Source organism: Aegilops tauschii, chromosome 7, assembly GCF_002575655.3.
Source record: "Aegilops tauschii subsp. strangulata cultivar AL8/78 chromosome 7, Aet v6.0, whole genome shotgun sequence".
In the NCBI taxonomy this organism is placed as follows: Eukaryota; Viridiplantae; Streptophyta; class Magnoliopsida; order Poales; family Poaceae; genus Aegilops; species Aegilops tauschii.
The window spans coordinates 87940772-88012500 of record NC_053041.3 but is presented as its reverse complement, the minus strand read 5'-3'; the positions used below and the strand labels follow the sequence as shown (position 1 = coordinate 88012500).

At 51.1% G+C, this 71729-nt stretch overlaps 2 protein-coding genes across 3 annotated transcripts; one reads left to right on the top strand and one right to left on the bottom strand.

Annotated features, from left to right (window-relative positions):
- Window positions 1–46777: 46777 nt before the first annotated feature.
- On the top strand, window positions 46778–49473 carry LOC109757678 (uncharacterized). 2 transcript variants are annotated; one of them, XM_020316512.4, is made up of 2 exons: window positions 46778–48054; window positions 49213–49473. In XM_020316512.4, exon 1 carries the CDS (start codon window positions 46927–46929, stop codon window positions 48040–48042), a length of 1116 nt encoding a protein of 371 aa, XP_020172101.1. In that variant the 5' UTR covers window positions 46778–46926; the 3' UTR covers window positions 48043–48054; window positions 49213–49473. The 2 variants fall into 2 exon arrangements, with proteins under 2 accessions (XP_020172101.1, XP_020172102.1); XM_020316513.4 differs by having other exon boundaries at window positions 46778–48050; window positions 49213–49418.
- An 8194-nt stretch (window positions 49474–57667) lies between these two features.
- Window positions 57668–61069, bottom strand: LOC109757676 (dehydrodolichyl diphosphate synthase CPT3). Its single transcript, XM_020316509.4, has 3 exons — window positions 60700–61069; window positions 59070–59136; window positions 57668–58959 (listed from the first exon to the last, which is right to left on the bottom strand). The coding sequence occupies exons 2-3, from the start codon at window positions 59091–59093 to the stop codon at window positions 58075–58077; spliced, it is 909 nt and encodes a 302-aa protein (XP_020172098.1). The 5' UTR covers window positions 59094–59136; window positions 60700–61069; the 3' UTR covers window positions 57668–58074.
- Between the last annotated feature and the right edge of the window lie 10660 nt (window positions 61070–71729).

Below are 71729 nucleotides of genomic sequence, written 5' to 3'. Positions count from 1 at the left end.
ATAGCTTCAATTCAACATTTATTTAAAACAGTACCAAAACAAGTAGCACAACATCTCAAAGCACACTGCACATCATGTGGTTGAGACCAAGATTTGAAACAACTCACCATGAAGACTGGAAACAAATCTTGATCTCCTTTTGTGTAGTTCCACCAAAATTAAGCAAAGTCACCGGTGTGACATTCAAGTTGAACTGCACAAAACACTCTTAAAACATAAGTGTTTCGAGTAGCGAAGCAAAATGTCGCAATAGCAACAAGTTGAATCGATAGCCCTGTTTTAACAGAGGCAAAAAAGGAAACAATTACTTGCCGATAAAGGAGGATGAAACAAACGGTGACAGAAAGAAGCATCTAACTTATCTTGGATGGAAAACAAAGTAGGACAGTAGCATTTCTAAAACGGTTGCATTGATTCATATTAACAGAGACATTCTCTTGAAACAACATTCGTTAAAAAATGTAATTTACTTTTAACAGTGGCATTGCTTCAATTTTCCGGCGGCATTCTTAGATTAACAACAACAAAATAGCTGTATGGGACATGCCAGCACCATGTGCGTCCACACGTATAAATGGGTGATGCAGAGTATGTAGCCAAGCAGCATATATGCGCTGGTCCCATATTTGTTCTCTTTGAACCTTCTTCCTATGTGAGGGCAGCAAATCTAGTCCTGCACAAACTACCCGACCACCCAGTTTCTTTCTCTTTTCAACAAAGAGATCGGTTCCTTACAGATGTGTGTACTGGGTTACCCCCTTTTTCCCTTTTCAACCTACAAAGCGGCTGGATAGCCAGTCTATACTACTTTCTGCCCCTCCTTTCCTCATTGAACCACGTCCTAGATTCTTGCTCCAGCCCACCGGACCCTTCTTTCCTCTTTGAACCAAGACCTAGATTCGACTACAGATCGAAAAAGATCCACATGCAGCTAGAGCAACGACGGTTTCAAAGAAACTTATACCTTAGGGTCGTCGGGATGTGGCAAGGCGTGCGGCGGGAGGCCGGATCTGCCAACACTACGTACGGCAGCGAGGAAGAAGGGGTCGGTGGCCCTCCCGCACAGGCGCTGGGTGAAAGAGAACAGCGCAGCCGGCAGTGGATTGCCTCCCTCGCCAAAGGCGATAGAGTGAACGTTGCACCTCCTCCCCTTCCTGGTGCGATGGGATACGGACGCCTCCTTCACCAGCTGTGAGGGGGGAGAGAGAGACAAGAGGCCAACGCAGTCTTGTTTAGATCTGGTGAAGAGAGGGTGAGAGACTGTGAATATAGCAAACCCTAGCAAATGAACGCTGAGCCTCGAACGTGTAACATATATGGAGAGGGTGAGAGAGCGAGACGCGAGAAACTCTATCAAACAAGAGGCTATAATGGAGTAAAAAAATCTCTCCATAGCAGTGGTTTTAAATAGAATACGCGCGTTCCCGGAAAAAAGAAACGAAAACTGGCGGACAATTTTTTAAGGGTCTGTCTAGGACACATCTAGATGTGACATAGTTATGTCACATCTAAGTTGATGTCCACTCTGTTTGTGGTCTATTTTTTTCCTAGTTTTTTTTGTTTCTTGTTGCTACATTATATACTTGTGGGAGCTTAGATGTGATATCCTTAAATAACATCTAGATGTGAATTAGACAAACTGATTTTCTAACATACCAAGAAAGAAAACTCGATCAAAAACACGCCCCCGCTTCTAGGTCGCGAGAGTCGTCGCGCACACACACATAGACATAGACATGCATATCCGTGTTTATGTAAAATTCCATTTCCATCTCCATCTCCAATCATATTTGTCCAACTGGCACATTATTTATGTTGTTAATTATATACGCAGCAATATTAACGTACAACATCTCTTGTTTGCGCACGTCCGGCCCGCTGCCACGGCCGGTCCTGACCAACCCGAACCCTCTTCATCACCCGCGCGTGCTTCCCGCCCAAAACGGTCAGTGCCGCATTCATGCCCGGCCAGAGCGGACGCGACCTCTCACTGGCGCCGGCATTGAAGCGGCGCGCCGGCCAAGAGAGCGTCGCCCGCGCCGCTTCCGGGTGCACGCGGCTGCTCCGCGTTTAAAGGTCGCAATAGCCGGCTACAACATGCATGTAAAAAGTTCTTGGGAGTCCGTGCTATAGCTAGCTGTCCTCCCCCAACTCGTCAATCTCTTCCAGTAGTGCTAGTACTCCATGGCGCGGTCTATCGACAAGCAGGCGGGAAAGTTATCGTATACTCAGTTTGTGGTGAGTGGCATGCCGAGTGACCGTGTGGGGTCGAGCCGTGGAGGAGGGTGAGACACGAACACGACATACGTGATTTAAACGTTGGTTTTACTCGATGGCGCGATCCAACAAAACAAGACGTTGGTTTCTCTCCGTTTCCATTTTTTCTCCGGAAAAACGGAAACTTTCCACTCCATTTTCATTCCTATTCCAAGGTTGCCCCATTACAACATTCCATCAAATACAAAGGAAAACTAACACGCATGCTGATGCATCTCAATGATTCACAGATCATAGCCAATATTTACTTCACAACTAAAGAAAAAAGTTGTGAGAGTGTGTACGAAAGAAAAACTACTGATGGGGTCACTACGACTTAAACCCTAAACCCTAAACATGATTTAATTTCCTGGCCAGGTAGAACCTGTCGAAGGAAAGACGGCTGGCACCCTCGGATCATACGATGCTTTTGTGCAGTTCCACTAAAATCGACCTGAGCATCCCTGATGGCAAAGATATTGAAGAAGTGTGATTAGAATAATAGTACTGGCACTAGTTCATGAGACATAAACTCATCACAAGTAGAAGCCGGTAGAAGTAGAGAAAGATCGACATGGAGATGGAGCTACGGCAGTGGAGCAAGCCGTCTCCAAAAGGAAGATGGACTACCTGGGACGTCGGGCTGTAGAAAGAAGGGCGGTTGGGATGTGACATCGGCCCATACCGCGGTGACCCCCGATTGGGACGCACCGACTGTGGGTTTTCTCCCTCGCCGATGTCGACCGCGTCTACGCAGAATTGTTCCCTTCCCCCAGCTGCGGGATCAGGCCCGTCGTTCTATGCTTGTGAAGAGAGCAACCTAAGCAAGCAGGCTTGTAGCTTAGGCTCCTGCTAGTGTATATATAGTGGTTTTCTTTTTCTCTCCATATCAACCATTTTATATTGCGTACGTGTCATTCAAGAGTGAAATGATGGTTGCTTCTTCCGACTAACTTACTGTGTGATTTGACTGCTCCTTAGTGGCCCCTACACGTACTCCCCCTACGTGTATGCAACAGTCACACGTACACATGGACGCAAAAACGCGCGCGACGCCCTAATGCATGCATGTCCGAGCACACGACGGAACACACACGGTCACGCTCAAGTGCTCAACCTACACGTGCATGCACACACATACTCAGTCAGGGTGAGCTAGTGACCGTATAAACACCGGAAAATATATATATTGAGCGCAATGAGCGTATTATGAAGTCCACTGACCGTATTTTTACAAATATACAGTTACAGACAGTGTATTTATCTCGTTTGAAATTAAGCCATATTAACCGGAGAGGAGGCAGTATGGACTAGCATTACTTTGCTGTGTCCCGTGAACTTGCCGAACGAGGAGAAGGTTGCAGGACGGGAGAAGCTTGCGCGCGGTGGCTCGCAGGACAAGGAGAAACTTTTGACTAATGCAAGCTCTCCCTCGCTCAGGCGGTGGACATGCAACAGTTAATTCGGTGACAGAGTGCCAGAAGCATACACTATACTACTAGTGCTATTATTGTTCGACTTCCCGAATAGGCAATCAGCCAAGCGCAAAGTTTACACGGACCTCCTACGGTCGAAACGGGGGTCCTGTTGATTGGGAGGGGTGTGGCGTACCGCAAAACGGACGAAATGGACCTCCTACGGTCGAAACGGGGGTCCTGTTGATCGGGAGGGGTGTGGCGTACCGCAAAACGGACGAAACGGACCTCCTACGGTCGAAACGGGGGTCCTGTTCATCGGGAGGGATGTGGCGTACCGCAAAACGGGACTCCACGGGATACTGTCAACCTCCTCCAGCCTCCACGGGCTACCGTCGACCTCCTCCAGCCTCCACGGGCTCCTGTTCATCCAGCCTCCACCGTGCGCTACTCCACCGGCTACTGTTCAACCACCCCTCCATGGGCACCCCTCCACCGTCTAGTGTTCATCCAGCCCTCCACACCACGGGGTCCTATTCAACCACCCCTCCACGGGCACCCTTCCACCGTCTACTATTCATCCAGTCCTCCACCACACCACGGGGTCCTGTTCATCCAGAGGCAACGCCACCGCTCACTGTTCATCCACCCCCCCCCCCGCCGCAACGCTCACTGTTCATTCAATCGATCAGCTTCAGTTAGCAGCAGTAGCGAAGGAATCGCTCGATCGGGTTCAGTAACGCGTAGCCTGCAGTGCAATCGCTCGAGTTGAGTTGGAGCCCAACGCCTTGCTTGGGTTCAGTTAGAGCCAACGCCTCGCACACACGCGCGTACGTGTACGAGAGAAACGCGCATCGCTCGGCCCCCAACCTCCCACCGTAACCGGGAACTCCCCGAAATTTTCCTCCCCCTCGCTTCTACCACGGTTTTTTCCGTCATGGATGGCCCAAAGAATGTCATGCAGCTGCATCTTCGGCCCGCCCAGGACGAAAAGCCCATTTTCTGTCATGATTTTTTGTCATAGAAGTAGGAGCCCACCACATCTATGATGATACCGGGTTTTGTCACAATTATCGTCATAGAAGTGTCATATGTATGACAGAAAAAAAATTCGTTCGGCCCAAAATGTCACGGATGTGTCTTTTTTTTGTACTGTAGGCTGCTGCATCAACTTGATTAGACCAGAGAACGCCGGCGCACCACTGTTGTTCCACCGCATCTGTAAGTACTCCTTTACCCATGCCTCAGATCCGTACTAGGGTTTGAATAGTTCATCACTGTTCTTGTTGTTCTTCACTGTTTCTCCGTAATGCACTCGTTTCAATCTGAAAATAGAATTAGAGTCGTGCGAAAGCTGTTTGACACCCCCTCTCAAGCATAGGAAACATTCCTTCTATACAGAGAATCTTCGCACAAATGAACTTTTCCACTGTCACAACCTTTAGGTTTAAAATTTACTTTTCTTTTCCCAACAGTGGTAGATCCATAATTATACATCCATCTGTAGAATCTTGTTTATCTAGCACTTAGCCAAATGTTTACTGATAGATCAGAAGTATTATAGCTGCCATGGCGGCTTATATAATGTTTAAACCACCATCATATGCTTCATAATCTGAATAACCCGGCAATATCCTCCGGCTTAACCATGCTTATTTATTCATCCTCATAACTCAGTTCTCCGGTTTGTCAACTACATATTCTGAACTGGTAAATCCATAACCATTAGCCCTTCACGGCAGTTTAAACGATAATTTGTAACCCGCCAGGTATCTGTCGGTTTAATAACATCTTGAATCATCTTGTTTACGCCATGCACCCAATCATGACTAAGACAGTTACGTCATGCGATTGGGTCCCATCCATCGTCACAGAAGCAATGCTCTAAGAGTATGTAAAAATTGGCTTCTTACCAGCAAAAGACGTCATTCACTGGCGCGCCCCAAACCCCGACGAAGTCATACCTCAGCCACAAGATGATGAAGTTATTGTTTTCACTGATCACATGAATCGGGGCTTCTCACTGCCCGGGTCAAACTTCTTCCATGACGTTCTGCATTTTTGCATCTTCATCCTCAAGACATCGGACCCAATTCTGTTTCAAATATCTGCAATTTCCAAGTCTTCTGTGAAGTATACCTTCAAGAAGAACCCAATATTGAACTCTTCAGAGAGTATTTTTATTTAAACCGCCAAAATGAATTCACTGACGGGCCCAGCCAAGAACTTGGAGGGATCTCGATTCAGCGGCGAAGAGATGCTATTTTCTCTTATGCTCAGCTTCCAAGTCATCCCAAGGATTGGAATCAAACCTGGTTCTATTGCAAAGATAGTTGTCCTGCTGATGAAAATCCCTTGCCAGGCTTCCATGACCAGCGGCTCAACCCGAAGCACCCTCTCCCCGAACGGCTTACCATTGCTGAACGAGCCAAACTTATGCCTACCTTTTCAAAGGTTAAAGCATTATTGGCCAATGGATTGACTGGGGTCGACCTGGTTCGAGGCTGGGCAGCTTGGAGGATTATACCTTTAAGCCACCGATCCGGTTTAATGTGCACATAAACTGGTGATGCCAAAGATCCCCTACGCTACAGCTCAACACGTTTGATTAATAAAGCCATTAATGATATGACCAAAACCCTTCTCAATGAAAGCTTGGATAGTTGTAGCAAAGTGGGGTTGAATCCCTTCTGCACACTCAACCTGGCACCGGATGTAAGTCTGTCCGGTTTATATACTTCACTTCATTGTTCATATAACTTACAAATCTCCAACTTTTATTGTAATTTTTGCAGGCTGGAGCCGCCTTTTGGAAAAGGAAATATGATGAAAAGGCCGCCAAGAAAGCCAGGGCTAAAACAAAAGCCCTGAAGAAGAATAAAAAGAAATCCACTACTTCTGATATGTTGAACCTAGATGAAGATGATGAGTCGGAGGTAGGCCTTGATTCCCTTGGCTCTTTTTTCAACTATCTTATTGACACTGATTGCTATCAAGATGACGAGGAAACCAGCCAAGCGGGTGATGACGAGGTAAATAGTATTTCCTCCGACTCAGAGCCTTTGCCAAGACAGAAAATTCGACAAGTGATCCGGAATTAAGGTTTTCTCACCCTTTAGCTCAGTTGGATCCCAACTTTATTTTGAAGCAACGACAGCATGAGAAGCGGTGCTGAACTCGGACCAATGGAGGCGGAGAACTTTCCTCCGGTTTACCTAACACACCAGCCCCATGCAAATGCCGGAATGAGGTGCTTTGAAATTCCAACTCTATTTATCCCAAGGCAGGTCTTATTCGTCAAGCACTCAATCCTTCTGACTCAAATTATCAGGGGACCTCTCACTCTTCGTCTGGCGATTTATCTCAGACTCAGCTTCCGGCTTTCAAGACTGCCCCTGGGTACAAATTTTATCTTTGCCTTTTCACATTTCTATACTTATACTCACCATTTCTATCCTCTTGCAGTGGAATAGCAATGCCTAGCAAAAAGGCTAAAATAAACAAGCCAGTAGAAGACCCCAAGACTCATGAACCGGAAAAGCAAGCACCAATATCTGAAGCCTCCGTGCAACACCCAGAGGAACTTGTTGATGACCCGCCACCAGAGAATCCTGATGCCTATGTTGAACATACAGTTATTGATCCTTTGGGTGCTAAACCGCCAAGCCCAGTCAAGCCGTCAGAACCGAACACTGAAGTTCTGATCACTAGCACTAGTTTTCAAGAACCGGGGAATCCTGTTGCTCTAGCAAAACATTCTGCCAAGGAAGAATTGATCGAGAAACGCAAGGTCAAATTTGACATGGCCAATTATTCTCATCTGAGCATTAACGAAATCCTCTCCGGCTACCTCAGCCAGGTGCACAGCAGCCGCGATCTGGAGATTGACATGGTCAAACACATGCACCAGAAATATGAGGTATCAACTTCTGCCTTTTCTGTAAGATACATTCCTTCAGCCCCCAAGTCTACTGAATATGATAGAATTGAATATACTGTAGATTTTTAGATAGTCATAAATATGTGAAGATCAAACTAGTAGCCCCCAAGGGCCGGCTTAAACTATCAAGTTAAGCCGGGACTTCAATTAATAGTGATCAACTTTGCACCTGTAGCCCCCAAGGGCCGGTTTAATCAATATGAATAAACCGGGACCTATCATTTTCACTGAAAATCTCATCTGGTCACCCTTACAAACCGGGTTAACTTGAAAAAGATGAACCGGATTTTTCTGCCACTGCTTCATAAAAGAAATTTTCTGCACCCATTAGCCCCCAAGTGCCAAGTGCTATTGCTTGCAAAGGGCTTGGGACTTGTCACTATCACCGCTTCATAAAGAAACTTTCTGCACCCATTAGCCCCCAAGTGCCAAGTGCTATTGCTTGCAAAGGGCTTGGGACTTTTCTTTGTACAAGACTATATCATAACTGTGTATACTTGTTTCGATCTTCTACTTGCAGGAGGCGTCCAGTCAATTTCAATCTGAGTTGACCGATTTAAAAACCCGGCTTGAAGCACAAGAAGCTGAGACCCGGAAGGCTGACTCCAAGTTCAAGTTTAGCTTGGATGAAAACAGAAGCTTAAATCTGACTTTAATGCTGAGCAAGCCACCTGGGCTGAAGAGAAGGCTGCCCTGATACAAAGGGCTGAAAAAGTTGAGGCCTCTTTGGAGGATGTCACCACATAACTTACTGGCTTGAAGCATCATATCACACAGACGACCTCTACTATTTTTGGTAAGATCTTTAACATTGTAATGACTTTCCACACTCCATTCTGTAAACCGCCTGGTGACTTAATCATAATATGTTCTGCATGCCCCAGGAGCAGCAATCTTCGTAAAGAAGTGCTGATAAAACTCAAGGCGGTTTACACGCTAGTAGAGCAGCTATACACTGGTGCCCAGCGCACAATAGTTACCATCTCCCCAACCAATCAAGCACCGGCTCTTCTCAGCGATGTCTTAAGCAAACTTTCTGTCCTGCCTGCCAGAATTGAAGAAATCAAGCGGTCAGCCGCCAGAGCTGGTGCCATTACGGCTTTAAGCCGGGCAAGGCATGGCAGGCAGAATTAGACCCGACCGAGCTAGCTACTGGCTGCCCCAGCTTCAAGGAGGACGGGTCTCCCTTTGACAAGAAAGATTTTGCTGCTTGCGTGAAGGAGATATGTCCATTGGCGAGTCTTATTGCTGAAGAAACAGATCTGTCCAAGTATCAGGCGGCTTATACAGCGGAAAACCAAAAGATGCCCACGCCGGCTTACAAAATTGTGGATCTGATCCCTCCAATCTGTAAGCATACTTCCGCCCCTGAAATCGATCCATCTGAGCTTATCGATGACGAGGCTGAATTTCAAGCTTTGACTGGCATCAATTGGTCATCGCCTAACTTCCAGACGATGGAGGGAGAAGAAGAACCGGCGCGGGATGACCCGGAAGCCTCAAACCGCCAAGACCAGGAGAATTGATCCACTGGAGGGCTCATAATCTGCATTATCAGATATTGCCTGAAAAACATTTAATCATTTGGGCTCATGGAGCCATGTTATAGGCTAGTTAAAACACCGATCTGTCGTGCCATCATGCATGTTTTGTTTGCATAATACTGCCGATCTGTCCTTTGAAGATCTGCCACTTATGCTTATAATATCATCAATTATGCAGACCATGCTTATCATCTTTCCCTGCACATGAGCAGATAACAAGTGCCCTGGCGGTTTACCCCAGGGCGGGTCATAATACCCCTTATAAAAACCACTGATGACTAAATAGTCCATAACCAGGGCCGGTTTATCAAAACCTATAACAAAAATCATACCTGTGATATTTGTTCACACTGCAGGTTTATCATACATCGTGCAGTAAGGGTAACAGCACAAAGACAGAGCACAACGCCCTGTTCAATTTATGTATACCGCCGGCTGTCAACGCCACATACAGCAAGGGGTAGCATCCCAAAGCTGAGAGCACAGCACTCCAAGCACATAATCATCATACACTAGCGACTTAAAGTCCAAAACCAGGCCGGGTTGACAAAAATCCGGATAGATTCATATATGAACCATAAGGCATCATGGCCCTAATCAGTTTTCAACCATGTATCAACATGGCATAAAAAATCAACCTCAAAAAATGTTCAAATCAAAGAAAAAACAGAAAACAAGGCATTCACAGGCTGCCAAGCCTCCATGTCAAGCGTTATTCAAGGGCCACGCAGCCGCTGAGTTAAACCTTAATTCAAACCTCGTAAGTCGTACCTCACATGACCAATCGTTGTTTTAACTTTGACAAATTCAGGGTCTTTACAAGATTGATTGTCAAGAGTAAGGCGAGTCATTCCAGGATTACCTGGTCGGAGTGGCAGGCAAAACAAAGGCAGGATAGCCCGTATGTTTTGGTGAATACACCTGGCGTCCAAGCCTATTACAAGGATCAACAAAGCTTTGTTCATTAACAAGGATCCCCCAAGTAATATTTCAGTCCAGGCGTATAAGCCGGATCGGTGGGGTAATCATAGCTATGCTCAATGAGCGGTAATCCCCCAAGTATTCCGCAATCATGGCGTACAAGCCGGATCAAGAGGGTAATCATAGCTATGCTCAATAAGTAGGAAGCCCCCAAGTGATCGTATGAAGTGACAATAAAGACTCGTATTCTCAGAAATGAAACGACAGAGGCCCTAAATTATCAGGGATGACGGCTTTATTATATTCATCATAATATGTACATTGATAGAAGTATGTACATCACAAGAGCCGGTGGCTCAAGCGTAATAAGGCTGAAGATGAGCAATATTCCACGGCCGGCGGGTCTCCTCCTCCGACGTGCGTGAGTCCTTGTGGTCTCGAACATCGATAAGGTAGTATGACCCGTTGTTCAAATTTTTGCTGACCACAAAGGGCCCTTCCCAAGGTGGGGATAGCTTGTGCATATCAGTTTGATCCTGGATAAGCCAGAGCACAAAATCTCCTTCTTGAAAGGTCCTGGTTTTAACCCGGCGGCTATGATAACGACGCAGATATTGCTAATAAATTACCGAATGAGCTGCCGCATGGTCACACTCCTCATCCAATAAGTCAAGATCATCCTGGCGTGCCCTTTCATTATCTGCTTCAACATAAGCCGCCACACGGGGTGAGTCGTGACGGATGTCACTAGGGAGAACCGCCTCTGCTCCGTAAACCATGAAGAAAGGCGTGTAACCCGTAGATCTGTTGGGGGTTGTATTGATACTCCATAGCACTTAGGGTAATTCCTCCACCCAACAACCCGGTGTCCTCTGCAAAGGGACCATAAGCCGGGGCTTGATGCCTCTCAAAATTTCTTGATTGGCTCTTTTAGCTTGGCCATTGGACTGGAGGTGGGCCACTGATGATACATCAAGACGAATATGTTCTCGTTGACAGAACTCTTTCATAGCACCCTTGGATAGATTAGTGCCATTATCAGTTATAATGCTGTGGGGATAGCCAAAACGGAAAATCACCTTTTTGATGAACTGAACCATTGTCGCCGCGTCACACTTACTGACCGGCTCTGCCTCAACCCACTTTGTAAATTTGTCAACCGCCACCAGAAGGTGGGTCTTTTTATCATTGGACCTTTTGAAAGGTCCAACCATATCAAGCCCCCAGACTGCAAACGGCCAAGTAATTGGAATCATCCTCAATTCTTGAGCCGGCACATGAGCTCGTCTTGAAAATTTCTGACAACCATCACATTTACTGACCAAATCCTTTACATCAGCATGAGCCGTCAGCCAATAAAACCCATGATGAAAAGCCTTGGCCACGAGAGACTTAGAGCCGGCATGATGACCACAATCTCCTTCACGAATCTCTTGCAGAATTTCATGGCCCTCCTCAAGAGAGACACAACGTTGAAACACCCCTGTGACACTGCAACTGTGCAACTCTCCATTGACAATAGTCATTGACTTAGACCGCCGGGTTATCTGCCTGGCCAAAGTTTCATCTTCAGGTAATTCGCCCCGGGTCATATAAGCCAAATATGGAACTGTCCAATCAGGAATAGCATGAAGAGCCGCCACCAACTACGCCTCCGGGTCAGGAATAGCAAGATCTTCCTCCGTAGGCAATTTGACTGAAGGATTATGCAGAATATCAAGGAAAACATTTGGTGGCATCAGCTTACGCTGGGACCCCAACCATCTTAAAGCATCAGCCGCCTTGTTTTTCCTTCTATCAACATGTTCCACTTGATAATCTTTGAACTGACCAGCAATAGCATCGACCTCGCGGAGATAAGCCGCCATGAGTGGGTCCTTAGAATCCCAAGGGCCTGAAACTTGCTGAGCCACCAGATCTGAGTCACCGAAACACCTCACCCTGCTTAATTTCATCTCTTTAGCCATCCGAAGACCATGGAGCAAGGCCTCATACTCAGCTGCATTGTTAGTACAAGGGAACATCAACCTTAAAACATAAAAAAAAATTATCACCTCGTGGGGAAGTCAAAATAACTCCAGCCCTCGAGCCTTCGAACTTCCTGGATCCATCAAAGTGAATAGTCCAATATGTGCTATCTGGCTTCACCTCAGGCATCTGCAGCTCAGTCCAGTCATTGATAAAATCCACCAGTGCTTCAGACTTGATAGCTGTCCGTGGCATATACTTCAAACCATGGGGTCCGAGCTCAATGACCCATTTGGCTACCCGACCCGTGGCTTCTCTATTTTGAATAATGTCCCCCAAGGGAGCAGAACTTACCACAGTGATGGGATGACCAAGGAAATACTGCTTCAACTTACGACTAGCCATGAACACTCCATATACCAGTTTCTGCCAATGTGGATGCCTCTGCTTGGATTCAATGAGGACCTCACTGATATAATAAACCTACCGCTGAACCGGATACTCCTTGCCTGATTCCTTCCTTTCCACAACAATCGCCACGCTGACAGCTCGGCTATTAGCAGCCACATATAACAACAAGGGCTCCTTGTCAATAGGAGCAGCAAGGATGGGCGGCTCAGCTAACTGTTTCTTCAAGGCTTCAAACGCCTGATCAGCAGCATCACTCCAGATAAAGTGATCTGTTGTCTTCATCATTTGGTATAGAAGGATAGATTTTTCACCCAACCGGCTTATGAACCAGCTTAAGGCCGCAATACGACCCGCCAGACGCTGAACATCATTAATACACGCCGGTTTAGCCAAGGAAGTGATAGCCTTGATTTTCTTGGGGTTAGCTTCAATGCCCCGTTCAGAAACCAGAAAACCCAAGAGCTTGCCTGCTGGTACACCAAAGACACATTTTGCCGGGTTAAGCATCATCTTGTAGACCCGGAGATTGTCAAAGGTCTCTTTCAAATCATCTATCAAAGTCTCCTTCTTCCTTGATTTCACCACAATATCATCCACATAAGCATGAACATTGTGCCCAATCTAATCATGAAGACAATTTTGAACACACAGCTGGTAAGTCGCCTGGGCACTCTTGAGCCCGAAAGGCATAGACACATAGCAGAAGGCTCCAAAGGGAGTGATGAAGGTTGTCTTCTCCTGGTCCTTAACTGCCATCTTGATCTGATGATACCCTGAATAGGCATCCAAGAAACTCAAACGCTCACAACCCACCGTAGCATCAATAATCTGGTCAATACGAGGGAGAGCAAAAGGATCAGCCGGGCATGCTTTATTAAGGTCTGTGTAATCCACACACATGCGCCAAGTACCATTTTTCTTAAGTACCAGCACCGGGTTAGCCAACCATTCAGGATGAAAAACTTCAACAATAAACCTAGCTGCCAAAAGCCGGGCCACCTCTTCACCAATGACCTTACGCCTCTCTTCATTAAAGCGATGAAGGAATTGTTTAACCGGTTTAAACTTTGGATCAATAGTGAGAGTGTGCTCAGCGAGTTCCCTCGGTACACCTGGCATGTCTGAAGGCTTCCATGCAAAGATGTCCTGGTTCTCACGGATGAACTCGATGAGTGCGCTTTCCTATTTTGGATCCAAATTAGCACTGATACTGAACTGCTTGGATGAGTCGCCAGGAACAAAGTCAATCAACTTAGTGTCATCTGCCGACTTCAACTTCAACAAGGGGTCATGCTCTGTCGTTGGCTTCTTCAAAGTTGTCATATCCGCCGGGTCAACGTTATCTTTATAAAACTTCAACTCTTCTGTTGCACAAATAGACTCAGCATAAGCAGCATCACCTTCTTCACATTCCAAGGCTATCTTCCTATTTGCCGTGCATAGTGATGGTGCCCTTGTAACCCGGCATCTTGAGCTGCAGATAAACATAACAAGGCCTTTGCCATAAACTTGGCATAAGCTGGCTGCCCAAACAAGGCATGATAAGGGCTCTTAATCTTAACCACTTCAAAGGTCAATGTCTCCGCTCTGGAATCATGCTCATCACCAAAAGCCACTGAGGGAGTCCTGGACTAAGGAGTCCTCGGGCGTCAGGACTATAGTGCGTGGGCTGGACTGATGGGCTGTGAAGATACAAAACCGAAGACTCTCTCCTGTGTCCGGATAGGACTCTCCTTGGCGTGGAAGGCAAGCTTGGCATCCTAATATGAAGATTCCTTTCTCTGTAACCGACTTTGTACAACCCTAGTCCCCTCCTGTGTCTATATAAACTGGAGGGCTTAGTCCATAGAGGCCAGAATCATAATCACAATCATACAGGCTAGACTTCTAGGGTTTTAGCCATTATGATCTCGTGGTAGATCAACTCTTGTAATATTCATATTCATCAAGATCAATCAAGCAGGAAGTAGGGTATTACCTCCATAGAGAGGGCCCGAACCTGGGTAAACATCGTGTCCCCCGTCTCCTGTTACCATCGACCTTAGACGCACAGTTCGGGACCCCCTACCTGAGATCCGCCGGTTTTGACACCGACATTGGTGCTTTCATTGAGAGTTCCACTGTGACGTCGAAAAGAGGATTGATGGCTCGCCTTGTCGTCAAGGATAATATCACCTCCGGAGGAGCCTTGGCCCTAGGCCAAACCCTCCGGCTTGGTGGCTTTACCATGACCGCCTGTTCGGCCGTTAAGCCGACGATCACCTCTCGAGTCATCGAAAATCGCCTCCGGGTTGACTCCAAAAAACTCCAAACGTATGGATCCGAAGGAGTTGTCGTCTTTAAACGAACTCCTAGATCGCATCGCCGCTTTGGGGGTCACTACAGACTACGATCGGATTGGGCTTAAACCTGACCAGAGAGAAATCAAATCTCCACCGATCACCCATCAGATAGCGGTAGTAGAGGAGCAAAACAATAACTCTTCCTCCATATTGAGGACGAAATATGTTTAGATTTCCGAGCTCGAGGAGCTGGATACCTGTCCGCGGGACGACGTGCCCTGCCCTCCGAACTTAGAATCGGACGGCGGGCCTAATACATCAGCAGATATCCCGGAGCCCGAACCATTAAGTTCGGAAGATTTTCCAACTCCGGATCCCAAATTGGGTCAGGGATCAGATTTAAATCCACCCACCCACCCAGCTGTACGCGATCTTATGTACATACGACAGCGGTCTCGGGAAACGGTCCATCACTTTTGGGCCAGATTCCTCCTTGTCAAAGACAAGATTAAAGATTGCCGTGACAAAGACTCGATCTCAGTATTCTGCAACAATTGCACAGACGAAGGAATCCTCAATGCCATCAACCGTCGTCGCGTATTACACTTCAGTGACTTGGCAACCATAGTACAGAAGTACTGCGCAATGGAAAGCGCCCGGAAAACTCAGGCAGCTCGCTGGGAACCACCGGTTCTAGCTCAGCCCCTCGTCCGGGCAAAAAGGACGCACCCTCGTGGGGCGCCCGACCCAATAGTAAAGAAATCTAAGCCCATTACGGGGCGCGGAACAGTTCTGGAGGGATGGCTTGATAGGCCATGTAAAATACAAACAACACTGGATACCACACCAACCCATAGCCTTAGAGCATGTTGGATACTCCGGCAAGTGGCCAAGAGCGGCGAGGATCTCCTCACCAAAAATACCCCAGAACAACACCCCCTGGAAGACAACGACCTTAGAGTATTGAGGGTCTTCGAAACTTTTGCTTCAAAAAATCAGCGCAAAAGGGCACTCCGCGACCTCGCCGAAGTCTGCCAAGTCGCAACAATAAACCCCTGGAACGACACGGCCATAACTTTCAATGCCGGTGACGAACCAAAATTCAGGACAGTCCGGGCACCAGTCGCCTTCGTCGTCATCAAAACCAGGCACGTCGAGTCATTGATAGACGAGCTATGTCTCACATTCGACAACCTCCGTACATATGACATCAAGCTCAATCCGGAAAAGTGTGTTTTCGGCGTCCCCGCCGGAAAACTGCTGGGCTTCATCGTTTCCAATAGAGGAATTGAGGCAAATCCAGCCAAAATCCGAGCTTTGTCACAATTGGCTACGCCAACAGACCTTAAACAGGTCCAAAAACTCGCGGGATGCGTGGCAGCTTTAAGCCGCTTTATCTCCAAATTGGGAGAAAAAGCATTGCCACTCTATCGCCTTCTCCGATGCACCGACCACTTCGAGTGGACGGACGCGGCAACGGCCGGACTGGAGGAAATAAAGGCCCTTTTAGCGAGCAACCCAATCCTGGCCGCACCGAACGTCGGCGAATCCATGTTATTATACATATCAGCAACACACCAGGTGGTGAGCGCCGTGCTCGTCGTTGAGCGAGAGCAGGACGGACACAAATTCCCGCTCTAGAAACCGGTATACTATGTATCCACTGTCCTCACACCATGCAAATCCCGATACCCTCATTACCAAAAGATAGCATACGCGGTCTTCATGGCATCCCGGAAGCTGCGACACTACTTTCAAGAGTGCTCGATTACGGTGGCTTCCAAGGTACCGCTCAATGACATAATAAACAACCGCGATGCCACGGGCCGGATTGCTAAGTGGGCCATCGAGCTCCTTCCATTCGACATAGCATACAAACCGTGCTGCACCATTAAATCCCAAGTACTGGCTGACTTCGTCGCCGAATGGACCGAGGCCGAACTCCCTAAAGAGTACGGCACGTATTCCAACTGGGTTATGTACTTTGATGGTTCCAAAATGTTGGCGGGGTTAGGAGCGGGCGTTGTCTTAACGTCCCACACGGGAGACGTAGTTCAGTATGTACTCCAAATATTATACACAGACTCCAACAATGCAGCCGAATATGAGGCCTTATTGCATGGTCTTCGGATGGCTGTCTCCATGGGCATACAATGCCTGGAAGTGCGCGGGGACTCAAACCTCGCAATATCTCAAATAAATGGAGATTTCGATGCCAGAGACCCGAAAATGGCGGCTTACCGTAACGCCGTTCTCAAAATCTCGGTTCGGTTCGAGGGGCTCGAGTTTCATCATGTGGCTCGAGAAAGTAATCAAGCGGTGGACGTCCTTGCTCGCATTAGCGCCAAGCGCGACCCCGTCCCACCTAACATTTTTCTGGAAAGGCTTTTTAAGCTGTCCATGGTGTGGCAAGGGGAGAGCAGCAACACCAGTCCGGATCCGACTATAACCCCAGATGCCGAACACACCGATATCATCGGGGGCTCAGCCACCGAAATAACACCGTCGGCCCATCTCATCATGGCAGTCATTGCCCCATGGACCGAACCCTTCTTGGCCTACCTTAATAGGCGAGAACTCCCTGAGGATCAGAATGAGGCCCGCCGCGTTGTCTGACGCTCAAAAGCCTACAAGGTTCACGACGGAGAACTCTACAAGAAAAGCGCTACCGGAGTACTCCAAAGATGTATCTCCGAGGAAGAGGGGCGGCAGCTCTTGGCTGAAATTCATGCCGGTCTCGGTGGTCACCACGCCGCAGCTCGGGCCCTTGTAAGCAAGGCCTTCCGTACAGGTTTCTATTGGCCGACGGCCCGAGCAGATGCACAAGACCTTGTCCAACGTTGCGTCGGATGCCAGCTTTTCGCCAACCAAAGCCATATGCCACCCACTGCTCTACAAACAATCCCCATCATCTGGCCTTTTGCGGTCTGGGGGCTTGATATGGTTGGACCCCTTAAAGGAGGAAGCCATAAGAAAAAATATCTGCTGGTCATGGTGGATAAATTCACTAAGTGGATAGAGGCCAAACCAGTTAAAACGGCCGAAGCTGGACCAGTGTTAGACTTTATATCCGGCGTTGTACACCGTTATGGTGTCCCACATAGCATCATCACCGATAACGGCTCCAATTTCACAGCCGATGAGGTGAAAAACTGGTGCGCTAATCGGGGCATTAAGATCGATTACGCCTCCGTCTATCACCCGCAAACAAACGGTCAAGTCGAACGAGCCAATGATCTTATTATGAGCGGCATCAAGCCTAGACTAGTGCGGTCTTTGAAAGAATCAGACAAGCACTGGGTTGAGGAGCTCGACTCCGTACTCTGGGGCTGCGGACCACGCCCAATCGCACTACCGGATATACACCTTTCTTTATGGTGTACGGCGCAGAGGCTGTGTTACCCTGCAACATTATTCATGACTCACCTCGAGTGCGCATGTACGAAGAGAGAGAGGCCGAGCTTGATCGGTAGGACAGCTTAGATGCCCTGGAGGAGGAGCGCGACATTGCAAAAGCCTGTTCCGCATTTTATCAACAACAGGCTTGCAGGTATCAAAGGAGAGAAGTGCGGGCCAAGACTTATAATATTGGCGAACTTGTTCTACGCCTGCCGGAGAAGAAAAAGGACAAACTCAAGCCCAAGTGGGAGGGTCCCTTCATAATTGACGAAGTTCTCACTGGAGGAGCGTACCGCCTGCGTGATGCATCAGACAATCACCTAGAGCCGAACCCCTGGAACGCGGCCATACTCCAAAGATTCTATGCCTAGCGCCGAACTCTTTGTTCGTCTCCTTCTCCCTATTGTTTCCATTACTTTTTCCTCTCTTTTCGCTTTTTCCTTTTTAGCCTTAAAGCTCTTCGTGTGGCTAAACCGTGCACCTGTGACATACACATCCTCAAATATGTACGTCCATTATACCTGGGGGCTTCTTTGACAGAAGCTTATTATTGTTATTTTCCGAGCATCAAGCTCATCACATATGCGTTTTTCCTCATATGTACCTTTTCTTCGCCATTATATGAATCGATATGACTTAAGTTTTGGCCAAGCTGGGTTGCCTGGCTCCTGTGCTTATGCCCTACGTTCCCGTTAGTTCGGCTAGGGCATAAAGGGAGCACCTCTGCGATTGTTACTGCCGGGTCATCCGGATGTGTACCTCAGACTGGGTGAAGCCGAAAGCTAGCATTCTTAAGGGAATATTCGGTCGGCAAACTAAAGATGTTTTTACACTCATCAAAATATGAACCCCTAGATGTTGAATATACTGCGAATTTTTCAAATCATAGTTCGGACATGCACATTAACGCACGTACACCTAGGGAAAGGAATCCTTAACGGAACTATTCTCTCTGGAAGATGTTTATTACAATCACAATGTAATATAACATAGCTAGCCGGATACAACTTGTCTGTTCAAGCAACTATGACCCCTACGCCTGGTTTCCACACATACCCCGTTCTATTTTGCCGCTCAGGTATTCGGAAACACTCCGCACCTTCGGGTCCAGAGGTCGAAGCGAAAAGGTCTGCCATGACAATCGTTTTACAATCCGGCTAGGGACAAATATGTCAAGGAAAGTACATAGTCACTTGGACTCATAAATTTCCTCCTCTATACCGTCTAACAGGCTGTCTAATTTACAATCCTGTTGGGAATATTTGACGGCTACTTCTACTTGGTCATATACCAAATTCACAGGAATTTCTTTCCCATCTGACCCTAGAGGTCCGACCCGGGCCATATGATTTGGATCAAGCTTGGTATGCGTGTTTTGACCATGGCCCAGGCTTCTCGTGCACCTTCCCGGCAGGCCGATATCTTCCATAAGAGAAAGCGCCACCGCGCTCCCTTGAATAGCTGTATAAGCTCCTCCATCCTTCCTGGAGGAGAGGCGGATGGCCATAAAGCCTTGGCAACACTTCGCATCGCCTGCCGAGCTTGCTCGTGCATTTGCGACAGCTCTTGTAGCAGATCGCCCGAGATTCCGGACATCTCCTCTTCGGGACGGCCAGTCAGCATGCCTACAGATATAATTCTGTCAGTCCCTTTCATCTCCGAACTACACGGAGGTAAGTTTGACCACATACCAAAAATGCCGCCGCGCAGCCTCTTATTTTCCTTCACGGAATCAGCCAGCTGGGCCCGTACATCTTTCAGTTCTTCACCCAGCTGGGTATAGGAATCCTGCAGCTTGTTTTTCTCATCCCTAACTCGTGTCAGCACACGTTCGCCCGTGGAAAGTAGTCTTTTGGCTCCTTGTTCTTCCGCTTGGGCGGCTTTCAGTTGCTCCTTCAGTTGATCTGACGATCCTGCCATAAGATGAGCAACAGTGTTAGTATTGCTAGTATATAATTATGTTTTCTCGATGGAGGGGAACATTACCAGGTGATGCCTTCTTGGATTTCTCCAGTTCAGCGGTAGCAGCAGTTAGCTGGATCCGACACTTTTCTAGTTCCTGAGACAACAGGTTGTTCTTCTCCGTAAGTGCCCGGTTATACAATGATCCTTAAATCAGTTGTATCAACTGCTTCAAGTCTCAGGGGCTACTGGTATATAATTATCAGTTCTGTATAATAAACCTACCCGCATATCTTTCAAATGCTGGTCTGCGGCTCTGGTAAGCCCGTCTCGAGTACCTCGGATGTATGCATCCGCCGAGCTAAAGGCATCGAAGGCCTCTTTTGTAAAACTGGGGTCGCGAAGAACGGCTCTCCAGCGCCGATGACCCATGGCGCTCTCCACTTCCGAGTTGGTGATGGATACATCATCCGAATCCTCGGCCAAAGGACAATCCGGTGTCGCTCCCATATCAGCTCCCGTCTTTACGGCAGGGTCTGGAACCTGGCTGTTGGGAGTATGACCGGCCGGACCCCCGGACATAGTCCGACGAACGCTTTTCCTGATAAGGCACAAACGGAAAATGTCATAGTTGGATGTGACTGCCAAGGGGCATATTTACAAAACCATACCTCTTTGGTGAGGTTTCGGCCATGTTTTCGTTTGCTTTCCTCTTTGAAGGCTTGCCCGACGTGCGCGCCGCTCTCTTTGGAGTTGCCTCTAGTACAGCATGACGCGTCGAGCGCCTTCCCTTTGGAGCACGAGACAGTGCGGTGGGTGAGGCAGAATGAGGAAGCTCTTTCGGGGATGTCTCCTGGTTACTTACGTGGGAGGCAGGGAGAAGACCGGGGTAGTCGGTGGTGATGGCCACTTTCGTGTCGTCATAGCTCGCCTGGTAGAACACCCCATCCTTGAGCACCACGAATATGTCCGGATCCTCTTCGAATCCGGGGTCAAGGTCCCGGTTGTGGTCCTCTGGCTGTGGGGCGGGGTAGTGTAGCCCCTCGCTGATCTTTCGCCATTCCTATTACAAATGGACGGATTAACGTTCATTAAAATTGACTCAGGGAGTAGAATGAGTGGAGCAGCAGGGTTGGAACTCACCCAGCTAGGGGGATTGTACATGGAGAATCCATCTCTGCGCTTGATACGAATAAATTCCTCTTCCTCCCCTTTGAACAGCTCGGCCAATATTTTTGCCAAAGCGGCGGGGGTGTCCGGACCCTTCTGTCGGTGTCCTGGGAACGGGGGTCCCCAGACTTGCCTGCTGCTTGCGGCCCACGGCGTGGCTAAGTCAGCAGGCCGTACGGCCCATCTTCATCGACAAGGCATTCAAGACCCTCGCGAGGCGGACAACGCAAGACCTCCTCAGGAGCGGCCAAGCCAGGCAGGCTCACGAGGAGCGGAGATATCAAGGCGGGGCAAACCTCACGAGGCTCTCGTGACGTGAGCCATGACGATCGACACCAGGCGGGCGCCAGCGCGCGCATCGTCCTTGTTTCCTCTTTGGTGCTAAGGAAGCCAGTGCAGGCGAGGAGTACCGAGGCATCAGGCAAAGGTTGCTATATTGGTGCGACGAGACCAAGACCAGGAGGACGGCAAGACGGAGGTCATCGTGGAGCCCAAGACGGCGTCACCACCAGAGCCTTTCGCAGGCGAAGACCACTTTTGTCAGGATAGCTTGTACTAGCTATCCCCCTTCAAACTTGCCCGCCGTTGTTGGCTCCCTTCCCTCTCATTATTTGGGAAGAGGACCAGGGCCTCTATAAATAGGTCTAGCCACCACGGTAGAACGGACAACGAGAACCCAAACAGATCAAAGGCCAACACTAGCACAAGAACACCTCAACCTCAGGAGGATGTTCTTCCCCTTGTACTGTTCATCATCAGCCCAAGAGGCAATCCACCACCACCACACTGGAGTAGGGTATTACACCACAACGGTGGCCCGAACCAGTATAAACCCCGTGTCTTTCTGTGTTGTGAGTTCGTCGAGTTCGTCCGCGAGATCTTAGCGAGCTAGGGCGTAGATCGGTAGGAGGGAAAGACTTCACGCGCACCCCAGTGTTTGAACCTTAAGGGTTTGCCGGAACCCCACATCCGACATTTGGCGCGCCAGGTAGGGGTGCGCCGGAGCTTCTTCTCCGCCGACCAGCTCGCCGACGCTCCACAGCCACGATGTCCGGCGACTCAAGGGCCGGCTCCGACCGTTGGGCAGCCTGGCCAGCCCGGGCAGCGCCGCCTGCCCATGAAGACCTCGACCCCGCACTTCAGGCGGCGCGAGCGCCGCCAAACTCCGCCGGGCATGGGCAGCGCGGCCAGGCGTCGTCCACCCTCACCCCGCGGCAAGTACGGGCCGCTGCAAGAGCAGCGAGCCATGCCGCAGCAACGGCGCCGCACTCACGGCGGGAGCAAGCAAACATGCGGGTAGTGCTCACCGTGGCAAGGGAGCTGCTGTGATGCAGGCTGATGGAAAGCGGCCGGGATGCACTGCTAGAGCGTGTGTTTTTTTTACTATATACTGCAAGGCAACAGCCTCACAGTCCTTTATTAATAACTAAAAGAAAGCAGTATAGTTACAATTATACAAATTTACAGAAAAAAGAGAGAAAAGATACTTACAAGCAAAGAGGCTAAGAAAGGTTAGCTATCCAAGACAATAAACTATCTTTATATTTACACCTAATCCTATGAGACAGAAGAGAAATGTCATGGATAAAGTTCCTTCTCCAAGCTCTAAAAGAAGGTTGCTCATTTCTGAAGATCTTCACAATCCTTTGTGTCCAAACATTCCAAGTAGCAGTGAAGACAACCTCAGTGAAGAAAGGATGACCGAAATCCCTCCTAACTGATTGAGCCATCTCATATGTGGTTTGGTTCGGTTGAACGGACCAAGAAATCCCAAGATAGTTCCAAACCCTTTGGCTAAAATTGCAAGCAAAGAAAAGATGGGCCCGATCCTCATGTTGTGCAAGGTTGCATAGCACACATGTGTCATCCTGGATGATCCAATGACGACGTTGCATCATATCCCTAGTGTTCAAATGATCCATTAATAGAAGCCAGCCAAACACTTTGAACTTGAGTGTGCATGCACACTTCCAAATCCATTTAAAGATGGGGTCAACCACTAGGTGTGAGAAGCAAGAGTCATAGTATATCTTTGACATAAAAACACCAGACTTCGAAGGCCACTTCCAAATGTCTTTGCTCTCACCATCCAGATTGATCAAAGGCAGCAGGGCCTAGAGTTGTGTTAATTCTGAGTAGGCCTCCTGTGACAGAGGAAAATGGAAATGATCCAAGACATCAGGCCGCTCCATAAACTCCTTGGCAGTGATTGCATCATCAACTACAAATGAATGTAGCCTCGGGAAATAGTCGTGTAAAAGAACAGCACGATTTCCCAGCTGCCAACGGTCAAGCCAAAAAAGCACCGTGTCGCCTACATGAACTTGTGGAACAGCAAGCTTGCAGAAATTAGGGTATAAACGCATGACATCACGCCACCAAAAGGAGCCACAGTTCTGGGTGCTTTGAGGTGGTGACGATGCATAATAAGTGTCCCAAATTAATGATACCCAAGGCACATCCACTTTATTATAGAACTTGAAGAGATGCTTTAGTAACAAAGCCTCATTTTGAATCCCAAGTTAAGAACACCCAAACCGCCGAATTTCTTAGGGCGACAGACTAAATCCCAAGCCGCCAATGATTGACGCGGGTTATCTGTGTTGCCCCTCCACAGACATTGCCTCATGATTCGCTCTAACTGCTGCAAAATGCCCTTGGGAAGAGATAAGGTACACAAGAAGTATATTGGTATGGAGCACAACACTGACTGTAGAAGTTGCAGTCGGCTTCCTTGATTTAGCAGGCATGAGGAAGCAGATAAGCGTCGCTCAACACGATCAACCAGAGGCAGCAGATCATAGATTGTAGGCCTAGAAGTTCCCATTGGCAAGCCTAAATACGTGAATGGCATTGACCCAACATCACATCCGAGCAAAGAAGCCACCCTAGCACCTTCCGCGTCAGTCATGTTTATTGGAATGAGTGAGGACTTACTAAAGTTTACACGTAGTCCTGTTGACGCCGCAAATGTGTCAAGCATCTCCTTGAAAGCAATAAGTTGATCATCGATCGTAGGCAGAACAATTAAAGTGCCGTCGGCATATTGTACAATCGGGTAGTCGCTGGAGTTGGTTGGGATTGGCAGTGAGAGGATATTCCTGGAGCACATCTCGTTGACTACAGATTGCAATAAGTCAACCGCAATCACAAAGAACAACGGTGAGAGAGGATCCCCCTGACGCACGCCCGTTCTGCAAACAAAGTGATTGCCAGGCACGCCGTTGAGAAGCACAGAAGAAGATCCCGTAGACAATATGCTATTGATCCATCCAGTCCACCGGGAGTCAAAACCCTTGCTTTGAAATTTTTTAAGAATAAGTTCATGCTCAATTGTGTCGAAGGCCTTCGTGAAATCCAGCTTAAGAAGGACGATGGGTCGCTTCGAAGCTTTGCATTGGTGTATATACTCAAAACACCAGGCCAGGCAATCTTGAATAGAACGACACCGAAGAAAACCATATTGATTGCGGTGGATGCATCTTAGTATCACTTTCTGAAGGCGGTTAGCAAGCAGTGTTGCCGAGCTACTGGATGCGGCGGCATCGGGAGCACCACCTTTCTGCTACCGACTTTCTCCGCAGGCCACTTCAGGGCCACACGGCGGGCCTCACCACAACCGCGCGCCATCAGCTACGCCCGGGGGCTCCATCAACATCAGCACGACCAGCGGCGTAGGGGGCTCCGCAGCCCCTATGCCGCCCGCGACAAGCGTGGGCGCAAGCGCGCCCCCATGGTCCTAGCCAGGTTCCACGCTACCACCCTCAGGAAGCCACCCTGGGCCGAGCAACATGGGGCGTGGGGCACTACGGCGAGGTGTTCGGGGTGACGGCCCCGGAGGCCTACATGCCCCGCATGATGGACCAAGAGTACGCACCGGAGGACGACCATGGCTCGTTCGTTGGAGAAGATTGGGGAGAGGGGGCGCTAGGAGCCAAGGCTTTCCAAGAACCGACGGAGAACCACGACGATCGCGCCGGCAACGGCAACTACAGGGTACCGCTAATCTCTCAGGAACAGGCTTACACTAACCATGGGCTGCAGATGAATCAAGTTGCAGCGTCGATCGACGACCCTGGCACGGCAGCACCCCTCCCAACAAGGGAAACGTGCCGGGGGCCGCCAGGAGGGAGCCAGGAGCAAGGCCACTCCCCGCGTCGCGCGACGCCAGGCGACACCCGGAGGTAGGCCCTCTGTCGGGGAGGCCTCGACGACCCTTCCCCCAGCAGAGGACCTGTGGTCGCCGAGGGCACCGTTGGCATCCTCTTTCCCTCTTTTGTGTCGTCCCGGTGACCGGTCGGCTCAAAGGAGGTCAAGGGTGGCGCAAGGCGGGGCCCTCGTCTGGCGATATGAAGCAAGGCCGGTACCTGTGAAGAAGGCTCGGTGCCTGTGAAGCTCGCCGCCCGTGACACTCTCACGTAATAATGAGTTGGGGCTGTACACGCCCCAAAGTCTCAGGGGTGCTGGCCTCAGGCCCTGGGGCTCCCTCCCACGCCTAGTGGCAGCACTTAGCTCCGCGTTGGTGAGAAGACTTGAAGACCAGAAGACTAGACTAGGTGCCGGACGCGGCCTTTTGCTTTGGATCTCTCTTTCTGTAGCTTTGCTTTCTGAATATGGATTTAAGTTGAAGCCGAATTTTTATCGATGCGCACGGGGGGAGCCTTTTATCGTTTGAGCAATTTCTTGCCTTCTGGATCTCGTTTTGTCTGGGACTCATGTCCATCGCCTTCCCCTCACGAGCTCCTCGCAAGCAGGACAGCGCGAAGCACGCGCACGCCGAGCGCGCGCTAGCACTGCAACTGGTGCTCACCTCTTGCGAGGCCACTTCTGATGGGGCAACAAGCTCCGCGGGATTCTCAGAAGCTCGACGCCCTGTGACCCAGCTCCAAGCTGGCGCTGACTAAGGTAAACCATGACAGAAAACTCGCACCTGGATTCACGAGCCCGCGAGGACACAAACTCACACCACATAGGAAAGTAAAACTGCAGTTTGCTTACATGAGGGGCTCCCCCTCTCAAAATGCTCTTACAAGTTTTCCAAGGGCCACGCCCGAGTTTTGTGTGCAGGATGAAACGACAGGAGAACATGGGATCGGCTAGAAATGTCGCTCGCTGCATCACCCGCGGATGCGTCACTCGCGTCGTCATCGTCTTCGTCAGCATCGTCGCCACCATCGGCGACGCCCCCGTCGCCGTCGTCAACCACATCGCCTTCGTCTGTGGCGACCAGCACCGCGTCATCCTCCGAGGTGAATGCCCTGACCAACGCGTCCACATTGTCCTCAACCCAACGCGCCAGGTCGCCCCGGACAGCCGTGGGTACGGGGGCGATGGCGGCGGCAAAATCAAAGTTGGGGTCGGCATTCAGGAGGTGGCTGAAGGCACGGGAGAAAGCGCGCTCAAGCAGGCCACAACCCCTTTCCTCCACAAGCTGGCGAGCTCTGGCAGATCGAGCCTCCAGGTGCGTCACCACCTCGGTGAAGAAGGTCAGGTGGCTGGCATAATCATTCGAGTGAGGGGACGGCGCCTCCAGGTCGCAAATATGGCCCAAGGCGATATTGGCCCTCTTCCGGAGATCCAGAATCATAGGGGCATGCTCGCGCTCCAGTGTTCGTCGTTGGAGCACTTCCTCCGTGCTTTGCCGTACAACGGCCTCAGCGTCATCGACCCGCCTCCAAAGGGAACGCAGCTCGGCACGGGCGGAGGCCAAGTCCACCTGCGCCGTAACCAAGGCGGCGGCTGTGGCCTCCGCGCGCCTCTCAGCCTCATCCAACCTAGGCCTGAGGGCAGCGGCCCTGCCCGCATCCTCCGTACCCGCGAGCTTCAGCTTCAGGTCATACCTGCCCTCCAGGTCTGCGCGAACCTTGGCCACCCGGTGATTGACCTCCTCCTCGACTCTGGCCTCGCGAGCCCCGACGGCATCTTCTGCTTGAGCAACTTGACGCTCCCTCGTCTCCAGTTGCTTGAGCTCGAGGCTGCGCTCCACGGCTTCCAGAGCCAGCGCCTTGTCACGCTTCCGGACCTCCTCTTCCTCCCCGGGCGTCCCCCTCAGCGATGCAAGAGTGGCCCTGTGCGCCTCCACCCGCTGCTCAAGGGACGCGCTCCAGGCCTGGAGCTCCCACGCGCGCTTCTCCGCAGCCTCGCGACGACGGCCAGCCTCGCGAGCCTCTTCCAAGGCTCGCGAGCGGGCTTCATGGGCGATCTTGAGGGACGCCTCGGCCTTCGCATTCTCAAGGTCGCGCTGATAGCGGCCGAGGTTGATGGCCACCTTCAGCTTGCGCCGCTCCTCCGCCAGTCGGAGACCTTCAGCCTCAAGGCGCGAGTCGACACCAACGTGCTCTTCACCCAGTTGACTCATCGCGCCCATCGCCTCCTGGAAGAGCTCATGACGAACTACGCTCCGCCCGCGCTCAAGCTCAAACGCTCGGCCCACCTCGTCCTCCACCTCTGGGGCAGCGGGCGGGGCGCTGAGTGGCACGCCACCCCCCGGCAGGGGGCTGGGGGCTGACGCCGCACCCGACGTCAGCCAGACCTCGCGAGAAGCCCGAGCCGATCGGGGCATGCTGCATGAATAGGAGCCGAAGATCGAAGCCAACCAGCTGTTGTCCATAAGCAAGGGAGGGGTCTTGGGCACGCCCGCCAGGCTCCACGCTGGACCTTGGGGGAGGAATGGCCAAGCCGCAGGCTCAGCGCGCCATGAAGACGGAGATGCTCCCCCAACCAACCCTGCTCTAGGGGCGGTAAGCAGACCAGGAATGCTCAAGGCCGATGGAGGAGTTGAGGAAGGAGGAGGCCGTTTCTCAGGAGGCGCAGCCGCCTCGATGGAAGGAGCCCTGAAGAACTGACGTCGGGAGATGGAAAATAGCACACAAGGAGCCACAGCGATAAGATACTTACACGTCAACGGCGATGTACTTCCTCCGCTATCCGAAGATGTTGTTGCCGCTCGGGGATCCTTTCCTCTTGTGGAGCTCCGAGAAATCGACGCAGAGTCGGCCGTATCGCTGGACGTGGCGGCCTGCACGGGGCGAAGAGCTTGGAGAGACAATTTTAGGAGTGCCCGGATGCGGCAAACAGCCGGGCACCGCCTCACCACCAATTCCTGAGGCTTCCGGGGCCTTAGCCTCGGGAGCCGCATGCCGCATCTCCTCAGCGACCGGCGTTTCAAGAAGGGGGTCGCAAGCTCCCGAGGATGACGCCCCAGGATCACCACTCAGCATGTGCTCCATAGCACTTGGGCCACCAGCCTCCGTCGGAGCTCGCCCTCCTGCACCCCCACTTGGGGTGAGCTCGGCACCGGCGGCAAGGAAGGGAACCACGATGACGGGGTTCTCGCGGGGCCCCACCAGATCGATCGGCCGCAGCCCCCATTCGTCAAAGGAAGGCATGCTCGCTGCAAACTCATCCTTGTTCTTGCAACGATACAACAGGCAATTCTTCCCAGGCATTTCAGCCGGCAAAGGGACACCCGTCAAGACCTTGAGCACTGTCTGCCGCGTCCCGAGAGGGAGCCCAGACTCCTGGAACCTCATGTGGTCCTGACTGTTGAGCAAAGCCCACATTGGGCGAGAGTGGCGCCGGAGCGGAGCAACCCGGTGCTTGACGAACTCCTTCACCACCATAGGCGCGGTCACGACGCGGTCCTTCAGCAGCCTCAGCCTGAGCAAGGCGAGGGCTCGAGAGCCTCTGGTGGCCCCAGCCGGAGTTTGGAATAGCGGGCCCCGCCGGAACTTGGAGCAGAGGGCTGAGCACGCCGGCATCAATAAACACCCACCGCATACGAAACTCGCTCGTGGATGAAGAGAGCTCGAAGTCAATCCCCGCGCCCGCGGTCGCGGCCACGGCCTGGAAGCTCACACACCCTGAGCTCTGTCGGGGACCAGTCAGATGCAATGAGAAGAAATGGCAAAGCAGGGCCACGGAAGGAGCGATGCCCACCATGGCCTCGCACAAGAAGGCGAAGACGGCAAGAAGGGTCACAGATTGAGGGTTGAGATGAAGCATGTGGATCTGGTAATTCTCGAGCACCGCGTTGAAGAAGGCGGAGAAGGGAGGAATCGAGCTAGCCCAAAGGGCATCAATGAAGATCGGGACCTCAGTGGCTACCCGATCCATGCGAGTAAGGGACGCGGGCCAAGCCACCGTCTCTCCCCACTCGTTGAAGCTGGAGGCAAGCATGGGGCGCACCTTGTCCATGGCCTCGTCGTTGAGCACCCGAGGCCGGCCGAGCGCCGGCTCAAAAGATGGAGGCGCAGTTGGCAACGACAGGGGTTTCTTCCCCTTTTCAGCTTGTTTCGGCGCCATGGCGATGAAGCAAGCGGAGCGTAAGCCGGATTGGCAGGGCAGAGCAGGGCCTCGAGGAAGCAGGGAGATTGGAAGAAACAGGCGTGGGCGAAGGAGGAATAACTATGTACACCGCGGGGGGCGCATAGCTAGGCGGATTCAGAGGCAGCGTAGGGAAGCGGGGACGCCCACATCCAATCAACCGCCACGCGTCAACCTAGGCCGCATGCTTTTGGGGCCCGCGGTGCTCCGTACTTGGCCCTTGGCTTCGCCGCGAAGCCAAGCCCGAGCGCACCTTGGGCCCGGGGGCTACTGTCGGCGTCCTGGGAATGGGGGACCCCGGACTTGCCTGCCTGCGGCCCACGGCGTGGCTAAGTCAGCAGGCCGTACAACCCATCTTCATCGACAAGGCATTCAAGACCCTCGTGAGGGGCCAAGCCTCGCGAGGCGGACGACGCAAGACCTCCTCAGGAGCGGCCAAGCTAGGCAGGCTCAGGAGGAGCGGAGATATCAAGGCGGGGCAAACCTCACGAGGCTCTCGTGACGTGAGCCATGACGATCGACACCAGGCGGGCGCCAGCGCGCGCATCGTCCTTGTTTCCTCTTTGGTGCTAAGGAAGCTAGTGCAGGCGAGGAGTACCGAGGCATCAGGAAAAGGTTGCTATATTGGTGCAACGAGACCAATACCAGGAGGACGGCAAGACGGAGGTCATCGTGGAGCCCAAGACGGCGTCACCACCAGAGCCTTTCGCAGGCGAAGACCACTTTTGTCAGGATAGCTTGTACTAGCTGTCCCCCTTCAAACTTGCCCGCCGTTGTTGGCTCCCTTCTCGCTCATTATTTGGGAAGAGGACTAGGGCCTCTATAAATAGTTTTAGCCACCATAGTAGAACGGACAACGAGAACCCAAACAGATCAAAGGCCAACACTAGCACAAGAACACCTCAACCTCAGGAGGCTGTTCTTCCCCTTGTACTGTTCATCATCATCCCAAGAGGCAATCCACCACCACCACACTGGAGTAGGGTATTACACCACAACGGTGGCCCGAACCAGTATAAACCCCGTGTCTTTCTGTGTTGCGAGTTCGTCGAGTTCGTCCGCGAGATCTTAGCGAGATAGGGCATAGATCGGTAGGAGGGAAAGACTTCGCGCGCACCCCAATGTTCGAACCTTAAGGGTTTGCCGGAACCCCACATCTGACACCTTCCGACCGCAGTGGGAGGCGTCATCTTCCCCATTATAGTGCAACATGGGGAGCCCTCTGTATTGGAGTGGTTGGACCCCTCGCACTATGGAAGTTGCCATTACCTCGACTATTGATAATCCGGACTGGGCAAGCGTCTTTATCTTGCTCATCAGTTGACGGACTTCCGCGCTATCTTCCTCCTCGAGGCTCCGAGGGCGCCAGCTGTGGCGTTTCTTCAACGGAACACTTGCGAATTCGGGAAGACCCATTTGGACTGGGTCAGGAAGGGCGATGTCCTCAATATAGAACCATTCGGAAGGCCACTCTTTGCTTGCCTTCTTTGGTGTGCCGGACAGGTATCCGGTCCCGGCGACGCGCCATACCTCGGCTCCGCCCACTTCAAATATTGATCCCTCTTGGTTACGAGGGACGAGGCAGAATAGCTTCCTCCACAATTCAAAGTGGGCCTCACAACCCAGGAATAGCTCACAAAGAGTGACGTAACCCGCGATGTGCAGAATGGAGGCAGGAGTGAAATTGTGAAGTTGAAGACCATAATACTCCAGAAGTCCTCGGAGGAACGGATGAATTGGAAAACCGACGCCTCTTAGCAGGTAGGGAACGAAGCACACTTGTTCCCCCCTGGATAGATTGGGGAAATTCTCAACCTGAGCCCCACCGTTGAAGGAAGTCAATCCTGCTCGAACGGGGACTAGATCCGCGGGGGGAAGAAATCCCTGTGTTTGCAGCTTCACTAGTTGACCGTGGGATATGGAACATCTCTCCCAATCGCCTTTTTCAAGGCCGTGGGGACGGGAGGAAGAACTGGGAGTGCTAGCCATGTTGGAGCGGTCTCTCCAAGCAAGCTCGGAGGATTTTCCGCGTGGTGTGAAGCGGATCTGAGATCCAATCCCTTTAAATAGACGCTTTTCTTACATGGCCGGGGTGTTATATGCAAAACATACCCTGACCTCTCGTATTCGCTCGACACATGGAAGCTGAAGCAATGGATGCACAGAAGCCGATGTGTATGACACTAAATGAAAGGCCGAATACAGCTCTTTGGAGTCATCGGAGGAGGAACCCGCCTTGCGATGCCGAAGACAATCTGCGCGCCGGACACATCGTCATTGAAAGCCTGGTTTGGGGGCTACTGAGGGAGTCCTGGACTAAGGGGTCCTCGGGCGTCCGGACTACAGTACGTGGGCCGGACTGATGGGCTGTGAAGATACAAAACCGAAGACTCTCTCCCGTGTCTGGATAGGACTCTCCTTGGCGTCCTAATATGAAGATTCCTTTCTCTGTAACCGACTTTGTACAACCCTAGTCCCCTCCGGTGTCTATATAAACCAGAGGGCTTAGTCCATAGAGGCCAGAATCATAATCACAATCATACAGGCTAGACTTCTAGGGTTTTAGCCATTACGATCTCGTGGTAGATCAACTCTTGTAATACTCATATTCATCAAGATCAATCAAGCAGGAAGTAGGGTATTACCTCCATAGAGAGGGCCCGAACTTGGGTAAACATCGTGTCCCCCATCTCCTGTTACCATCGACCTTAGACGCACAGTTCGGGACCCCCTACCCGAGATCCGCCGGTTTTGACACCGACAGCCACCTCCAAAGCTATCTTGCCCACGGGATACGCCGACTTACCAGGCACCACTCCATGAAAGACAGTATTACATGGCTTAAGATCCTTATCAGTCAAGCCCATACGACGGAAAGTATCATAGTAAAGGATATTGATGTTGCTGCCTCCATCCATGAGTACTTTAGTGAACTTGTACCCTCCATCCTGAGGTGCAACCACCAAAGCCAACTGACCTGGATTGTCAACCCGGGGCGGGTGATCCTCATGGCTCCAAAGAATAGGATGTTCAGACCATCGCAAGAAACGGGGAACCGCCGGCTCAACTACATTCACCGCCCTTTTATGAATCTTCTGATCTCGTTTGCATAAACTCGTGGTGAACACATAATATTGTCCACTATTCAACTGCTTCGGGTTACTCTGATAACCAGATTGCTGCTGTTGATTCCCTTGACCAGACTATTGATTGAAACCACCTTGATTGCCTTTGCCCTGGAAACCAGAACTTGAGCCGGCTCCACCAAAGCCAGGCCCGTGAGAGCCGGATCCTGAACCGCCATTCGGGCCATGATTGTTATGGAAAAAATTGGAATTTCTGTACTCCCTCATGATGAAGCAATCCTTCCATAGATGATTGGCTGGCTTCTCGTGCGTATCGTGCTTTGGGCAAGGCTGATTCATCATTGCCTCCATGTTGAACTTTGGCCCACCAAGCTGGGGCGGCTTTCCCTTCTGACGCTAATTATTGTTCTGTGTATTGGTGTTGGCCACAAAGTCTAAACCGCCCTCGGCCTTGCGTTTACCATTGCCACTGTGACCCGTCGTGTTATGCTGCTGTCCCTTCGCATTGCCACCCTTCTTCCCCTTACCGGCCTTCTCCTCATAAGAGTCGGGGTCTTTAGTACTATTAGAGTCGGCATATTTGACAAGAGCCGCCATGACCTCCCCCATGTCATTGCAATGGTGTTTAAGCCGCCCCAGTTTCTGCTTAAGGGGAAGGAAACGACAATTCTTTTCCAACATCAGGACTGCTGAACCGGCATTAATACTGTCCGATGAATGTATAACAACTGAGGTCCGGCGCACCCAATTGGTTGTCGACTCGCCCTCGCCTTGGACACAAGAGTCTAAATCTAGGATTGACATGGGCTGCTTGCATGTGTCTTTAAATTTTCGGATGAAACATGATTTCAACTCCGCCCATGATCTAATGGAGTTAGCGGGTAGCCCTTTCAACCAAGTACGAGTCAGTCCATCCAGCATCATGGTGAAATACTTAGCACATGCAGCATCACTAACATCCAACATCTCCATAGCCATCTCATAGCTCTCGATCCAAGCCTCCGGGGGTTGATCCGCTGTGTAATTATGCACCTTTCAAGGGCCCTTGAAATCCTTAGGCAAACGCTCGTTGCGTAGAGCCAGCACTAAACATGGCACACCCAGGGTTCTAGAGGTCACTCCTGCCTCCACAGACACTGACGGATTAACCAGGGATTGCTGTTGAGCCGCTAGCTGAGCCGCCAGCTACGCCTCCCGACGCGCCCTGCCCTGATCAACCAAAGTCTAGGCATCGTTACCACCGCGCGCCGGATCATGCCTACGAGGTTGGTTACGGTGTTTCTCACTGCTTGAAACTGCTGGCGAATCAATGTGCCTGCTATAACTCCGACTCGGTCAAGGGGTTGAGTGAGTCCGCTCGTGACTATAAGAATAAGCCGCCTGTTGGGCCACAACTGTCTGAAGAAGCTCTCTGGCCCTCCGTGTTTCTATTGCCGTCGGAGACTCGCCTTCAACTGGGAGAGCCGCCAATCGTGTCGCTGCAGCAATCATGTTCTCCAAAGGATTAGAATAATGACCCGGCGGCGTCGGAACATGCCGAGGCAGAGCCATATCCAATTGAGGCAGATCCGCAGCATGCGACTGAACCGGCGCTCCAGTCATGAACGCCTCAACCGCCCGGTTCACCACAGGCAGGTCACTGGTCCCTGCCCCAGGCGTGTTGAAGAGGTTTCTCGCATCATAAACCGGAGGTAAATGACACTGGTGTCTCCTTCTCATGATAGCATTCAAAGCGTTTTGATCCAAGGTAAGCCGGAAAGACTCTGCCTGAATCCGTTGTGCCTGAGCGTCCAAAGCAGCTCGCTCCGTAACCATCCTAGCATTTTCAGCCGCCAGCTCCTCCTTGGCTTGAGCTATCTCATCTCGTAGCTTCACCACATCAACCTTATGTTGTTCCTGAGTGTCCGGGGTCACCTCCACCCCCATCAAAGTCGCCAAACCCTCCAACAACTCTGTCAGAACTTGAGTCGGCGGGCGTGCAGAGCCGCTAGCACCAGCCATTGCCGCAGCCGTTGAGCCGGAGGTCATAGCCGCGGCATTCATTTATCCGAGCGCTGGCTGTGTACCGGCCATGAAGATCGCAACCCTGTTCGGCGGCTCATAGGGGTTCGGAATACTGTCTCCATTGGAATAGCCCCCAAGCCGACCATCTTGCAGTTGATACATTGAATTGGTCTCACCGGTTGACGATTCACCATCAGAGTAGATGGCCGCCTCACCACCAGACACCGGTCCTTCCTCAAATTCCGCCCCATGGATGAAACCAACAAAGGTGTGCTTCACGGCGGGTTGAATCTTGGTGGGTCGTGCACGCTGAACCGTCTCGATGATGTCGGTGCAGGTGTCCGGCTCAGGGCCTGATTCGCCGATCTTGCCGATGAAAACGTGGATTCCACCAAAGGGGACCCGGTACCCGTACTCAATTGAGCCGACCTCGGGGCCCCAGCCAGCGTCGTCGTTGTAGAGCTTGCCGCGATGACTCTTGGTCATCCGGCCCACAGCGTGTCCCGTGATCCCTGCGAAGTTGCCCTTCAAGAACTCGAAACCACCGTGCACTGGCCCCACGGTGAGCGCCAACTATCATGGACTTAACACGGCAGATGTCCTAGCGTAAGGACTTAGTCATGGAGCCATCGCAACTAGGTTAGCTTAAAGGGGTTAAACAGGATAAAGGACACAGAGAGTTTATACTTGTTCGGCCCCTCGCGGTGGAGGTAAAGGTTTACTCCAGTTTGGGACTATATTGCTTGGATTTCGATTACCAGGGAGCGAATACACTTGACCTAGTTCTCGATCTCTGATTTCTTGAGTTAACCCACCGCCGGGTCACCCCTTTATATACATAGGTTGATGCCCGGTGGCTTACAGAGTCCAGATCGGCTCATACACATCGTGTCCAGCTCGGTGACGAACTAAGCTTGCCTTACAATACAAGTTATTCATGTGGCGGTTCATCCCCTTGGGCCTCAAGTCGCCTCTGGGTCTTGGGTCGTCAATGGGCTTGCTATGACCCGCCATCTTCATTGATAAGTCGCCGATGGCATGACCCGGCCCCTTCTGGGCGGTTCATACTCAGTAGTTATATCCCCAACACATAGGTTCTATCATGTATGCAATGTGGTGTACCAGACATGCTGTGTGCCTTGCTATAAGTTTAGCAGGGAGGTACCAAAGTAATCCAGGAGGGGAACACTGGACAGCGGTCAAGAACATCCTGAAATACCTGAAAAGAACTAAGGATATGCTTCTCGTTTATGGAGGTGATAAAGAGCTTGTCGTAAATGGTTACATCGATGCAAGCTTTGACACTGATCCGAATGACTCTAAGTCACAAACCGGATACGTATTTATATTGAATGGTGGAGCTATCAGTTGGTGCAGTTCCAAGCAGAGCGTCATGGCGGGATCTACGTGTGAAGCGGAATACATAGCTGCTTCAGAAGCAGCAAATGAAGGAGTCTGGATGAAGGAGTTCATATCCGATCTGGGTGTAATACCTAGTGCATCGCGTCCAATGAAAATCTTTTGTGACAATACTAGAGCAATTGCCTTGGCGAAGGAATCCAAATTTCACAAGAGAATCAAACACATCAAGAGACGCTTCAATTCCGTCCGTGATCAAGTCTAGAAGGGAGACATAGAGATTTGCAAAATACGTACGGATCTGAATGTTGCAGACCCGTTGACTAAGCCTCTTCCATGAGCAAAACATGATCAGCACCAAGACTCCATGGGTGTTAGAATCATTACTATGTAATCTAGATTATTGACTCTAGTGCAAGTGGGAGACTGAAGGAAATACGTCCTAGAGGCAATAATAAAGTTATTATTTATTTCCTTATATCATGATAAATGTTTATTATTCATGCTAGAATCGTACTAACCAGAAACTTAGTACATGTGTGAATACATAGACAATACTGAGTGTCCCTAGTATGCCTCTACTTGACTAGCTCGTTAATCAAAGATGGTTAAGTTTCCTGACCATAGACATGTGTTGTCATTTGATGAACGGGATCACATCATTACATAATGATGTGATGGACAAGACCCAACCGTTAGCTTAGCATAATGATCGTTAAGTTTTATTGCTATTGCTTTCTTCATGACTTATACATATTCCTCTGACTATGAGATTATGCAACTCCCGAATACCGGAGGAACACCTTGTGTGCTATCAAACGTCACAACGTAACTGGGTGATTATAAAGATGCTCTACAGGTGTCTCCGAAGGTGTTTGTTGGGTTGGCATAGATCGAGATTAGGATTTGTCACTCCAAGTATCGGAGAGGTATCTCTGGGCCCTCTCGGTAATGCACATCACAATAAGCCTTGCAAGCAATGTGACTAATGAATTAGTTGCGAGATGATTACGGAACGAGTAAAGAGACTTTTCGGTAACAAGATTGAACTAGGTATGAGGATACCGACGATCGAATCCCGGGCAAGTAACATACCGATGACAAAGGGAATGACGTATGTTATCATGCGGTTTGACCGATAAAGATCTTCGTAGAATATGTAGGAACCAATATCAGCATCTAGGTTCCACTATTGGTTAATGACTGGAGATGTGTCTTGGTCATGTGTACATAGTTCTCGAACCCGTATGGTCCGCACGCTTAACGTTCGATGACGATTTGTATTATGAGTTGTGTGTTTTGGTGACCGAAGTTTGTTCGGAGTCCCGGATGGGATCACGGACATGACGAGGAGTCTCGAAATGGTAGAGAGGTAAAGATTGATATATTGGACGGTTATGTACGGACACCTGAATGGTTCTGAAGAGGTTCGGGGATTTTTTGGAGTACCGGGAGGTTACTGGAACGCCCCGGGAAAGTTAATGGGCCTCATGGGCCATAGTGGAGAGAGGGAGGCATGCCATAAGAGGTGGCGCCCCCCCCCATGGCAAGTCCGAATTGGACAAGGGGTGGGGGCGCGGCCCCCTTTCCTTCCCCTCTCCCCCTATTTCCCCTTCGCCCCTCTCCGTTGGAAGGAAGGGGGAGCCGACTAGGACTAGGAGTCCTAGTGGGACTCCCCCCACTTGGCGCGCCCCCTAGGGCCGGCCACTTCCTCCTCCCCTCCTTTATATACGGGGGCGGAGGGCACCCCAAAGGCACATCAATTGTTCTCTTAGCCATGTGCGGTGCCAACCTCCACAGTTTACTCCTTTGGTCATAGCGTCGTAGTGCTTAGGTGAAGCCCTGCGCGGATCACATCACCATCACCGTCACCATGCTATCATGCTGCCTGAACTCTCCCTCGAACCTCTGCTGGATCAAGAGTTCGCAGGACGTCATCGAGCTGAACGTGTGCTGAACTCGGAGGTGTCGTACGTTTGGTACTAGATCAGTTGGATCGGGACGACGTTTGACTACATCAACCGCGTTAACCTAACGCTTCCGCTTTTGGTCTAGGAGGGTACGTGGACACAATCTCCCCCTCTCATTGCTATATATCTCCTAGATAGATCTTGTGTGAGCATAGGAATTTTTTTGAAATTGCATGCTACGTTCCCCAACAGTGGCATCTGAGCCAGGTCTATGCGAAGATGATATGCACGAGTAGAACACCAAGATTTGTGGGCGATAATAGTCATACTGCTTACCACCAACGTCTTACTTTGATTCGGCGGTATTGTTGGATGAAGCGGCCCGGACCAACATTACATGACCACGTTCATGAGACCGGTTCTACCGACGTGCTTTGCACACAGGTGGCTGGCGGGTGTCTGTTTCTCCAACTTTAGTTGAATCGAGTTTGACTACGACCGGTCCTTGTTGAAGGTTAAAACAACACACTTGATGAAAAATCGTTGTGGTTTTGATGCATAGGGTAAGAACGGTTCTTGCTAGAAGCCCGTAGCAGCCATGTAAAACTTGCAACAACAAAGTAGAGGACGTCTAACTTCTTTTTGCAGGGCATGTTGTGATGTGATGTGGTCAAGGCATGATGTGATATACGTTATTGTATGAGATGATCATGTTTTGTAGAAGTTATCGGCAACTGGCAGGAGCCTTATGGTTGTCTCTTTATTGTATGAAATGCAATCGCCATGTAATTTCTTTACTTTATCACTATGCGGTAGCGATAATCGTAGAAGCAATAGTTGGCGAGACGACAATGATGCTACGATGGAGATCAAGGTGTCAAGCCGGTGACAATCGAGATCATAACGGTGCTTTGGAGATGGAGATCAAAGGCACAAGATGATGATGGCCATATCATGTCACATATTTTGATTGCATGTGATGTTTATCTTTTACGCATCTTATTTTGCTTAGTACGGCGGTAGCATTATAAGATGATCCCTCACTAAATTTCAAGGTGTAAGTGTTCTCCCTGAGTATGCACCGTTGCTACAGTTCGTCGTGTCGAGACACCACGTGATGATCGGGTGTGATAAGCTCTACGTTCACATACAACGGGTGCAAGACAGTTTTGCACATGCAGAATACTCGGGTTAAACTTGATGAGCCTAGCATATGCAGATATGGCCTCGGAACACTGAGACCGAAAGGTCGAATGTGGATCATATAGTAGATATGATCAACATAGAGATGTTCACCATTGAAAACTACTCCATCTCACGTGATTATCGGACATGCTTTAGTTGATATGGATCACGTGATGTCTATCTAAGTGGGAGTTCTTAAGTAATATGATTAATTGAACTTTAATTTATCATGAACTTAGTACGTGATAGTTTTTTGCATATCTATGTTGTTGTAGATCAATGGCCCGTGCTATCGTTCCATTGAATTTTAATGCGTTCCTAGAGAAAGCTAAGTTGAAAGATGATGGTAGCAACTACACGGACTGGGTCCGTAACTTGAGGATTATCCTCATTGCTGCACAGAAGAATTACGTCCTGGAAGCACCTCTAGGTGCAAGGCCCGCTGCAGGAGCAACTCCGGACGCTATGAACGTCTGGCATACTAAAGCTGATGACTACTCGATAGTTCAGTGTGCCATGCTTTATGGCTTAGAATTGGGACTTCAAAGATGTTTTGAACGTCATGGAGCATATGAGATGTTCCAGGAGTTCAAGTTAATATTTCAAGCAAATGCCCGAGTTGAGAGATATGAAGTCTCCAACAAGTTCTATAGCTGCAAGATGGAGGAGAACAGTTCTGTCAGTGAACACATACTCAGAATGTCTGGGGTATCATAACCACTTGACTCAGCTAGGAGTTAATCTTCCTGATGTAGTGTCATTGACAGAGTTCTTCAATCACTGCCACCAAGCTATAAAGGCTTCGTGATGAACTATAATATGCAAGGGATAGAAAAGACAATTCCCGAGCTCTTCGCGATGCTAAAGGCTGCGGAGGCAGAAATCAAGAAGGAGCATCAAGTGTTGATGGTTAACAAGACCACTAGTTTCAAGAAAAAGGGCAAAGGGAAGAAGGGGAACTTCAAGAAGAATAGCAAGCAAGTTGCTACTCCCGGGAAGAAGCCCAAGTTTGGACCTAAGTCTGAAACGAAGTGCTTCTACTTTAAAGGGACTGGTCACTGGAAGCGGAACTGTCCCAAGTATTTGGCGGATAAGAAGGATGGCAAAGTGAAAGGTATATTTGATATACATGTTATTGATGTGTACCTTACTAATGCTCGTAGTAGCGCTTGGGTATTTGATACTGGTTCTGTTGCTCATATTTGCAACTCAAAATAGGAGCTACGGATTAAACGAAGATTGGCTAAGGATGAGGTGACGATGCAGGTCGGAAATGGTTCCAAGGTCGCTGTGATCGCCGTCGGCACGCTGCCTCTACATCTACCTTCGGGATTAGTTTTAGACCTAAATAATTGTTATTTGGTGCCAGCGTTGAGCATGAACATTGTATCTGGATCTTGTTTGATGTGAGACGGTTATTCATTTAAATCAGAGAATAATGGTTGTTCTATTTATATGAGTAATATCTTTTATAGTCATGCACCCTTGATGAATGGTCTATTTTTGTTGAATCTCGATCGTAGTGATACACATATTCATAATATTGAAGCCCAAAGATGCAAAGTTAATAACGATAGTGCAACTTATTTGTGGCACTGCCGTTTAGGTCATATTGGTATAAAGCGCATGAAGAAACTCGATGCTGATGGTCTTTTGGAATCACTTGATTATGAATCACTTGATGCTTGCGAACCATGCCTCATGGGCAAGATGACTAAGACTCCGTTCTCCGGAACAATGGAGAGAGCAACTGGCTTATTGGAAATAATGCATACTGATGTATGCAATCCAATGAGTGTTGAGGCTCGCGGCGGGTATAGTTATTTTCTGACCTTCACAGATGATTTGAGCAGATATGGGTATATCTACTTAGTGAAACACAAGTCTTAAATATTTGAAAAGTTCAAAGAATTTCAGAGTGAAGTGGAAAATCATCTTAACAAGAAAATAAAGTTTCTACGATCTGATCGTGGAGGTGAATATTTGAGTTATGAGTTTGGTCTTCATTTGAAACAATGTGGAATAGTTTCGCAACTCACGCCACCTGGAACACCACAGCGTAATGGTGTGTCCGAACGTCGTAATCGTACTTTATTAGATCTGATGCGATTTATGATGTCTCTTACCGATTTACCGCTACCGTTTTGGGGTTATGCTTTAGAGACGGCTGCATTCACGTTAAATAGGGCACCATCTAAATCCATTGAGACGACACCATATGAACTATGGTTTGGCAAGAAACCTAAGCTGTCGTTTCTTAAAGTTTGGGGCTGCGATGCTTATGTGAAAAAGCTTCAACCTGATAAGCTCGAACCCAAATCGAAGAAATGTGTCTTCATAGGATACCCAAAGAAAACTATTGGGTACACCTTCTATCACAGATCCAAAGGCAAGACATTTGTTACTAAGAATGGATGCTTTCTAGAGAAGGAGTTTCTCTCGGAAGAAGTGGGTGGGAGGAAAGTATAACTTGATGAGGTAATTGTACCTTCTCCCGAATTGGAAAGTAGTTCATCACAGAAATCAGTTCCAGTGATGCCTACATCAATTAGTGAGGAAGTTAATGATGATGATCATAAAACTTCAGATCAAGTTACTACCGAACCTCGTAGGTCAACCAGAGTACGTTCCGCACCAGAGTGGTACGGTAGTCCTGTTCTGGAGGTCATGTTACTAGACCATGACGAACCTACAAACTATGAGGAAGCGATGATGAGCCCAGATTCCATAAAATGGCTTGAGGCCATGAAATCTGAGATGGGATCCATGTATGAGAACAAAGTGTGGATGGTTGACTTGCTCGATGATCGGCAAGCCATAGAGAATAAATGGATCTTCAAGAAGAAGAATGACGCTGACGGTAATGTTACTGTCTACAAAGCTCGACTTGTTGTGAAAGGTTTACGACAAGTTCAAGGAGTTGACTACGATGAGACCTTCTCACCCGTAGCAATTGCCGCATTTTATGATTATGAAATTTGGCAAATGGATGTCAAAAACTGCATTCCTTAATGGATTTCTGAAAGAAGAGTTGTATATGATGCAACCAGAAGGTTTTGTCGATCTTAAAGGTGCTAATAAAGTGTGTAAGCTCCAGCGATCCATTTTTGGACTGGTGCAAGCATCTCGGAGTTGGAATATACGCTTTGATAGTGTGATCAAAGCATATGGTTTTATACAGACTTTTGGAGAAGCCTGTATTTACAAGAAAGTGAGTGGGAGCTCTGTAGCATTTCTAATATTATATGTGGATGATAGATTGCTCATTAGAAATGACACAAAATTTCTGGATAGCATAAAAGGATACTTGAATAAGAATTTTTCAATGAAAGACCTCGGTGAAGCTGCCTATACATTGGGCATCAAGATCTATAGAGATAGATCAAGACGCTTAATTGGACTTTCACAAAGCACATACATTGATAAAGTTTTGAAGAAGTTCAAAATGGATCAGTCAAATAAAGGGTTCTTGCCTGTATTACAAGGTGTGAAGTTGAGTCAGACTCAATGCCCGACCACTTCAGAAGATAGAGAGAAAATGAAAGTCATTCCCTATGCATCAACCATAGGTTCTATCATGTATGCAATGTTGTGTACCAGACCTGATGTGTGCCTTGCTATAAGTTTAGAAGGGAAACCAAAGTAATCCAGGAGTTGATCACTGGACAACGGTCAAGAACATCCTGAAATACCTGAAAGGACTAAGGATATGTTTCTCGTTTATGGAGGTGATAAAGAGCTTGTCATAAATGGTTACGTCGATACAAGCTTTGGCACTGATCCGGATGACTCTAAGTCGCAAACCGGGTACGTATTTATATTGAATGGTGGAGCTGTCAGTTGGTGCAGTTCCAAGCAGAGCGTCATGGCGAGATCTACGTGTGAAGCGGAATACATAGCCGCTTCTGAAGCAGCAAATGAAGGAGTCTGGATGAAGGAGTTCATATCCGATCTAGGTGTAATACCTAGTGCATCGGGTCCAATGAAAATCTTTTGTGACAATACTGGAACAATTGCCCTGGCGAAGGAATCCAGATTTCACAAGAGAACCAAACACATCAAGAGACGCTTCAATTCCATCCGCGATCAAGTCAAGGAGGGAGACATAGAGATTTGCAAAATACATACAGATCTGAATGTTGCAGACCCGTTAACTAAGCCTCTTCCACAAGCAAAACATGATCAACACCAAGACTCCATGGGTGTTAGAATCATTACTATGTAATCTAGATTATTGACTCTAGTGCAAGTGGGAGACTGAAGAAAATATGCCCTAGAGGCAATAATACAGTTATTATTTATTTCCTTATATCATGATAAATGTTTTTTATTCATGCTAGAATTGTATTAACCGGAAACTTAGTACATGTGTGAATACATAGACAATACTGAGTGTCCCTAGTATGCCTCTACTTGACTAGCTCGTTAATCAAAGATGGTTAAGTTTCCTGACCATAGACATGTGTTGTCATTTGATGAACGGGGTCACATCATTAGAGAATGATGTGATGGACAAGACCCATCCTTTAGCTTAGCATAATGATCGTTAAGTTTTATTGCTATTGCTTTCTTCATGACTTATACATATTCCTCTGACTATGAGATTATGCAACTCCCGTATACCGGAGGAACACCTTGTGTGCTATCAAATGTCACAATGTAACTGGGTGATTATAAAGATGCTCTACAGGTGTCTCCGAAGGTGTTTGTTGGGTTGGCAAAGATCGAGATTAGGATTTGTCACTCCGAGTATCGGAGAGGTACTCTGGGCCCTCTTGGTGATGCACATCACTATAAGCCTTGCAAGCAATGTGACTAATGAGTTAGTTGCGGGATGATGCATTACGGAACGAGTAAAGAGACTTTCAGGTAACGAGATTGAACTAGGTATGAGGATACCGACGATCGAATCTCGGGCAAGTAACATACCAATGACAAAGGGAATGACGTTTGTTATCATGCGGTTTGACCGATAAAGATCTTCGTAGAATATGTAGGAACCAATATGAGCATCCAGGTTCCGATATTGGTTATTGACCGGAGATGTGTCTCGGTCATGTCTACATTGTTCTCGAACCCGTAGGGTCCGCACGCTTAACGTTCGATGACGATTTGTATTATGAGTTGTGTGTTTTGGTGACCGAAGTTTGTTTGGAGTCTCGGATGATATCACGGACATGACGAGGAGTCTCGAAATGGTCGAGAGGTAAAGATTGATATATTGTAAGGTTATGTACCGACACCGAAATGGTTCCGAAGAGGTTCGGGGGCTTTTCGGAGTACCGGGAGGTTACCAGAACCCCCCGGGAAAGTTTAATGGGCCTCATGGGCCATAGTGGAGAGAGGAAGGCAGGCCGCAAGAGGTGCCCCCCCATGGCAAGTCCGAATTGGACAAGGGGTGGGGGGCGCGGCCCCCCTTTCCTTCTCCCTCTCCCCCTCTTTCCCCTTTCCCCCTCTCCGTTGGAAGGAAGGGGGACCCGACTAGGACTAGGAGTCCTAGTGGGACTCCCCCCACTTGGCGCGCCCCCTAGGGCCGGCCACCTCCTCCTCCCCTTCTTTATATACGGGGGCGGGGGGCACCCCAAAGGCACATCAATTGTTCTCTTAGCCATGTGCGGTGCCCCCTCCACAGTTTACTCCTTAGGTCATAGCGTCGTAGTGCGTAGGCGAAGCCCTGCGCGGATCACATTACCATCACCGTCACCACACCATCGTGCTGACAGAACTCTCCCTCGACCCTCTGCTGGATCAAGAGTTCGAGGGACGTCATCGAGCTGAACGTGTGTTGAACTCGGAGGTGCCGTACGTTCGGTACTAGATCGGTTGGATCGTGAAGACGTTCGACTACATCAACCACGTTAACCTAACGCTTCCGCTTTCGGTCTACGAGGGTACGTGGACACACTCTCCCCCTCTCGTTGCTATACATCTCCTAGATAGATCTTGCGTGAGCGTAGATCTTTTTTGAAATTGCATGCTACGTTCCCCAACATTTCCTTCCCACCAGAAAATGAGAGGAACCCTAGATCTAGGCGCTTTGTTTGCCGCCCAGAAGTGGGAGAGGTTGGACTCGCCATCGAGAATGGGAGCGAAGGGGCGATATCGAGGTTCTGTAGCGGGTGGCTCACGGCGGATATCCGCGCCACCCACGTGTCGCCCATTCGCCAGTGTCCCATCGTGCACCACAGTCGATCATGCATCAAGGAGCCCAATCACACAAACGTGGGGGAGGCACACATGTGCATGTCTCCCTCATATGTGTTGGTGTCATCCAAGGAGGTGCGGGCGGAGGTGGATTGCCGACTGGCGAGCATGATATACGTGACATCATCCTCTTTTTCAATCGCCTCTCATATATAAGTTCGCTTTGCGCATATAATCTGAAGAGCCCCCCTAAGATTGGTCACCCCTGGACTCTACAAGATCGCCACCAGAAAGTAGAGAATGGAGATGAAGGAGCCCCAGAAGGAGAAGTGGATCCGTTCGGTCCCCCGCCTGACGTCCCAACCCCAACTACAGGAGTTCATTGCTCTCACATAGGGTATCTCCCAGGTTGCGCTGACCCTGGACCATGATGATTCCATCTCTTGGCGGTGGCCCCCCAATGGTACCTACTTCACTGCTTCGGCCTACTCGGCCGAATTCTATGGAACCTTCCCCAGGTTCTCTCCAGTCACACGTGGAATCCAAGTGCAAGTTCTTCAGCTGGCTCATGCTCCATGGAAAGATCCTCACGGCGGACATGCTGGCCGTTCGCGGCGAGCCGCATGACCCTCGAGCCTTGGAGACGACAATTCACTTGTGCCAGGACTGCCCGTTTGCCATTTTTGTTTGGTTCCACGTCCAGGCCTGGATTGGGGAGGCCCTTGGGGCCACACCCATGCTGCCCCCTCCCATGGGGATGACTGGTGGGACTTGCTCACCGCCACTTTGTCCAAAGACAACAGAAGAAGGCTTAGCGACCGCTTCCTCTACACCATCTGGAACATCTGGAAGGAGCGCAACCGACGTATCTTCAATGAAACTCGCCTCACTCACCTCGAGGTCATTGCTCTCGCCTTTGATGACACCAAGCAGAGGACCCTGCCTTTTGGTCGGGCACAGGTGGCAGCCAGTATTTGGTTGATTCGAGCTAACTTGCGGGATGGTTAGGGGTTTTTGTTAGGTTTCCCACCAGAAAGACATGTTATCTATGTACATAAACATTATTTTCTTCGTCTAATATGAAAGGCAGTGCTCTTGCCGGTTCCCCGAAAAAGAAAATCCCTGCTCAGTTTAAGTGAGTTGAAACCATGCAATTTATTCTTTTGAATCTTCGCTGGAATCGATCGCCGCTTCATATATAATGCCTGTTAGTCTACTCAACCTAAGTTTGCTCTGTGTTTGTATGCCAATCCCTACAAATCAATTGCTTTTTTTTACGGAAAGGCCTTCATGGCTAGCTTTGTTAATTATCAAATAATGCTTACATGGCCTACAAATCAATTGCTTAACTGAACTTATTTTCTCAAAACATTAACAGGTGTAAAAGATTAGCCGAGGTGCCCTCCGTTTTCGCGCTAATGCGAAATGATTTTCGCGCGAAAAACCGGCGCGCGACTTTTTGGCGGTAAGGCGAAACGATCTTGGCGCGATTCATCCGAAACATCTTGGCGCTAAAAGGCGAATGAAAAGGAAATCCCTTCCTCACAAGAGAGAGCGGTTGCGGAGTTCCAAATTCCAATCTCTCGAGGAAGAAATGGAGCCATGGGAGTAGAGCGAGGGAGGGAGCGTCAAGAGGCCGACGGTCCCGCCTGTGGCCGCACTCGGCGCCGAACTCCTGGGGAAGGTACTACGCCGCCTCCCCGACATGGCGTCGCTCGCCAGCGCCGCCTGCGTCTGCAAGCGCTGGGGCCGCGTGGCCTCCGACCCCGCCGTCTTCCGCCGCTTCGGCTCCCTCCGCAGGCCCCCGCTCGTCGGCGTCCTCGTCACCGACCGTGGCCGCGAGAAGTTTCCCCTTTACTACCATGATACCTGCTTCATCAAGGCGCCCTCTCGCAACAACCCCGAGCTGGCCTCCGCCGCGGCGAACGGCGACTTCTACTTCATGCACCACCCCGACGTCGACGACGACGACGAGTGGCGCCTCCGTGGCTGCGACGGCGGCTTCCTCCTCTTCTCCCTCGGCCGCTACAGCACGGACCTCGCCGTGTACGACCCTCTCGACCGGACCGCCGTCTTCTTCAAGCCGCCCCACGACTTCCGCCCGTTCCGCTACGCCATCGTCGCCGACGAGGCCGACGCCTCGTTCCAGGTCATCGCCATACAGCCCGACCCCTGGGGCGACGATGCCTCGGTCGTCTTCTCCTCCCGCACCCGCAGCTGGGTGGAGAACGGCTCGGTGCGCTACAGATTTGCCTGGCCCTACACCGACGGCATTGCCGCCGGGCGGTTTGCCTACTGGCGGTCCAACACCAAGAAGGATTGTTATTGTGAACCGAAGGAGGAGATATTGGTGGTTGACACGAAGACCATGGTGTGGTCGTACATGACCGCGCCGGCGCCGGTCGGCGAATCGTACTGCGTGGCGCACATGCCGGAGCACGGCGGGCTGTGCATCGTGTCCAGCAAAGAGCAACGCGTGCTGCTCTGGGTCAGTGACGCCAATGGTGGATGGGTGGTCAAGAAGGAGGTCTCGCTGCTGAATCACTTTCCCTACTTGAAGAAGCTTCGTCGTGACCAGTGGATGAAGAGGGTGCGCATCCTGGCGATGAGGGCCGGCTATGTTTACATGGAGTTCTGGTCCATAAGGAAGACCGACTCCTATCTTCTTGTGCTCAACCTCAACACCGTCAAGCTGGAAATTTTTCTGAACAATGGGCTCAACAATGAGGATAGGCCTTACAGAGGCCCTGCTTTTCCGTTCTTTTTGCGGATGGCACCTCTGCCTGCCGCAGATGATGACAAGAAGCTTCAAGATGCTTGATGCATGGAGTAGGTAATCTCCTATTTGTTAGATTTATTTCTCTTGTTTCTACTTCAGGATGCCTGATTGCATTTAGCATGTAATCTACTACTACCCCTGTTTTTAAATATAAGATATTTTGGCGGTTTAAATTGAACTGCCAAAACGTCTTATATTTAGGAACAAAGGATGTATTTGTTAGATTTACTTATCTAGTTTCTACTTTGGTCGATCTAGATATTTAACTACCTGTGCAAATTGCTCACCAAGCCACTTGGATAATGATGTTCTCTCTTCTGAAAATTGCATAGAGTTTCTCTGTTCTGAAAATTGCAGAGTTTATCTGTTCTGAAAATTGCAGAGTTTCATGAATTTGTTAGTATTATAAATAGTTGTACAATGCATGTTTTGTTACTAGGCACTCCAGCTTCCTTGGTGCCTACCAGTTTCCTAGATTATTTTCCTAGAACTCACAATATTCTAAAATCTGTTGCTTTATTTATGACTTGTTCACTTCAATGAATGTGCCCCTATTTTCCAGATTTTTGTTTGGAAATCACCACCATGTAGACGTAGAAGTTGATTTGTTTTCAGAAGCTGTTGATTTAATTATTAGGCTACTGATATACTGATCAAAAGTTTAAGAAGGGACTACTCAGTTGTTTATTAGTACTACATGATTTGCTTTTCTCAGATGTTACAAACATATCATGAGAGTTAAGTGATTACGTCTTGAAATGGCACCATCATTTCAGATAGCTGATTTTTTTTTTCTTGTTGCTATTTCTTTTGTCATTTGAGACTTCACTTATAGTCTGTAGTTAGCAGCTGAATTCTTTAAGGATACATCAAGGCTTGGAATTGGATAATTTGCACCCTTGTGTATGCTTCACTATATTTCTTCAGTTATCTTAGTAAAAATGGCACACTTAAGTTACATCATTGTTCTTTACCGAACAATTTTGTAGAATGCTCAGGTATTAGATTACTTTGGAATGCATGAATCATGATCAAATCGTCAAGCATGCTTCCCAATTTCTGTGTATGTAGTAGTGAAGAAAAATGATGTGTTTCTCTATCAAGTGACTTTAAGGTCATCAATGCATATTAGTTTCTACATTTTCATGCATAGCCATAAAAAAATCACCATATGTGCTCTGAAGGTAATAAATCAAGAGCTTTGAATTTCAGGTCAAGTTGGTAGAAGTAACTTAATTTGGAGCGTGAGGTGTCATCCACTCATCCTTTTGAAAGGGAATTGCAGCAGTTGTTTGGTACGGAGTACATCTTTTCCGATTGACATGGGAATGGAAGCGTGTAGCTATTTTGCAAGCCATATATGGTCTATTTTGTGGAAATAGCTTCAATGTAATCTGAATTTAGTCCCTTTCCGGTTATGAGACCTGTTTGATGTTAGTTAAATGAAACTTCAACTAAGATGGTTTAATTTAATTTTGGTTTTGTGCTTGTGTTTCATGTTAATTAGACCAGCATGGCATCATAATTCAGTTGGGGAGTAGAGCTCTACATTTTTTATACTAGTCTACTGTTTTTTATAGAAATGCTAATATGACATAAACCTGTAGAATTGCTAGGTATGCATTATGGCTTTCGACCGCATGTCCCGTGGTAATTGTTATAAGAAATCTAGAAGTTATCCATGATGTGTACATAGTTTAATCCCAGATTGCCAGTGAAGGGAGAGCTACTTTACTCTCCTTTACAGCACGAGGAAAGAGAGTAGAACGTGCACACTCGCTCATGACGCACGCGTGGTGGTGTGTGTGAATTGATTTTGATTTTGAACTAGTTGAGAGCTGGACATACAAGGGTTGAATGCCCGAGCTTCTGACTAACTGCTATGACTACTTTATCTTCAGTGGACGACTATGTCGTCTCCACTGACCACTGCCATGGCTTCCAATGCTGCACACCAGACCTTTTTGCGAACTCTATGTGTTGTTCATCTCCTTGTTGGCATGCACATTTGATTCATGTGTGCACATGTTTTGATGTTCCTAGTTCGTGGTTTGTGATTTGTCTTGTCAGCGCGTTCCTTTGTTGGGTTGCTGTCACGGATCTCACCGACATTGTCATCGCCTTGGGCGCTGCAGCCATTGATGCGAATCCCTTCCAGCGAACTATCGAATGCCAGTAGATACGTAGCAAATGTGTAGCATATTCAGGTTTCTGTCGATATAGTTTGTCTTGTGGTTCTTGTAGTTTTTGCTGTAGTGGCCTTTTGAGTAGTTGTTCTGATTCTAGGATTAAGGTGACCTGGCCTCTCAAACTTCTGCGGACCTGCCCAGACCACGCGTGTCTGTTTTGAGTTTTGACCTGAGTATTTGACAAAAAACTACCACATTAAGGGTTGCCGTCCCACAGAACTGCCACATTTAAAAAAGTGATTGATAACTACCAAAAATTTCTAATTTTGTGACTAAAGACTATCACTTTGAAAAATGGCTAGTTTGGACGATTTAAACACATTTATGACATGCGAGACCCACCTGTCAGGGCTGACGTGGCGGCAAAGTCAACTCCGTTTTTTTACCGTTAAGCTGACCGTTATGACAGGTGGGGCCCACACGTCGGTCCCTTCAAAAAAATAAAAACAAACAGGTCCCTATAACTTTTAAAAAAACAATCAAATCCTTGCAAGTTTTATAAAAACGCAATCAGGCCATTTTTAGTTTTTTAGAAAAAGCAATCAGGTCCCTGCCGACGAGCTCGTCGCTGGAGCCGGCTGGCATTGGTCTGGCGAGCTCGAGGGCGTGCCAGCTCCTGTGTGCAGAGTGGCCGAGCTCCAAGTGCTGCATAGCCCCGTTCTGGAGGTGTTGCACGCGACACGGTAGGGCTGGAGGGTTGCCGCAACCACGGCGGGCGACGCCATGCCCATCTAGCTCCTTCCCGCTACTGCTTGCCACTGCTGCTCCTTCCCGCTGCTTGCCACCGCTGCTGCTGCTCTTTTCCGATGCTGCTGCTTGCGGCTGCTGCTCTTTGCCATTGTTGCTTGCCGCTGCTCCTTGCGACGGCTGCTCTGCTCCGGCAGCCACGGTACCGAGGTCCAGGCAGCAGCAGCACGACGAAATTCTCGCCGATGTCGCCCATATTGCCGTGGTCGACCAACTGCGCATCGGAGCTAACCTGGGCGAGCGTAGGAGTTGGGGAAGGGGACGACTGAGTCTGGGCGTGGCGGTGACAGGCATGGCCGTGGTGGCTCGATGTAGGCTTGGCGGCGGCGACGCTGGTGAGAGTGGCATGGCCATGGTGGCTCGGGATAGAGAGTTCAGGGAAGAGAGATAGAGAGAGGAAGAAGAAGAATGACGTGTGGGCCCCAGCTGTCATAACGGTCAGCTCAACGATCAAAATAAACGGAATTGACTTTGCCGCCACGTCAGCCCTGACAGGTGGGTCCCGCATGTCATAAACGTGTTTAAATCGTCTAAACTGGCCATTTTTCAGAAGTGGTAGTTTTTAGTCATAAAATTAGAAAGTTTTGGTAGTTATCAGTCACTTTTTTGAATGTGGTAGTTCTGTGGGACGGCAACCCCTAATGTGATAGTTTTTGTCAAATACTCTTTTGACCTCCCATATTTTCTGCCAAACAACCACACCTCTCAAATAGTCCTCTTCACTTTAAGGCATTTTGACGAGCACTTTATGTGCAACCTCGTTAGAGCACGTAGCACCCACCGACTTGGCGGTGGCTGGACCTCCAACGCGCAACCATTTTTCTTTTTTTTTGTGTGTGTGGTGGTGGCGAGCTCCACAGGCACGGGCACCCCCGCTCCTCCCGTGTGCGCTTTGGGCCGGCCCATGTGTGGGGCGGGCGCCCCTATTTTTTTCTTTCCTGTTATTATTTTTTGCTTCATTAAGAAATGTTTCGGGATTTCAAAATAAAAAATGAATTTTAAAGGTTCTTGAATTCAAAAAATGTTCTCAAATTTAAAAAATATTTGCGATTTCAAAAAATGTTTATGAATTTGAAATACTGTTCGCGAATTTAAAAAATGTTCATGCTTTTTAAAAATGTTTAGGAATTCAAAAAATATTCACGAATTCAAAAATGTCCATGAATTTCAATATTAATCAGATGGTCGTAATATATTAGCAACATTTGGATTGCCCCCTTCCTCTTTTTATTCACTTTATTACTTATATTCTAGACTCTATCCCTATGGTTTATTCTTTATGAAATATCATATAAAATAGAAGGTATGAAATACCATATAAAATAGAATGTACAAGAAATGGATATAATGAAATTATTGATTCGATCTTACGACCTAATTTATCTTATTAATGTATCAACAACCAAACCACCCATTTTCTGAAAAAGAATGAGCATGGTCTTGTTCAAATTCAAAGGGGTCCTAATCTTCAACCCGTTATGTGCTTGAATACAATTTCCCGGAGTAAGCACTGTGGCTTGTTTCCAATGCTCAGCAGCTCAGCACTAAACCAACTGTAAAGCAAAATAACCAATCAGACTTTAAACACCACAATATCCACTCGCCCCTTGAAATGAGATCTAGAAATCGCATGCCGCAGAACAACAGTTTACAAAAAATACCAGGCATACATAATATGGAGACCCAGAGCTTGACAGATGGTTAAGCTGACAATTGTCAGTTTTGTAAGTCCTCTTGAAAACGGTCAAGAAAATAAAATTGTAGTAGCAATTAGCATAATAATGTATTATCGTAATGAATACTTAAGCACAAGGCCAGAGCGAGGTTTGTCGCAATAGCCATATGCCGCCGCTTCACGCTTTCTAGCTGCGTCAAACTTTACTCTGTACTCATAATCCTATTTTTATTTTAGATGCAATTTAAATTAGTCTTTGGATACAAATCACCAGAATGTATATTCTTCCTCAATATGCTATTGAGAGGAAAATGATTTAATCCTTTATAAGAACTAAAGTTTTCATTGGAATATAAAAATAAAAAACTTAAGGATGCCTTAAGTATATCATTTCAAATTCAGTTATTAATAGAACGAATCACGCTTTTACCATAAGTCTATTACTAAGGAGGTGACACCATCTTCGTTTAGAAAAATCTGCTTCTCTTCGCACCACCCCTTCGTCCAGCTCGTCTCAGGCGAGTCGTCGCAGCATGTCAGCGAGCACAAGGCCTTGTACCTGTGCTTCCAGAGCTCGCTGTCGTGGTCGGCCACGAGGCACCTCAGCTCCGTGCAAGTGCTCGCCACCCCCAAGAGGTCCAAGACGTCGGCGAGCCTCGCCAGGACTGCCAGCGTGACGTCGCCGGGGAGCGACACGAACGCGTTCTCACGGCACAGCACCACGTCGTTCTCACGGCAAAGGTCGACGAGGGCGCCCCGGCACAGCTTCTCCGCGAGTTCCCTCCAGAGCGCGGGCAGCCCGCAGGCGCCTACGCCCGCCAGGGCGCGCGCCGTGCCGTCCAGGCCGCCGGACATTAGCGGCGCCGCGGCGAGCGCGTCCACGCACGCCCAGTGCACTCCTGGTCCTGGGTCTGGCAGTGCGAGCCTGGGCACGCACACGTAGAACACGATCCGCATCCCGTGCGTCCGCATCCTCAGCGCGACGGCGGCGTCTGGCAGGCGCGGCGCGGCGTAGACGAGAGGCAGGGTCGAGGCCGTGGCGCCCACCCGCCTCGGGACCCGCCGGTGCTTCGGGACGCCGTGGGCGTGGGGCGCGAAGCCGGCGCCGAGGAAAGCGGCGTGGACGACGACTATGAGGCGGCCGAGGAGGCGCTCCGCGTCCCACCGGCGGGCGTCGATTACCCGGTGGAGGGGCGAGGTCTCCGCGATGGCCATGGCGTGACCGATGATTTCTAGGAGTTGTGCGCGTGGGATCTAATACAAGTGACGGCGTGCTGGATGCATGGATGGAACTTTGAGCGGCGGGCCAGCTAGGGCAAAGGCAGGAATGCACGAGCAAGACGAACGCGCGGCCTGACATCTCTTGACCAGGCAAACGGAGCCCGTCCAGCCCACCTCGTCGCACGGTCGCCTCTCTTTGGTTCAGGCCTCCTTTAGAGCAACTCCAGACCCGCGTCTCGCCGGCCCGCAAAACGCGTTTACAGTTCGTGTAAAACCGTTTTTGCGGGTTGGCACAGATGCAGACCCCCCAAACGGAGGAATATACCTTTTTACGGGTCGGCTTTGCGGGGTCTGCTCTTTGTGTTGCTGCATCCCGCATATCATCAACCCGCAAATATCAAATCCAACATAATTCAACAATCGGAAACAAACTGAATTATTTAAATCAAACATAATACAATAATCATTCGCATTACAAATAATTATTCAAATCACCGTAGCAAACTTAAATAATGCAATACAAAACTTGTCATGAATACAAATACAAATGAATACAAAAATTAGTCATTGTCCAGCCCTTTGCCAATGGTGCTCAATGAGATCTTTCTGAAGTTGAAAGTGTGTGCCTGCATTTTCAATCTCCTTGTATGCTGAAGAAAAGCTCTAATGTGGTTTCGGTCTAGCTGGTTTGACACGGCTACCCACATTGTCGTAAAAGAATTCTAAGTTCATTCCTCTCTCATCTTCAAAAATCAAATTGTGCAGAATAACACAACATGTCATGATGTTCTTCAAAGTTTTCTTATCCCAAAAACGAGCAGGACCACGGACAATGGCAAACCTAGATTGCAAAACACCGAATGCACTTTCAATGTCTTTTCGAGCTGCCTCTTGCACCCTTGCAAATTCACATTGTTTTTTTGTTTTGAGTTCTTTGATGCTCTTGACAAATGTGCACCAAGGAGGGTATATACATCTGCGAGATAGTACCCCTTTGTGTATTCATGCCCATTGATAGTGTAGTTGCAAGCAGGAGCATCACCACTAGCAAGCCTAGCAAACAAATGAGACCGTTGCAACACATTGATATCATTGAGAGTGCCCGGCATACCAAAAAAGCAATGCCAAATCCATAAATCCTCGGATGCCACGGCCTCTAGCACAATTGTTGCATCACGAGACTTGCCACAATACATTCCTTGCCAAGGCTTGGGGCAATTTTTCCAGTTCCAATGCATACATCAATGCTACCTAGCATGCCAGGCCAACCTCTCCTCTCATTAGATGCCATCAATTTCTTTGTGTCATCTTCATTGGGTGCCTGAAGATACTCAGGACCAAAGACACGGACGATCACTTTCGCAAATCTACGCACAGACTCAATTGTGCTATCTTCACCAATGCGAAGATACTCATCGACATAGTCAGCCGGAACGCCATATGCAATCACCCGCATAGCTGCGGATATTTTTTGATATGCACTAAATCCCTTTAAGCCCGCGACATTCCTTCTTTGAGTAAAATACTGGCAATTTGCCTCGCAAGCTTGAACAAGTTTCACAAAGAGGGATCGGCGCATTCGGTACCTTCTCCGGAAGAGGTGCGGAGGATATGTAGGATTCTCTGTGAAATAGTCTTGCATCAACATCTCGTTCCCAAGATGGCGATTCTGAGGAATGCACAGACGCCCGACAGTCGATCCTCGCCTCCTCTTCCGGTGCTCGTCTTCATGCTCCTTCACGGCAAGCGCCATGACTAATGGTTGCTGCCGAAATGTCACAAGCATGGTCTCAACATCCGAGTCGCCCGAATCGGACGAATCGGAGAGCAAGAACTTCTCGCACGGGCTCAACTCCATCTACACGCACACCGGCTCGTCAATCAACTACACAGCTCGCAAAAATCACAAAAAAGGACTAACTGATGGCGGGTGATCCCAGGCGGAGACGAGGGGGCGCGCTCGACGGTGGTCGATCCCCGACGGCGGCGACGACGGGGGGCGGCTCTTCTCGCCGGATCCTGAGGGGCGATGCAGCGGCTCGGTGCGGGAGGGTGTGGGGCGGCCCCGCGGCGCGATTCCGCCCGCATATATGGCCGGAATCGCCGGCAGCGGGCGGAAGCAAGGGCGGGCGGCGGCGGAAGGAGGGGGAAAAGAGCGCGGGGCCGAAATGTCCCTCCCGCCAACTGCTTCTCTCTGATGCAGGGCACCGCAGCCGCGAGGGGGAAACCCGCGTTTTCCCGGGTTGGGGTCGGGAATTTGCCGCGCCCCTCAAATTTTTTTGCGGGCCGGAGCGGGATGCAGGGTCTGGTCGGGCAGGTTTTCCGGCCCGTATCCGCATTTTAACGGTTATTTTGCGGGTCGGGGACGGATGCGGGGTCTGCTAGAGTTGCTCTTATGTGGTGCTCAGGCCTCCCCAGCTTTCTTCTCTTTGGTTGACGTGGCCCAAGTAAAACTAACCAACGCTTTAAAAAGATCAAGATCAATTGTGTATGGCAGCATCTTTAAGGAGATCAAATCAACTTCAGCCCAATTCATGTCTCGTACTTTCATTTTCGAGGGACCTAAGACTAATATTAAGGCACATAGCCTCGCTAAGCACGTTTTGGGACTTTTTTTAGGACGTCATTTGTGGCTCCTCGAACCTTCGGACTTTAATTGTATTCCAATGTATTTGGACTATAATAATTAAATAAAGTGTGTTTAGACTAAAAAAAGCTAAACAAGGCTCAACCTCTAAAAAAAAGCTAAGACCATCTCCAATAGATGATGTATTTTATATTACCAAACTATTGTTGGAGTAAAATATACATTATTGAAAAATGCTTTTTTACATCACCAAAAACGTAAAAATACGTCAAGGCTCCAAAGCTGAACCTATTCTTGTCTATGAACTTAACTATCAAAACTGAATTTACTGTCGAAATGTAAAAAATTAAACAAAATTGGAGTGGCTAAACTAAATTAAAATGGAGCATCCAAAACCGAACCTAAATCGAAGCGGCTGGTACTAGTACCGAACCCAAAACTGAACGCTGCTTGTTCGTCATCCGCTCGCACGTTCGTCGTCCAGCCCGGCTTGCTTCTCGTCGTCTGCTCACACGTCCACCGGTGCTGGATCAATGGTTTTATTCGTGTTGGGGAGGAGCACTGAAGGGCAGTGGCGGAGCCAGGAAACTTGGACGAGGGGGCCAAGTGGTGTCAAAATAGCTTGGGGAGGGCCAAACAATAGGACAATAGGTTTTAAGCAGCAAATGATCACTCATTCTACATTGTTCATCAACAATTTAGCAGCAAATTTCAGATGTTAGGGGGGGGGGGGAGGGGGGCAGGGCCCCTGCTGGTCCCTTGTCTCCGCCATTGCTGAAGGGTGCCGTTGGGATCAAGCACGGCCGGGGCTCCGACGGCTCGAGATCGAGCACTAGCAGGGCGACCAAGGCTTCAGTGGCTCAGGATCAAGCACCGGCTGGGAGACCAGGGATCGAGCGCTGGCGGGGCGGCCGAGGCTCGGGTGGCTCGGGATCGAGCACTGGCGGGGAGGCCGGGGATCCAGCATCTAGGGATCGAGCACTGGTGAGGAGGCCGGGGATCCGGCATCTAGGGATCGAGCACTGGTGGGCCGGTCATGGCTCGGGTGGCTCGGGATCGAGCATCGGCGGAGCGGCCGGGGCTCCGACGGCCATCCAGGGTTGGCAAGGTGGAGCGGCGGTGGCAGAGGAGGGGGGGGGGGGGGGGGGGGGAGGTGGAGGAGCGGCTGCAATGGCGTTTTTACTCCGGCGCGGCGAAATGATGGCAATCGGCTCCCCCTTGCCCATTTGTGGTCATGAGAACAACCTCTTCCCCAACATCAGTGCCATTCAAACCGGAGCAACAATCATAAGCTTGTCACCATGGCAGGTACCATTAAAAGCTTTACAATTTTCTCGACTTGGCTCCCGTGTTCAGCCTAGGTGGCAAGATATTGCTGACGTTTAACACAACAGCAAAAACGAAGAATTGTACTAGTACATCATAATACACATGGTTTCCATAATTACACTCTTCTCATACACGAAAAATATTAGGCCAACTTTCAACAGGTTGCTGTACTATCTTTTTCATGGCATCTGCTTATCCCCTCCCAAAGGAGATCAGATCCCTTATTCACAGACTGACGCTTCAATGCCAGGCCTGTTCTGTTATTATTGTATCTTCTTGATTAACATCTGCATATATCTCCTTCCGAAGGAGATGAGATCCCTCACTCACAGCTGCTTCTTAGCCAGATCTTTGTTCTGCTCAATGTACGGGTAGGCTCTCTGGTACTGCAGTATCGCCCAGACGAGGTGCCTCCAGGAGAACTCAGGCCAGAGGGGGTCTGGGTTCTGCAGATGGCTAAACGTCGTCTGCCACAGGAGGAAGTTGCTCAGCCGGGTCTCGCCCGAGGTCCGGATCACAATGTCCGGGTCTGGGCAGCCGGCGGTGTACATGTGGCGATCCAGGTCGGACACCGAGATATCCGAACATGCGCCGCCATTTGCAGGGCGGCCGTTGCGGCCGCTGGCCTGCTGCCCCTGCATCATATCCCTCCGTTCTTTGCAGAGCTCGGTGACGGCGTTGGCGATCTCTGAGGTTGAGTTGTACGGCATGCAGACGGAGAAGACCAGTCCTGTGTTCTCGGCGGTGCTCGCCATCAGCTTTTGGGCCGCCAGCCGCACTGGTTCAGGAAGCATGTCCAGGATCCCCCAGAAGTTGATCTTGCAGTTAACCTTGTTGATGACGTTCTTGTTTTCCAACAGCTCGTTGATCTTTTCCTCCATTAATTCCATCAAGGTCTTGACTTCACTAGGGTCGCGTTTGAAATTGTCGATGCTGAATGCATACACCGTGATGTACTTGACACCCATCTCGTAACAGTAGATAAGACTTGCCATTAGAGCAGCGAAGCCCACGCTGTGACCGGTGCCTTGCTTGATACTTCTGGACTTGGCGTATCTGCGGTTCCCGTCCATGATAAACGCGATGTGCTTAGGCATTGGGCCATATGAGAGGACAGCTATGATGCACTTGCGCAGAAAATTCTGCAGACTTTCAACAACACCACTCGCAATTATCTCATCAGGCTTCTTCTCAGTCAACACCTTTGGGTCCTGGGCCAACAAGATAAATATGGCACATCAGTGCTTTTACTAAGTGTCAGATAAAGTGAAGATGACAGCACAGCAAAAAACGAGTCAGAGCTGTTTGAAGATCTTATTACATGGCTAATAAGTGAATCAAGCATTTCCACAAGTAGGGGTCAACCAAGCAATGCACCGATCTCAAACCTGCAAACAGGAAAAAAAACATAGGTTTCAGACTTCCTTGCATGGGAAAGGTAAACAAGTGAACGATCACCATCAGCAAATGTGTGCGAGATGTATATTATAAGTACTACGGGATTAAGTGAGATCGACACTGAGAAGAAAAGCAGATGTCAAGGCAACAGTTCATGGCTTATGCTTCCCCCAGGACTTCTCTTTATTTTGAGAAGTCACCGGGGGGCAAGACGCCCCACCTGAATATGTATTTCTCACGCAGCAAACCCAGAGTCCTGGGAGAGTACAGATAAGAGTTTTGTGGCTTTCTACCCAACAAAAGTTCAGGCAGGGAAAGAAATAAGCAGAACTACAGGGAGATCACAGGTCCAGGTTTTGGAGGAATGGGCTCCAAACTGACAGGTCTCCACGGTTTCAGGCTTCAGGCGGAAGGACCAAAGTTTGAGGTCACCGGCAGCAGCGGCGACGGCACGGCTGACAGCAGGACGTTTGCTTTGGAACACCACATCGTGCCGATGATTCCAAATTCGCTCAAGGAGAAGTCGCACAGCAGGCCAGTGCTTTTGAGGTGCAAGAGGAGGAGACGGGACCTCCCAGATATCGCCGCAGTGGAGGCCACGGTCGACGCCAAGGGCACACCAGACGTGCGCGACGCGGCAGCAGGTAAAGAGCAGATGATCTGTTGTCTTGGACTCCCTGCCACAGAGTTCCTCCAGGACTGTATGAACACGTACAAAAGACACGTGATCCTTCTTGTACTATCAAATAGATCCTATAGAAAAAATGGAACTGGGACGGAAAGACGGACTCCAGACTTGCAGCACCAGATTTCAGCTGCCCAAAAGATCGCCTAAAGTGACACAACGATGAGGTCCCCTGGGATTGAGACTAGCAGCCAAGGTTTTCGAGTCGATGATTGACGAGTTGTTCTTGGGTAGAGACTTTTGACGAGTCGTGCCTGGCCGATGGACTAGTCGCGACTAGTCTCGACTAGTCGAGAGGTTGAGTCGACATCTGGCAGTGGGACTCTTTTTTTTTTTTCCGAAACAGAGGCAAAAGCTTTGCCTCATATCATTAATAAAGAAGAAGAGAATTGCCCAGTTAATTCACGGAAAACCGAGCTAAAACCGTGCAGTGGGACTCATGGACTAGTTGACGACTAGTCGCGCGACTCAAAAACAGTGCTAGCAGCAACAGCTAACAGGGCACCTATCCAGACAACAACATGTAATCAACTTCCTGAACAAGCGACTTTCCTGCTGAAACTACTTAGCTTATGCACATACCACAAAGCATGTTTTTTTTTTCTTTACCCACATGGTCAAATTCCTATCGGCAGAAGCTTCAAAATTGCTGCTCAGTCACAACTAATTCCGATCGGATAGCCTCCAAGCAGCACCCGTAACAATCAGGATGGGATGGCCAGCAGCAGCTCAAGAAAAGCAAAAGCACACGCGTGCACCGCATACACATCAACCTCATGGCTATTCCATCGAACACATGGCGGGCACGGGCAGGCGACTCGCGGCCCGCCCATGGAGCGACCACGGAGAGAGGTCAGCTTCAGCTTACCTGCGGGATGACGGTCCGGGGGCGGAGGAGGGGCGCCGCCGGGGGGACTCTTGGATGAGAGATCTGAGCCCGAGGATGCAAGTGGCTCAGCTGTGCAAGAAGAGACGGCGGGCGAACTTGTAGTGGAACGGGATAGTGCAGGACAGCGAGTGGCTGGCAGTTGGGCTCGTGCGGAATCTCGCCAGGACGAGCGCGACGGCGACGGCGACGGCGGGGGAGGGGGAGGGGAGCCGGACGGGAGGCGGGCGGCGCGACACGGAGCGATAGCTCGCGAAGGTTCTCTCCTTTCTGTTGCCGTGCGTGCGTTCGTGCCCCGGCAGACGGCGACTTCCGCCGTGACGCATCACAGCCGTCTATTTCCTGATCGGCATCGGTCCAGACTCCAGACTGATACTGCTAGATCGTGACGACTTCCTACCCAGGTGGAAGCCACGGCAGAGATTAATCCGTAGATCTCGTACGCACGGAATTTTCTACAGGTTGTGGAATTACATCGTGACGTCCTTTGATTGGCATTTGTAGACTGTCTGCCGGGGCACGAACGCACGCACGGCAACAGACATCAAACCTGTCCACATATTTTGAAGGCACACGTGCCCTAATATGGGTGCCATCTACTGCCCCTATACATCCCTAGAAAAAAAATTAAACTTGTGTGAATTAGAATGAACTTAGTTTGGAAATTAACTAGTATAACACACTGGTAGAGTTACCTCAAAGTAGGGATAAAATCTGTTTGGGTTGGTAGTGATCTTAGCATGTGTATCTGTAGACCGAGTGCAGATTATTTCACGGGCTAACTTCACAAGGGCGCGTAGGACGATGTTAAAATACCTACTCACTGTCTCTTCGGATCGCCACAATGCAAATCCTACAGAGGAATGAGTGTGATATTGCCCAACAATTTTCAGAAACATAGCTACCTGCTCCTCTACGGACACATGAATTGTGTCAGCCAAAAGCTTTTTGTCCCTAAGGTGAGCACACAACTTGTAGAAAACAGCCGGATACATCCTGAGCTGGCGCAAACACGTCCTTTCCGAGGTGTCGATCAGTCTAATTAGTTCACTACTCCTCCAAATATCTCTCTTCACAAGTGGAGCATACTTGACACGTTTAGCTCCATTCTTCCTCTCTTTTTTCTTGCTCCACCAAAGGACCAACATTACAAAAAGGACAAGTAGTGTGCTTTGCTTCCACATACAGTAATATAGATATTGTTGTTGAGCATTATCCATCTGAGTAAAGATAAGATGCATAATAAGCATAAAAGAAAATGGAAAACCAATGCAAAGCATGTACCAGCAGATAGTTAATAATCTGTCAATACATCAAAAAAAATTCAAAGAATATATATGTCGTGGTATTCTCACGGGGGCGGTGTGAGGCGACAGATGCCACAAGGGCTTTGTGTGAGGGTAAGACTGCTGCTGATAGGACCGGGAGCGGGTAAGCGAGTAGCACACGCTAGTTTACCCAGGTTCGGGGCTCTCCGGAGAGATAATACCCCTACTCCTGCATGTCTGAGTATATATATCTGGGGTGTACAAGCAATAATCTACTAAAAAAATGGATATTCTCAAATAATACTAAGAAAATAGTATTGATTTCTATTTATTTTAATATGTGCGCCTTTGTTTAGAGGATTCTATGTCTAAACGGGCAGTACAAAGTGCTCCTAGAGCTGTATCTGGGGGCAGTGCCATGGGCATCTGGCTCCATATATGCATGCACAAAGCATGCTTTAGTGGTCGGCCATGAGCATGGCCGCATGTGGTGCTTGGGCATGCTTGCCCGTCGGAATGGATGGATGGATGGCTAGCTAGCTCTCTTGCTAGCTAGCTTGCTTGTTGTGTGCGTGTGAGTCCATGCATGGATGGATGGATGTGTGTCTCCTTTTATAGGAGAGGGTAGCTTTGTATCTAAGCTAAGTGGAGGTATGGGAGCAAGGCATGGTGCATGTCATGCTTGTCCCCTAGGTCACTTCATGAATAGTGTCAGGGGACAAGTGACACTATACATGACGGTGTTGCGGTACGGTTGTCTTGTCCGTGGTATGGCCGTCTCGTCGGGGCTTGTCGATGCCGGGTCGGACTGCAGTCGGCAGCCGGCTAGTCGGCGCAGTCGGTCAGCTGGCAGCCGGCCAGGTGGAGCAGTCGGACGGGGAGCCGGCAGGAGCGGCCGGGCAGTCGGACTGAGGGGCTTTGCTAGCCCCGATGTCTTGAAATATTGTCTTGCCGTCTTCGGGATACCCGTGTCCAATTACTCCGACAGTAGCCCCCAAGCCTCCGGGCAACTTGGCAAAGTCGGGCGGAGGTTTTTTCGCGAGTGTTCATGGAAATGATCATGCAAAACACAAAGTTAGTCAATGCAGATATATCAAATTATTGCTTTTTAGCACTGCAAGTTTTATGCAGAGGGTGCCGACTCGGTTTCGTCCGAGCCCCCTTCAATCTTTTTCATGTTCCCTCCGCTCTTTGGCTTGTGCTCTCGCTTGCCGGACAGCCGCTCTGCGGTCTGTGGCTGAGAGTGGGCCGCGGAGTGGAGTGTACAATACTCAGACTCTGGGAGCGAATTTAACCGAGTAGATACTCATAAAGAAAACGGTCGGGTCGCCCGAAGCGTTTTTCTTCCCGGACATTTTTCGCGTGGGTGGCCTTCAGCGTTCACTCTTGCCAGTCGGACAGCCGCTCTGCGGTCTGTGACTAAGAGTGGGCTTTTCATACCGCGCACGCTACTAAGCCGTCTGCGGGAACTAACGTCTCAGGCCAAGCGGCCAGCCCCCGGGCCAACTCTGGCTGGCGCCGGGGCGAACAGTGATGCAACTGTAATGAAATGCGAAGATAGCCCCCGAGCATCGCTCGAGGTTATCCGTGCTCTCGCGGTGAAAAAATCTGCGGGTGAGGAGCTCACATTGGTTTTCGTGTAGCCGAGGCGGAGTTTGCCGAAGAGAGCCGGCGCACCCGCTGGGTGTAGCCTTCGAGCCCCCGGTCGCTCGAAGGAGGGTCCCGGCCGGTCAGGCTCGACCGGCCAGGCGGCGAGGTGTCTTGCGGCGCCCTTTTTCTTCTTCTGCCGGCTGCTGGCGGCCGGACGAAACTCTTCTCTTGTCTCCGTGGGGGCGCACCAGCGCACCCACTGGGTGTAGCCCCCGAGATTTGGGCCGACTGCTGAGCAGTCGGGCCGGATCTTCCGGCAGCGACTTTGTCTTCCTTCTTCCTCGCGGGGGCGCGTCAGCGCACCCGCTGGGTGTAGCCCCCGAGATTCGGGCCGACTGCTGAGCAGTCGGGCCGGATCTCCGGCAACTGCTTTGTCTTCTCTCCTCGCGGGGGCGCGTCAGCGCACCCGCTGGGTGTAGCCCCCGAGATTCGGGCCGACTGCTGAGCAGTCGGGCCGGATCTCCGGCAACTGCTTTGTCTTCTCTCCTCGCGGGGGCGCGTCAGCGCACCCGCTGGGTGTAGCCCCGAGATTCGGGCCGACTGCTGAGCAGTCGGGCCGGATCTCCGGCAACTGCTTTGTCTTCTCTCCTCGCGGGGGCGCGTCAGCGCACCCGCTGGGTGTGCCGTCGGAGCCGGAGGCAGACCAGCCGGCTTGGCACTGCCGACAGCGCGGATCACGAGTGACCGTCCGAGTGGCGAAGCAGGCGGACGAATTATCCGGACGGGTGTTTCTTTTCTTCTCTTTGTCCCAGCCGACCTCTTTCTCTTTTTTTTGGGCAGTCGGCCCTTGACTTTTCTTCCCAGCCGGCTTCTACTCCTTTCTTCTTTTAGTGGCTGTCTCCAGCACGCAGCAGAACGAGCGGGCGCAGGGGCCGGCCTGGAGCAGCGGCCACCAGGAGGCGGAGGCGCCGCGGCCGGGCACGGGGCGGCCACCCGGAGCCGGCCGGACGGGGGCGGCTCGTCGGAGCGGAGCCGGCGAGCGGGTGCCTCAGGGAGCGGAGCCGGCCGGGCGCAGCGGAGGTGACTGACGGGCGCGGCGAGGAGGTGGGGATGAGCCGGCGCGGGGCGAGCGGGAGTCGGCCACAGGGCGGGGGAGGAGGCCGGAGCCGGCCGGGCCCGGCGCAGCCGGCGCGGGAGCGGAGCCGCAGTCGGCCATGGGCGGAGGCGGAGGCGGCCACAGGCGGGCGCGGCGACTGCGGGGGCCGGCCGAAGCGAGCAGACGGCCGTGGGCGGAGGCGGAGGAGGGGGCCGGAGCCGGCCGGGCCCGGCGCAGCCGGTCGCGGGAGTGGAGCCGCAGTCGGCCGGGGCGGCGGAGGCCGGCTACAGCGGCGAGGCGGACGGCCTCCCACTCGAGGCGGCGTGCGAGGAAGTCGGCACGGGGAGGAACCGGCGCAGGGCGGCCCAGCCGGCGCCGGGTTGTGCGCGGGCGCCGGATGCGGAGGCCGGCTCCCGGCGACTCGGCGGACCGGCGCGGGAGTGGCGCAGGCGGGGGACTCCGGTAGCAGGGGACGCCACTGAACCCGGCGTGGTGCGCGGGAGCCGGCAGCAGGGGACGCCGCAACAGCCGGCGACGGGACACGCGCGGGCGGCGAGCCGGCGAAGCGGCGCGGGCCTGCGGTCAACGAGGCGCAGCCGGCTGGAGCTTCCAGCCGGCGGGCGGGACGCGGAGCAGTCGGTCCGTGGTGATGCGAGCGCGCGGAGGGAGCGGGGGTGGCTCGCGGGCGCGCGGCCGTGGACGTGCTCGCCGGAGCAGGGGGACGACGCGGCAGTCCGCAGCGCAGCGGACGCGCGTCCGTGGGAGCGGCAGGGCGGAGGAGTCGGAGTCCGGGCGATGGGCCGCCTGCGTCCGGGAACTGGGCAGCCGGTGCGAGGGCGAAGTCGGGCGCAGGACTGCCCAGGCGGCCGGCTTGGGCGAAGGGCGGCGAGCGAACCCGGCCGAAGAGGCGCGTGGCCAAGCGCGGAGCCGGCCCAGGCGAGAAGCGGCAAGCGGACCCGGCGCCGGCAGGCTGCGCGGCCATGGGGACGCAGCAGCAAGCGGCAGGCGGGGCTGCAGCCGGACGCCGCAAGCAGGGGCCGAGCGGCGCACGCGCTCGGAGGAAGGCCAGGCGCGGGAGGAGCTCGTGGGCAGCAGCTGCTCAGGAGGAGCAAGGAGGCGGAGGAGCTAGGTACGCGGCACCGGTGCTACTGGATTTTGCCACGGCCGCGGTGGTTTCAGGCGGAACGCGCGGAGCAGAGTGAGCAGCGTGGAGATAGCAGTAGCAAACCAACGCCACTGTTTGGGCATGGTCAGTGTTTGTATGGGTAGTGTATAGGCAATATCTGGCTATTATCTGTCTTGAAGGCGGCGAAGCCGGCGGCGAGGACGCGCCGTCCCGCGCGGCCGCTCCGGGGGCGGGTCGAAGTCGAGCCCCCGAGCGCTATCGGAGAGACGGTGCGACACCGCGACGATGATGGCGAAGGCGAGGCCGACGGCGAAGACGCGCCATCCCGCGCGGCCGCTCCAGGGGCGGGTCGAAGTCGAGCCCCCGAGCGATACCAGAGAGACGGCGCGACGCCGCGGCGGTGATGGCGAAGATGGTCCCGACGGCGAGGACGCGCCGCCCCTCGCGGCCATTCCGAGGGCGTGTCAATATCGAGCCCTCGACCGCTATCGGAAGGACGGCGCGACGCCACGGTGATGATGACGAAGATGGTCCCGACGGCGAGGACGCGCCGCCCCTCGCGGCCATTCCGAGGGCGTGTCGATATCGAGCCCTCGACCGCTATCAGAGGGACGGCGCGACGCCGCGGTGGCGATGGCGAAGATGGTCCCGCCCGGACTGCGAAACCAGCAGCAGCGCGGTAGCATAGTACCGCACCACGGTGGGCGCCAACTGTCGTGGTATTCTCACGGGGGCGGTGTGAGGCGACAGATGCCACAAGGGCTTTGTGTGAGGGTAAGACTGCTGCTGATAGGACCGGGAGCGAGTAAGCGAGTAGCACGCGCTAGTTTACCCAGGTTCGGGGCTCTCCGGAGAGATAATACCCCTACTCCTGCATGTCTGAGTATATATATCTGGGGTGTACATCGGGCAGTACAAAGTGCTCCTAGAGCTGTATCTGGGGGCAGTGCCATGGGCATCTGGCTCCATATATGCATGCACAAAGCATGCTTTAGTGGTCGGCCATGAGCATGGCCGCATGTGGTGCTTGGGCATGCTTGCCCGTCGGAATGGATGGATGGATGGCTAGCTAGCTCTCTTGCTAGCTAGCTTGCTTGTTGTGTGCGTGTGAGTCCATGCACGGATGGATGGATGTGTGTCTCCTTTTATAGGAGAGGGTAGCTTTGTATCTAAGCTAAGTGGAGGTATGGGAGCAAGGCATGGTGCATGTCATGCTTGTCCCCTAGGTCACTTCATGAATAGTGCCAGGGGACAAGTGACACTATACATGACGGTGTTGCGGTACGGTTGTCTTGTCCGTGGTATGGCCGTCTCATCGGGGTCTTGTCGATGCCGGGTCGGACTGCAGTCGGCAGCCGGCTAGTCGGCGCAGTCGGTCAGCTGGCAGCCGGCCGGGCAGCCAGCCGGGTGGAGCAGTCGGACGGGGAGCCGGCAGGAGCGGCCGGGCAGTCGGACTGAGGGGCTTTGCTAGCCCCGATGTCTTGAAATATTGTCTTGCCGTCTTCGGGATACCCGTGTCCAATTACTCCGACAATATATGTTCCATAGTACATCATACATATATGCAGAGGTATGTGACTTCCTACGTTGCATCGATACGGCGATACCGATACGGCGACACGAGTACGGTGATACGTGATACGGCAATTTCTAGAAATAACAATATGCGATACGGCAAGTATATATATAAATAATTAATAAAATTACATGTTCTACTTCTATAGACATCAGCAACATCATCAGCAAGTAATAATTTAATCCCACAAACATCAGCAAGTAGCACCACAGCAAGCATACACGTAAGCCAGCAAGCAACCAAACATGAAGCACACATCAAAATCAAGCAGCCAAGCATACATCAGATCCAAATTAATATAGTAATACTACTACCTAATGAAAGCCAGCAAGCAGCCAAGCATACATCAAGATCAAGCACACATCAGTACATCACTAGGGGCTCGAGGTAATTGTTCTTTACCTTTCGAGTTGCACGGCAGTGGAGAAGAGAAGAAGACACAGGCAAAGAGGCGATTCCAGGGGGTGGGGGCGCCGGCGGTGAGCCGCTCTTGGCGGAGGAGGAGGCAGCGCCGGCAGTGAGCCGCTCTAGGCGGAGGAGGAGGCAGCGCCGGCGGCGGCCCTGGGTCGCCCTCGAACCCTAGGTCTCAGTGTAGTCGACCAGAGAAGAGAGGACGCGAGAGAGGCAGAGGAATAGGTCGTGGTCGTGGCCTCATGGGCTATTGGGCTCGCTCAGGCTGCGTTCTGCGCTCGCCGTGTCCCAGCCGTATCGCTAGCGTATCGCCAGCGTATCTGAATTTTTTTCTTTTTTTTAAATAAGAAAAGGGGATACTTGTGGGATACGCGTATCGAAGCAGTATCGGGCGTATCGGAGACATTTTGAACGGCGATACGGCAACTTCTGAAGTATCGGTGCTTCGTAGGTGACTTCTGTAGTCAATCAAAAGCAAGATGATACTGTTCTGTCTTTTAGGCCCTCAAATCAATTAGAAGAGTATTAGGTGCCAGCCCTCCCACCATGCAGAAGCAAAGTACGAGAGGACATGTTCTACTGATATACTAGCATCAATTAGTCCAGGATCTTTAAGCAACATATTTAGCTTGAAATTTATGCAGATGTAAGGCACTTTAATAATCTGATTCGTGCCTGAATCTCGTTCCGAGTACAAGACAGAGAAAATATTAGCAAACAATAAGCACATACGCACTCGCATCTAGAAACAATAAGCACGTACATCCGCTTGTGGAGTCAGATGAGAGAGTGGTGATTGGGTACAGTACACGGGGAAAGAAGAGAAGTCCCATGACATTTGGGCACGAACTAACCTTGACTGCTCCGGTGGATCTGGCCCTGCTCGGCAGCTGGCCGAGGACTTCCCGCCGGAGGTCCTTGAGCTTTTCTGGTCACCGGTGGCGCAGGGGCAGGGGCGGTGGAAGGAGGCGCTAGGGGATGGGGTTAGGGCGAAGGAGGAGGACAGGGTTAGATCTGGTGGGGCGAACCGTGAGGGGAGAGCGGTGGGGGCAGGAGTTGGTTCTGGAAGCGGTGCGTGAGGCCACCAATATTTGGCTAGCTCGCGTGTTGGCGCGCCCACGGTTCGAGCCGAACCAATCGCCCGCCAATTTTTGGTAAGCGCCAATAGTTGGCTTGCCAATTTTTGGCTGCAAACCAATTAGGCTCGTAGTCCCATCGACCCATCCCATAGGTCGGGCGTCAACCCCCATTTTTCTTTTTTGAACACAGCAGCAGCACAGATGCAAACGCTCATACATGTGCGTGTATGCTTACCCCTACGAACGCATACGCGCGCACCCTATCCCTATGAGCACCTTCGAAAGACTGAGCCGCCATATCATCTTGAGATTTGCAAGGTCACCGTAGGCGCCTCGTCATTGAAGGAAACATCTTCTCTCACTGAAAGCGCATCGCAGAAAATTCTGAAATAAATCCAGAAATAATGCGAGCACCAGGACTTGAACCCTGATGGGCTGGGGATACCATTGTCCCTCTAACCATCCAACCGCTGGTTGGTTCGAGTCGACCCCCATTTTTCTTTGACTTTCAATTTTATTGTCGGAGTAAATGACCACAGGTAGCCTAACCGACTGCCCCTGGTTCTTCTGAAAAAATTATCAGGCCATCGGGCCTCCAAGCACTCCGAGCATTGGGCCGCCTTCCCTGGCCGGCTACCTCTGAAGCCGACTCCCGGAAGGCGACCCAACCTGAAGCAACCCTTCCCCAGGACGACTACGGGGTGGCCGACTCCAAGAAGCCGGCCAAGAAGGACGCCGACTCCTAGGAGCCGGCCGAGACCACAACCACCAAAGCTGTTCCCACATAACGGCGACAAGATGGGGAGTGGCCACAGTGCGGCCCACTACCCCCGAAGCCCGAGGCGGGCATGGCTACAGGAAGCCGTACGGGACGGCTGTCCCCCGTGCGGCTCGGCACTGTAGCCATGCTAGCCTCGACGTCATCCACGACCGACTCCCGTACGACCCACGGGCGGCGGGCCCCTCTAGCCAGAGAGAGGCGTGAAGGCGGCCCGGCCTTTCCCAGTCGGCCAAGAGCGTAGCCGGCCTCCAGAAGCCGGCTACCCCCTTCCTCGAAGCAGGAGCCCCATTAAGGAGACAAGACGAGGTAAGGCTACAGTGATAGCCCCCGAGGCGGCCCACTGTAGCCACGCTTACCTCGACAAAGCCCTCGTCATCAGAGGCGAGGCTACAGTAAGCAGCCGCCGACAAGACCCTAGGCGGTGGGGCCGGCCTGTCGACCAAGGAGCCGGCAGCCGGCGGGACCCACCAGCTGGCGGGACCCAATTGCCGGCGGAGAAGCCGGCAAGCGTAGACACTGACGGCTGGGGCCAGCTCCCAGTCGGATTACCATTGTACCCCCGGGGGGTAGGCCTATATAAACCCCCCGGAGCACCCATGCAAAGGGTTGGCCTCTGATCATAGTTGGCTTCTAAGCATAGCACACACACCATAGACAGAGAGAAGATAGAGCTAGCCTTGTTCTTCTTCTCCCTTGAACCCAAACAGCTCTAGGAGCGATTGTAGCTACTTTCACCGATCTAGTGATCATGCGGAGACCCCACAGAGCAGGACTAGGGGTGTTATCTCCTCGGAGAGCCCCGAACCTGGGTAAGATCCGCCGGCGTGCATGTCTCCGCCTCATCCCGTTTCCAGGCACCGGCGACGTTTTATTGGCTCCCACAATGATAAGCCATCCCTTGGCATATGTCGCACCAACCACCCGATATTTGGCGCCCACCGTGGGGCCAGGTGCACCGTCGTCCGGAGACTTGTTCTGGACGGGAACCCTCTTCCTCCCCCGCGAGCGCAGCCAGCCTGCTGCGCCCGATGGCGTTTGCCTTGACGCGCTGCAAGGCGTCGACGATGGCTGCGCAGCGAGCTGCCTCGCCGATCTGCTCGGCGAGACTCGCATCTCCGACGAGCCTGCGTCCGACGCAGGCACCGACTACCCCGAGAGCCGCCTCGTCAGCCTCCTCGACCAGCTTCATGTCTCCAGCGAGCCTGCTGCAGATGTGGAGTCGGTCGGCTCCACCGACCCGATGCTCGTCGACTCCGACACCGCATCGCTTGACGCCTACCCCTCCGACGTGGTGGTCTTCGACGACCCCCTCCCTCGAGCTGATAGCGGCAGCAGCGCTGTCACCGAACTGCTGGTCATCAGCCACGTCGCCAACTCGGGCTAGAACGCCCACGACGCCCTGCAAGCGGCAATGCACGACCTCTCCGTCCCCATCCCGGCCGACGCCGATGCCGAGACCCTGGAGGCACGCCGCCTTGCCCTCATCGCGGAGGGCCAGAAGATAGCCTCCATGAGACGCCTCACCGAGGCCCACCAGCGCGAAGTCGACCGCGCCGCCTTCGGTACGCCGCCGCCTAGCGGCCCGAGCCGAGCCGGCTTCGTCCAGAAGCGCGGCGCGGCCGTTGCCAGCATGCTGGGCGCAGATCGCCCCGTCTACGCCACCCCGCTCGAGAACCTGCGAGCCGCTCAGGCGGCCGCAGAGGAGCTCAATGGGCTGGGAGCCGACGAGCTCCCCTACATGACAAGACGGATCCAGCAGCTGATCGACGCGGCTGCAGAACGGCACGAAGCCGGCGCCCGTGCTGATAGTCATCCCCCGCGCCGGGAACACGCCGCGACGTCCCGCTCGCCGACTGCGAGCGGCGCGCGCCAGAAGAAAGACAAGGAGCCGGCTGCCAGCCGCAGCCGGACTCGCATCACCATCGAGCGCGACGCGGAGGGCCGCCCTCGAGCAGTAGAGCACCAAGGAAACCTGCCTCCTCCCCCGCCTCGAAGAGAAAGACGCCTCACTCCGCCGCCTGTCACGCATCCGACTCTTGGCGACCGACTCGGCCGCCGAGAAGGAATCGGCGAGAACGACGCCCG

What these genes read in the sequence shown, in the direction of transcription:
- LOC109757676 (XM_020316509.4), bottom strand. Translation starts at nt 59,093, where the DNA reads ATGCTTGATTCACTTATTAGCCAT. An exon ending in TTGATTCACTTATTAGCCAT is followed by an intron (nt 58,960 to 59,069) that starts GTAATAAGATCT and finishes TTGTTGGCCCAG; the next exon opens with GACCCAAAGGTGTTGACTGA.
- LOC109757678 (XM_020316512.4), top strand. Translation starts at nt 46,927, where the DNA reads ATGGCGTCGCTCGCCAGCGCCGCCTGCGTCTGCAAGCGCTGGGGCCGC.